The sequence below is a fragment of the Galleria mellonella genome, unplaced genomic scaffold, assembly GCF_026898425.1.
Source record: "Galleria mellonella isolate WM207_F2 unplaced genomic scaffold, CSIRO_AGI_GalMel_v1 utg80, whole genome shotgun sequence".
In the NCBI taxonomy this organism is placed as follows: Eukaryota; Metazoa; Arthropoda; class Insecta; order Lepidoptera; family Pyralidae; genus Galleria; species Galleria mellonella.
This window is the reverse complement of record NW_026442157.1, coordinates 814,923-876,176: the sequence shown is the minus strand read 5'-3', so window position 1 is coordinate 876,176 and position 61,254 is coordinate 814,923. Positions and strand designations below refer to the sequence as shown.

The 61,254-nt window shown below is 33.3% G+C and overlaps 4 protein-coding genes across 13 annotated transcripts in view; 2 read left to right on the top strand and 2 right to left on the bottom strand.

Annotated features, from left to right (window-relative positions):
• Window positions 1-4,639: 4,639 nt before the first annotated feature.
• LOC113520827 (glycoprotein-N-acetylgalactosamine 3-beta-galactosyltransferase 1) lies at window positions 4,640-23,730 on the bottom strand. 6 transcript variants are annotated; one of them, XM_052901792.1, is made up of 8 exons: window positions 19,285-19,317; window positions 17,833-17,963; window positions 11,888-12,129; window positions 10,903-11,041; window positions 7,388-7,484; window positions 6,146-6,272; window positions 5,377-5,531; window positions 4,640-5,000 (listed from the first exon to the last, which is right to left on the bottom strand). In XM_052901792.1, the coding sequence occupies exons 1-8, from the start codon at window positions 19,300-19,302 to the stop codon at window positions 4,830-4,832; spliced, it is 1,080 nt and encodes a 359-aa protein (XP_052757752.1). In that variant the 5' UTR covers window positions 19,303-19,317; the 3' UTR covers window positions 4,640-4,829. The 6 variants fall into 6 exon arrangements, with proteins under 6 accessions (XP_052757752.1, XP_052757754.1, XP_052757755.1 ...); XM_052901794.1 differs by lacking the exon at window positions 19,285-19,317 and adding an exon at window positions 23,552-23,730 and having other exon boundaries at window positions 4,646-5,000; XM_052901795.1 differs by lacking the exon at window positions 19,285-19,317 and adding an exon at window positions 23,552-23,726 and having other exon boundaries at window positions 4,646-5,000; window positions 11,888-12,120.
• Window positions 23,731-24,100: 370 nt separating this feature from the next.
• LOC113520515 (uncharacterized) lies at window positions 24,101-37,045 on the top strand. Its single transcript, XM_026905862.3, has 6 exons — window positions 24,101-24,430; window positions 26,719-26,950; window positions 28,476-28,712; window positions 29,786-30,127; window positions 31,880-32,017; window positions 33,641-37,045. Exons 1-6 carry the CDS (start codon window positions 24,302-24,304, stop codon window positions 34,252-34,254), a joined length of 1,692 nt encoding a protein of 563 aa, XP_026761663.2. The 5' UTR covers window positions 24,101-24,301; the 3' UTR covers window positions 34,255-37,045.
• Window positions 37,046-38,807: 1,762 nt separating this feature from the next.
• LOC113520520 (peroxisomal membrane protein PEX14) lies at window positions 38,808-54,304 on the bottom strand. Of its 5 annotated transcripts, none has more exons than XM_026905871.3 (5): window positions 53,996-54,304; window positions 49,841-50,125; window positions 48,831-49,045; window positions 46,198-46,385; window positions 38,808-39,434 (listed from the first exon to the last, which is right to left on the bottom strand). In XM_026905871.3, the coding sequence occupies exons 1-5, from the start codon at window positions 54,041-54,043 to the stop codon at window positions 39,352-39,354; spliced, it is 819 nt and encodes a 272-aa protein (XP_026761672.1). In that variant the 5' UTR covers window positions 54,044-54,304; the 3' UTR covers window positions 38,808-39,351. The 5 variants fall into 5 exon arrangements, with proteins under 5 accessions (XP_026761672.1, XP_026761670.1, XP_026761671.1 ...); XM_026905869.3 differs by having other exon boundaries at window positions 46,198-46,407; window positions 53,996-54,301; XM_026905870.3 differs by having other exon boundaries at window positions 46,198-46,407; window positions 49,841-50,104; window positions 53,996-54,300.
• A 1,864-nt stretch (window positions 54,305-56,168) lies between these two features.
• The window catches only part of LOC113520826 (calpain-7-like), a 13,420-nt gene continuing 8,334 nt past the window's right edge, over window positions 56,169-61,254 (top strand). Inside the window, exons 1-6 of the mRNA XM_052901788.1 lie at window positions 56,169-56,514; window positions 56,975-57,117; window positions 58,754-58,877; window positions 59,320-59,485; window positions 59,937-60,096; window positions 60,825-61,001. Coding sequence (XP_052757748.1) covers window positions 56,298-56,514; window positions 56,975-57,117; window positions 58,754-58,877; window positions 59,320-59,485; window positions 59,937-60,096; window positions 60,825-61,001 — 987 coding nt within the window. The 5' untranslated portion in view covers window positions 56,169-56,297. The remainder of the gene's footprint in view (window positions 56,515-56,974; window positions 57,118-58,753; window positions 58,878-59,319; window positions 59,486-59,936; window positions 60,097-60,824; window positions 61,002-61,254) is intronic.

Below are 61,254 nucleotides of genomic sequence, written 5' to 3'. Positions count from 1 at the left end.
GAAAGGGTCCCCCGCAATTGATCACAATCTCACCTAATAGAAAGCCATGATTTGATCTAAGATTTAGCATTAGTTTTGGTACTTTGTAATGTTAAAAATGCTAAATTTAAATTTCTGCATATATATGCACAATAATATAGGATTACTATTCTAATTTCACCCTATTATTTTTATACCATCAAGATGTAAAACAAGCATACAGGCCATCTGATAGTAAACGGTCACTATAGCCTATGGAAAAAAAACATTAAAAAAAAAGTGTAAACAAATTAAATGCCATAATTTGTCATTTAGTTTTGTTTGCATAGGTTATTTCCTTGAATGTACATTATATACCTACTAATAAATTTTACAATGTCATTTGATACAACAAACAGCGTGCGGTAAACACACTTCACCTGTATAAACATTCTTCTCGTATGCATTAATGTTTCATTTGCATACATTTGTTTCAATATTAAATATAATAATTTTAGATTCTGTTTCACAAAAAAAAAATACATGATCAAATTAATATAAGACCACAGTATTATTGAAAGCGTTTAAAAATAAAACTCTTTAAAATAAATTGAGACGGTGAAGATATTACGTAACATGTATATGATTAAAAAAAAAAACAGTTGCTTTAAAAACTTTCTCTTCAATGAAGTGTCGATCGAAAAAAAATATAACTTCAAAATTTTTGTGCACAGTATAGTTTGTTGAAAATTGAATAAATACAATTTATTTCGAATATGCGAGTGTGTATGAAAAGATTGATGAATGTGGAAGAAGCGAAAAAGGTTTGTTTGAATAGAAGCATTTGGCGTTCCATTGTTTCTGACTAATGGGAGACAGGCGTGACAGATATGTATGTACGTACATACACGTATGTATGTATTTCGGATATTTGATGAACGAAAAAGGTTTAGAAAATCGTATTAAATATGCGTATACAGAAATTGATATTTGGTATTTATATAAAAAACAAAATTGTCATGAAATCTATACTTATAATAAATCTGTAGAGAGGTCAATTCCGTACATAAAATATATTTCCAAAATAACTATCAGGGGGTGATTAGTGATCGATACTGATGCCAAAAATGCAATCAGTAAAATTTTTGTCTGTCTGTCTGTCTGTATGTTCGTTATAGAAGCAAAAACCACTAGACGGATTTTAACGAAACTTGGTGAATAATAATAAAGGTTCATCCGCAACCCTTTACGGGGTTGCAGGTGCGGGCCTCGAGCGATCGCTCTTTGCCCGGGCGCATACTGCGTAGGCTGCCGCCTACGCGTCGATTTTTTCGACCCGTAGGGCCGAGCCGACACTATTGTAAATAGTGTCGGCTAGGGAAAAACATTTTATATGGGAGAAATGGGAAATGGGGGAAATCTATTCACGTCGTCGACCGTGCAGGGCCGGTTTAACCGTCGCCCTGCGTTGTGCCTAATGTGCGCAAAGATCCCGCGGCAATGCGCGCGTTGCGTCCGGGGGACGCGCATGGAGTGGGGCGAGGTCCCTTAGATGGGGGTATACGCATATATCCGCCCGGCTGAACATAGCGCGTGCCAGCCGGCGGACAAATTCGTCCACGCTAGGGACCGCGAGATCTCGGCTATGACGTCATTTCTGACGTATCTAGCAGCGTCTGCGCACAGTCGCAAGGCACAGTTCTGCTGAACCTGCAGGCGCCGCCTCTGTGCATCGGAGCACAGTGCGTACCACGCGGGGGAGGCATACGTCAGCTGCGAACGAATATAGGCTTTGTAGATACCTACTTTCGTCCGCAGCGACAGGTTGAACGTAGACCGGTCGCAGCATGCCGCGTGCGGCCTTTGCCTAACCGCGCGTGAAACGTGCGCGGTCATACGCAGCGACCGGTCAATCTCGACCCCTAGGTAGCGCACTGTGCGCTCCCATGAGATGGGCGTGCCACGGAGGTTGAGAGGCGGCGGATAGTGGGTCCTGCAGCGAGTGGCGAGCGCCACCGTCTTACCCACGTTGACGGCGATGCGCCACTTGTCGAGCCACTCGGGCAGGAGGTTCAGCAGCCGCTGCATCAATTAACGACACTGGTCGACGACGTGAAATAGGCACTGTCGTCGGCGAAAAGGGCGAGGACGACATCGCGCTCTCCCTCGAGGAGCTCATCCCTCAAGGTGGGGATGTCGTCGGTGTACGTCGCGTACAAAGCTGGCGATATGCAGCTGCCCTGCGGCACTCCGGCGGCGATGGGGTGGACGGTAGAGTCCGTGCCCTCGACCGTTAAAAGTTCCGGCCGGTAAGGAAATTGTCTATGACCCGCACGTAGGCTTGCGGCGTTATATATATATATATATATATACGGCCATATATATATGGCCGCCCCTATATATATACATATATATATATATTTTATCGGCCGGTAACTGGCCGGGAGTCTTTATCTTTCCCGGCTTTCGGGAGGGCTATGATATCTACCTATTTTCCATAATGAGGGAAAATGGCCGGTCCGGAGTATGCCGTTGTAGAGTTTGGTAATAAATACCAATGCTCTACGGGGCAGCTGGGCGAGTGCCGGGGTGGGTATTCCATCCGCCCCGGGCGCCTTGCGCCGAGGCAGGCGCTCGATGATGCGCCTGACCTCGCCGGGCGAGACGAATTTGACTTCCGTCAAGTCCGGCGGCGGGGCGGAACGGAACTCGCCTACGCGACGTACTACTCGCTCGTGATGCGCGACGACAGTATGCGGTGCGTCGGCGGCTACCGGATTGGCAGTAAACTGCCCCTCCAGGTGTTGTGCCAGGATGGTTGCCCGGTCAGAGGCTGCGTAACGACGTCTGCCCGCCTCATCGAGTAGCGGGCAGACGGGGGGTCGTGCTTTGGTGAGCTGGAAACTTGGTATAATTATTCTTCATACTTCTGGGCAGGTTATAGTATACTTTTCATCACGCTACGATCAATAGGAGCAGAGCAGTGCAGGGAAATGTAAAAATGTCCACCCGTACGACGCCGGGACGGGCCACTAGTAAATAATAAAATACAATTAAATTCTACGTGAACGAAGTCGCGTATAAATGTTAGTTTAAAAAAAGATATGTTTTTAATATAAATTATTTAAAAAATTATACAACTTATATATATATATATATATATATATATATATATATATATATATATATATATATATATTATAGAAGAGATTGCTTATATTATGCAATAAGACCGCCTTTTGTATTACACTATACGTATTGAAAATTGTTTTAACAAATCATGTTATGTTGGTGCAATAAAGTGTTAATAAATTATTTTAGCTTGTCTACACGTACGTGCATAATTCGGCCAAAATTTGACACAATTATGTATAAATTTTTGATAAAATAATAAAAAAGTAAAACAGTCTCACATCTAACAATATAGTATGTGTACAAAAGCGAATTTGTTGAAGTTTCTTTCGTACCAACTAGGACTAGCTTGAAAACACGTCATGTATATACATTTACATTAAAAATCAATATAAATTCAGTACTACAAGTAACTATAGATATGGATACTTAGAATTGATATATCGTCACAGTCGTAGAATACTGACGGATCTGACATATATTACATATAAAAATCCGTCAGTATTCTACGACTATGACGAAATGGTCTGACAATTATCGGAATGTGAACATTTATAAACAATGCCAAATATTGCGAGTACATGCCACGATCAAAACTTTAAACCGGACAAAATTACTTTTAACAGAAAAAAAACGATAAGTATTATTTTTAATTGTTAATCGAATAGAATTATTTTGTTTAATTTCGCTACCATTAGTATGTGTGCGACTGTCAACATTTGAAGACTGACATTCTACGACGTTCCATATTCAAATTTCAAACGGTCAATATTTAGGCTTCGAGCAGCAATCTATTAATTTGCCTGAAAATCCTTTGTTTACAGTTAAAATACGCGTCGCAGCATGTGCCTGGACCGGATAACGTTCGGAGATTGATGACTAATACAACGTAATGTAAAACTTTTACTTATCCTCAAATGTTGAGTTGCACGCATATTAATGGTAACGGAATTAAAGTAATTGTAATCGACTAACAAGTGATATGAATTTTCGCAAAATATCACCTAGTTCAATCAAATATTATTTCTAAAACTTAGGTTTATTATTTTATTAAACAAATAAATAAAAATAAACGGAAATTTAATGAACTTACTATTTATTAATGAACGAGTTCATTAAATTCTTGTTTATCAATTACAGACATGGATTTAAAAAGAGATCACATGTGTATTTTGCTCAAAAGGAATATCCGAACCCGGCTAAATTTCCACTCGTATTAGATTGTTTCTATATGAAATTTAAAAGACTCATTTGAAACAGCATAACAAATTATATTTTCGAAATGGTTTAGTATGGAATATCTATTGTTAAATAGATTTTATAAGGCAACAATTTATTTAGTAACTGTATGCCACTATTTATATGAACATTAAGTTCATATAAATTGAGATGCTTGCTCTATATATATATATATATATATATATATATATATATATATATATATATATATATATATATATATATATATATATATATATATATATATATATATATGTGTGTGTGTGTGTGTGTGTGTGTGTGTGATATTTTTAATTTTAAATGGTTAAAAGACATATACAGACAAATTTTAATTTACAACAAATTAATATTTGACTACAGCATTGTGTTTCTGTGTAAAATCGTGTCATTTCTAATTAGTTTTAAGCGGCTTACAACTAACACCTGTATATATACACACAAACTTTGGACCAATATTGGATCCAACATTGGAGTAAGCTAAATTAACGCACCTGTCATTTCTATGTGACATTAATCTCTTTTGTATCATTTTTGAGTAACTTTGGTAAATCTCCGCTACCATACTTAATACCATATGGCCTTAAATGGTATATGAGATAGTCCATCACATACATTTGTTCTGGACTTACATAGTGGAAGGATATAGCGTGATCTGAACAGCAGTCCAGCCCCTAAATAAAAAGATAAAAGGTATTAATTATAAAATTATTTTTACTTTTACCAGAGGGAGACTTTGTACAAAAGTTGATTGCTTGGGTACCTCTGTCCCATTCGTGTTTCTACCGTGAAGCAGTTGTGTTTGCATGGCTGTGTTTCGGTTTGAAGGGTGGGATATGGCAGTGGATTTACTGGGTATAGAGAAATAACACCTGAGTCCTCAGGAATGGCAACGCATGGGGGGTATCATGGACGAAACAGTATACTCTGTTATGTCCATGGTACGGCTCATGTATATAAGCAACGACTACCAACTTCCATCAGGTGGGCCGTTAGTTTGTTTACTATTCTAAGTCGCATAAAAAAAATAAAAATAAAAAATGAACTAACCTCGTCCGTTGGATAATATATATACTGCCAGTACCAGAACCCTTTATCTTTGCTCGGGAACAAATGATCCCTCGGGACGAACGGGAAGAATCGACCCCGTTGCAACGAGTCGCGTGAGTCCATCGCCTTCACACCAATCTTGTCCAAACATTTGCCTGTTAAATTTAGAATAAATAATTAGAAATTATTTATATATTTTTTATTTATTGCGATTTAATCTATTGGTATTTAAGATAACGAGGTTTTATCTAGCGGAAATCCATATCGCAGGTAAAAAAAGGCAAAATAGTTCTAATCAAATTGATTAGAACTATTTTGTTTACCGATAGTATGTATGTATGTCAACACTCGAAGATTGACCGCCACTATTACTACCAAATATTCCACAACCTTCCATATTAGCCATTAAATTCCTACTGCCATTTCATTCATGCACGTTTTGCGACACGTCTTTCACATCTAAACGAGACATCTTAAGGCAAATTTAATCGATAGGGTTTCCATTCGTAAAAGTAATTTAATCAATATTAAAGTTGGTTTTCTGTGATATAAAAGATTTAGTTATAAAAAAAAATATTTTTTTCATTAAATTTTGTATCTGTCATGCAAAAACTACTGCATCAAATTGGATGCGGTTTTCATTGTTGTTTTCTTGAAGGTCTAACTTAAAAATATGTGTTTATTTTATTTAGAAACACCACACTACAAGTGACCTATTTGTGTACGAAGTAGAAGGCACAAACTAGTCTCTAATAAAACAAAATCATACCCATCTCGGCGTCTTCGGCCCCGTGGTCGCTCGCTTTACACAAATGAGGGGAAGGTAGCGCTTTGTTGACGAACCTATCAAGTGCCTCTCGACTGAGCACGTAGCCTGCCCCACCGCTCATGTAACCCTGGAATGGACGATTTAAGTCATATGACAAGCCACTATATCATGGGTGGCCGACTCGACTAGACCCAAGATCTACTATTTACTGACAAAACCCTGTGCGAATTACAAATTACATACTTTTTGTAAGTCTCAAATGAAACAAGTTCAGTACACAATTATAAAGTATTGTAGTATTTCTAATACATAAATCTGAAAATTATTCTTAGCAACTACTTTTTTTTTTTATGGGTGAAAATGCTATGATAACCCCGCCTGCGCTAACGGGATACGCTGGCGAAGCACCAGTGAAGGGTGATAGATGAGAATGAAAACAGGCCAGTTAGACCATCATGATGAATTCATCAGGAATTAACCAAGATAGTTTCCAGGGAGAACCGCGAGGAGGTCGACCTGGTTGGGTATATTACTAGCAATGGGGTTCTCAGTCTCCATTACTAACAATCCCTTTCCCCCAAGTAACTACTTATTTATATTAATGTAAGCATTGCGTCTGAGCATCTTCCGCTAGATTAGCAAATTATATTTTTTGCCTTGCCACGATCGACTGGGCTAATAGTCGCGTTGACCGGCTGGCCACTTCTGCACTGTTGTAATACCAAATGCATTTCAAATTATAACTTACAAGTTACTATTTGAATTATACCATTGGCCGTATGGTCCTGGCATAGACAAGGCCACCTCTTCCTTTCCCGTGGTTGTCGTAAGAGGCGACTAAGGGACGGCGAGAAATGGTCAAGCAGCGTCCCTCTTAAAACATCTCCTAAGGCTAATTGCGGTTGCCAATCCGCCTGTTAAACATGGCAACTACTGGCAACCCCCCCCCCCTCCTATGGGGAGGCTAATGTTCAGCAGTGGACAGTTGAAGGCTGATATAATGATGATGATTCGAATTATAATTAAAATTCTGAATTAATGTGTAATTCAAACTATAATAAAAAATATTATTTGACAACAAAATTATATTGTCACATTTTGCTTAATGTATTTTTCAACCAAATACCGTTTATCAATAAATTCTAATTTTATTGACAGCCGAATAATTTCTTAGTATCCTAATAAATGACTATCATTTTGTGCACTGCGAAGACGTTTTTTTATAAGCAAATATAATCAAACCTGTGGACTGAACGGCTTGAAACGACACCCGAAGTACATTGGCTCGTTGGCATCGTAGTCGGCCAGCATGTACCTCAAATTCTCAACCACCACGTATCTGCGGACAAAGTTGATGTTCTAAACTCAACTTATTGCAGAAGCTCAATGTATAAATTTAACTCATTGTATAAACTCAACTCAATGTAAAAGCTTAATGTATAAATTTAACCCTTCTATAAATAAAAATTTCCATCATAACATTAAATGCCTAAAACATATAAAAGACCAAGTTCACTTTAAGTTGATCGTGTCTGATTACCTTTTTAATGTCCATTGCAGAAAAAAAAACATAGCTGTCATATTTATTTTTTTAACCATTTTTTCTTTAATTTTAAACATGAATTATATTACTTTGATTTATTTCACCAATAAAAAAAAATCATCCAAAGAAGAGTTAACTTATTGTATAAACTCATAACATTGTAAAAGCTTAATGTATAAATTTAACTCATTGTATAAACGTAACACATTGTAAAAAATCAATATATAAATTTAACTCATCGTATAAGCTCACTCAACATATGGTATGATAGGTGAGAACGAAAAGGCAGCTCAGTTAGCCTATCGTGATGAATACATCTAGAATTCAGCACGATGGTTTCGAAGGCGGAGCACGTGGTGGACGTATATTGCTCGCAACGGGACTAGCAGTCCGCATTACTAACAACACACACTTTCCACCAGGTGGGCCTTTAGCTTGTTCGCCATTATATATATATATATATATATATATATATATATATATATATATATATATATATATATATATATATATATATATATATATATATATATATATATATATATATATATATATATGTATGTATGTGGTATTATTCAGTATCTGTTTGTACCAAGTATATAAACGTATTTAGATGATATTTGACCAATTTCCATCATAAATCATTTATGACACGATAAGACAACTAAACCTGAGGCTTATACCATCATTATATGCGTGAACGTCGCCTTGGCACCTCATTGTAATAAACAGCGTTAAATTTCAGTTACGACCGTGTAAAATACTGGATAACAACTCTTTTTAAATGCAAATTGAGAATTTTCTGTGGAAATACATATTTTTTTTTTCTTCTTTTAACCTATTTAAAATATAGTAGAGCATCTGAGGTTTTAAAGTAGGTCACTTTAATTTTTTATCTTAATACAAAAATAACTATTCGTTTTGCCCTCAAAAGTTAAACTTGCGATAAACATGTTTAGAAACCTCACTAAAACAAGACCTCTAAACAAAAATTATAAACAATTAACTAACATTATTACACTGACTAAACAATATTCAAACTTTTAGAAAGAGTTTTGTTAAATACTGTTTTAGTAAACAGTGTTTAAAGTATCTTTATAGCGAAACCGTATTTCATATTGTAGTTAACCACAAAACTTTATTGAGTATTTAAAATGTTATGTACCCATTCTACAGATGATTATAATAAAATTTATTTCTTTAGACACCTTTTTAATAAGACAGACTTTCTTTTTCTTAATTATAAACTGATGTTATCAGCAAAACTTTTAACCCTTCTTTACATGATTTTTTTATTGGTGAAATAAATTAAGGTGATATAATTCATGTTCAAAATTAAAGGAAAATGGTTAAAAAATAAATTTGACAGCTATGTTTCTTTTTCTGCAATGGACATTAAAAAGGTATCCAGTTTCACTTTAAGTTGATCGTGCAACTTAAAGTGAAATTGTTCTATATATATATATATATATATATATATATATATATATATAAATATATATATATATATAAAAACATATATATATATATATATATAGTAAACTTAATTTTTTTGTGGTTAAGACCACTAAAAACTAATATGATATATGAATAATGAGACATCTCATAATTTATCAGTGAATTTTATTTATTTAAAAATAAAATGTGATTAATAATCACACTAGTCTATAAATTTTATCACGATTAAAATATTATAACATTTTTGTAAAGCAAAACTTAATTTGTTTGTAACTAATTGCGTGTCTATGCATGACTTTGCTTATGTTGATAAGAGATAAAATGAATCACTAAAGGAAATGTGAACGTATTTGTTATCAGTTCCTATAAAACTGCAAAGGACTTATTAAAATTGTTTCGAAGTACTCATTTCGTGGTAATAATCACTGATTGGTTCGGGTGTTTAGAATTCCATATTGTATAAAAATGTAAAAACATTGTATATAATATAATAATGTACGAAAAAATATGTAATAAAATGTAAAATTCTATATTGTGTAAAAAATCATATTATTGTACATTTTGTAAATTCATTCGTTTACAAACACCGTCACTTTACACAATTTTGAATCTTATCAATTTTTTTTTTATTTATTTATAGAACTTCATTACAGATAGTGTAAAAGGCAGACTTAACACCATATTATGTTATCTACCAGTCAACCGTAGACAGATATAACAGAAAATATATTTGACCATGCAACGTTTTTTGTTTTCTTATACAACTTAGAATGGCAAACAAGCTGACGGCGCACCTGATGGAAAGTGGTTACCGTCGCCTATAGACATGAGCAGTGCCATGGACATAACAGAGTATACTGTTTCGCCCATGACAAGTAACGAATATATATATAAAATATATATATATATATATATATATATATATATATATCATGTAAATATGTATACTTGTATAAAAATAACAAATATAAATACAATAATATAAAGTTTTTGTTTATATCACGAAGGTGGCAAACAATCATACAGCTCGTCTGATGGTAAACGGTTACTGTAGCATATGGGCGTCTAAAGTAGTAAATAACATACATATAACACTTATACAATACTATCTACATTATACATATTATATAATAATAAATATCAGAGGGAGACTTTGTACAAAAATCGTTTACTTGGGCATCTTAGTCCTATTCTTGTTTCTACCATGAAGCACTTGTGTTTGGATGGCTATTCTGTTTGAAGGGTGGGATATGGCAGTAAATTTACAGGGTACAGAGGAATAACACTTAAGTCCTCAGAAATGGCAACGCATGGGGGTATTATGGGCGAAACAGTATACTATGTTATGTCCATGGTACTGCTCATGTCTATAGGCGAAGATTACCACTTTCCACCAGGTGGGCTGTCAGCTTGTTTATCATTCTAAATTGCATAAAAATGATTGCATGATAGATGAAAAATCACTCTTATGTAAAATGATCAGTGTGTAAAAAATACCCATTCTCAGTGGTAAACAAATGGCAAACAAATCTATGAAGAATAAAATATTAATAGCGTTCATGAATTTATATCTAAACAATGGATACATCCTGGTCACGCGAAGTCGCGGGTAAAAACTAGTAATTATCATCTCAACCATTATCTGTCCACTGCTGAACATAGGCGTCCATCCAACAGACTGCCATAAGGAACTGTCCTGAGCCACTTGCATCCAATGACTCTGAAAACTAGCAATAAAAATGTTCAGTTTGCTCACGTATCATCGTCAGCCTTGAGGAACCAGTCGGCGTCACGTCGATGGTGTTCGTACACATAACGGAACGCCTCCTTGGTCTTCGCCCAGAGGTAGTCGCGTCCTTCTTGAACTGGAAGCTTCACGGACGGTAGCGACGGATCTGAAAGTAGAAAAAAGCTATCGAGCAACTGAGGAGGGAGGGGAGGGGCTGGTTATTAACAGACCCTGCCAGGATCTCCATCTGGAAACCGTCGTGTTTAATTCATAGTGAATTTGTCATGTTAGGAGATTTGAATTCATCCTCACCTATCATCATTCACTGGTACTCCGCCAACGTATATTGATGGCACAGAAAGGAGTATCATTCCATATTTATTACATTAAAAAATATATAGCAGTTGGGATAGTACGTGAGGAGTGGACGCTTTGACAGAAAATACACAAGGGGAATTTATGAAAATTAATAACGTATTCGAGTAAGATCTATAATAAATTACGATATTACTATAAAAATAATTTAAATCACTCATTGTTGTAATAATAATGTTTATTTGTAATTTCATGCGTCAAATTTATAATTATTATGATAATTTATATAAATCTAAACACATTTTTAATAAGACTTTCTAAGGCATAAACAGATGCTCGACGCCTAAACACGTATTCAACACCTGTTCGTTGCAAATTTAACTTTTTTGCGATAAAGCCGAATATGTGTAGACTATTCATCTTTAACATTCAATAAATTTCCTAAATTTTTAAAGTTTCACAAAAAATAATAAAGGAGACTAGATTTGAGATCATTACGTGTCTGCTAAATTTCATAACAAATGGTCGAGCCAAGAGGTAATAAATGCACTCCACGTTTATTATGTTGGTAAGGATCAGGTTAATTTGATTGGTTGGTCACTTGACAAATGTCATAGATTCCTAACGCAGAAGTCATTATAGAAATAGCTCGTGTAACAGAGACATATTTTGTGCAAAAGTGGTTTAAAAAACTTACCCTCGTCAGAACTCATGAATATCAACTTATTGCATCTCTTCCCCCACGTCGCCTTCACGTGTTTCGCCTTCTTCTCATGATTACTCGGCTGCGTCATTATCCAACAGAGGACCCTGACTCTCTGAGCCAGCTCATCAGCTACCGACCTATCCTCATCCTTGTGAGCTGGTTCATCGCTTCCGTGTTCTATGACGGCCGATATCGGGTGCTTGTCGAAATCTCTTACGGGCTCCCTGAAATTACTGGAGTGGTCAACACAAAGACCGATACAACTGTGTTTAATTGTCATCCTTAACCTGTTGGGTTTAAAGTGCAAGTTCAGTTGTACGTAGTTTTGGTTCGATATTTTTTAAATGAGAGTCTACAGTTCTTAACCCTTTCCGCTCCAAGCCCTTTTTTTCTTTTTATTCCACTAGCTCCACGCTAAAATTGCGTTTTTTTACTTTTAGGGGTTTTTTCGTATTTTGTAAATAAAATTGATATTTTTCTTATATGATAAACTTTATTTTATGAGTAATTACAGGATACTATATTATAATTTGTTTCGTAGTAAGTGTGAGATGACTTTATCAAAAATTTTAGAAAAAAAATCCTACCTTTTTTAAAATTGTACGCAAAAAGAAGTATTACACTATGTCGAGTTTACCAGAGGGAGATTTTGTACAAAAGTTGATTGATTGGGTGCCTCTGTCCCATTCGTGTTTCAACCGTGAAGCAGTTGTGTTTGCATGGCTGTGTTTCGGTTTGAAGGGTGGGATATGCCGTGAATTTACTGGGTACAGAAGAATAACACCTGAGTCTTCAGGAATGGCAACGCATGAGGAGTATCATGGGCGAAAGAGTATACTCTGTTATGTCTATGATACTGCTCATATCTATAGGCAACGGTTACCACTTTCCATCAGGTGGGCTGTCAGCTTGTTTGCCATTCTAAGTTATATAAAAAAAAAGTCGAGTGTCACTCGACAGTGGAGCTGGTGGAACAAAATTAATGTCGAATGACACTCAACATTGGAGTGGAAAGGGTTAAGCTTCATTTGTTCTTCGTAGCAAGGTCGTGAGATATATAGTCAGTAAGGGAAGACACACATACGGGATTGTAGATAGAGTAGCTACAAAAGCAGGAACGCATGAGAGCGGCTGATAATTGCAATGTGAAAGCTTAAAATTTTAATGCATTTATTATGTCTTTTTATTTATCTCTATGATCAGGATATTTCATATCATTTCTCTATACTTTACAAGCCTTTTTTTATAAAAATTAAAATCTACAAATCTATTTTAACTATTACACTGTTTTGTCACTTTTGTTTAAATTGATAATTTAGCATAAAAGAAAGAGACAAAACAGTTCAATTGTTATAAAAGATTCATGACAGGTTTGACGTTTTTTATGAATAAGGGTATACTGGTATACTGTGTACTACAATATATATACTTGATCTCTCCTATATACAATAAATTAGTCTTTTAATAATAAAGTACATAATAAGAAAAATGTAAAATTAAAGAATTAAACATTAAAAAAAATATAATTTATTGTATATGGTATACTTGATTGACGAAATTATGAAAATTTGTATCATGAATAAATTAAAATATATATTAGAAATTACGTATCAGTAATTAAACACTACCTTTAGGTAGTTGGGTTCATCCAGAAAGTAACTGGAAATAAAATATGCATTTTCAACACTAGTTATAGGTGTTTCAGCGAGAGTTAAACTACTAATACTAAAAAAAGCATAATAAGCTAATACTAATGCCTATAATAGATTTAATTAGTATCTCGATCGATTTTTAATTAATATCTAATTAATGTTTACTGAAATCCAGTGTTTTTTAACTGTAGGACGTAATCCCTAGTGTTGCGGACATTTTTCAAAGGATCGCAACTAACGTTCTTTTTAGTAAAAGACATTAAATTTTTTAAGCCAGAGGATCTATGTAGCTAACTTTAGACTATGTATTCATTAGAATAGACTAGAACATAGAATAGAGAGAAGAGTGATATTTTTAATAAATTATAGTGTTGAAAGGGCGAAATCTATTATAACAATTCGAGGAAGTACTATTCATAAATGCTTATTAAGTTTACTTGAATCAAAATTATTTATTAATATTATTAAATTTTATAAACACTGCTCTGAACCAGTGTAATAAAGTAGTACGAGACAGGATTAAATTCTAGGGCATCCTTAACATAACAATAGTCTCCACATCCCATTACGCAATAACGATCCCGCGTGAAGAACATGTAAATTCCAATAACACATGTAAAATTTAAGGCTACGACAAACATGTAGTGTAAAATAACATGTTTTTTGTCACTTTAGGCGTCTTTAGGACTTACATCCAGAGTCATAAAACAAGCATATATTAAAAAAAAAATTTACAGTTATCGTGTAAGAAGCGCTTAAATCTTACATTTGTTTGTCCTTCGCTTCAACTCTCGCTGCGGGACCCACAATACCTGTATCTTAATAAAAATGGCCTAGAAAGCATTCAATTACATTCAATTGATGGCGGTGATAAACATACTTAATGTTTCAATTTGAAAGCATCATTCGACTTCTACAATTCGACTAATACAAATGATACAAACTGTGATTCGCGTTGAGGATGTTATAGACTATAAGATGTAATAATACAAGTACAGATTCTCGATTATCCGAAAATCGATTATTTAATTATCCGGACTTATTCTTCACGGCTTTAATTATCGATTTACAAATGATATCATGTATTAATTGGGAAAACAGGTATTATGTAATGCATTATCTTTATAGTTCGTAATATTTTTCATATTGTATTGTTTAAATGACATATGTAAACTCCTTTATATAATAAAAAAAAAAATATTAAAATTTATTTTTAATTTCACTTTTTATTATCCGGAACATCCCTAGTTTTATATGATTAGAATAATCAAGTACCTGTATTTTCAACGACACTTTGATAAAACGTTAAGAAACATGATTAATTATAAAATAAAATGATAAAAAAATTTAGGTCATGATGCATATCGAGTACATTATACTGTGAAATACAATACTAAAATTTTTTTTTCGACAATAAAAGTTAAACAACGATATATTTTCTATAATAAAAGATAAATACAAGACAAACAACGGAAATTCAGTTTACCAGTCTATTTTTAAGCAATAAAGATACAGCTTAGAAATAAAATATATAATCTAAACATTAAAATGATTTTAAAACGTATCGTTCATAAGTATCTGAATGATATTATACTAAAAAAGGAAAAAAAAAAATTGGAAAAGCTTTGTAAACAGACAACTTTTATGGAAATTTCTAGGTAAAATAGCTGTTTTCTGTACAACTAAATCTAACTCTTAGATCCAACTAATAAATGAATTTTAGCTATGATTTAATATAGTTTATTGTATAATACTACTTTACTTACATAATATCTTTGATAATTTTATACAACTTAGAACGACAAGCTGACGCTTCGCCTGATGGGAAGTGGTAACCACTCTACAGACAGCACATTTTACGCAAAAAATACTGTGACACTGCTCATGCATTGTCATTTCTAGAACTATGTATAATATTTATAAAACTAAAACGATTCATCTAGCTACTGGAGTCCATTCTAAAGTACTATACTTATAGTACTATACTATACCAAAACTTCTAAAGCTAATATCCAAACGAAAAATACATTTAAAATGCCTAGTAGCTTTAAATTTACTTTATAATCGTACATAACATAAAAAATACCTATGTAGATATACGATTAAATTTAGAGAACGCGCGTTAAAATTGACCAGAATCATCATCATCGATTGACATTCCAATCATTAAACTTTAATTTCTAAATTTAAAAATATAATTTAATAGTTCAACGACACTAGTATATTATAAATCACTAAGGACTAAATGTATTTTCGACACTACGTTATAATTTAGTTTGTACGGATCCTTTGTTATAATTTCGCTGTAATATCAAACTAGAATTTTAGATTATTTTCAAAGACGATTCAGAGTTCGCAATCAGCCTTGTTGTGTAAAGCATTTATATTATGAAAAAATACCTAAATTACAAGTTTTATATCAATTTTAAATTGTATTTTTGATTCGACACCCCTGTCATCTAAGGAGGATAAAATAAAAAGAGATAAAATAGATAGGACCTGAAAGGGGGCGTATCTATTAAAAATTCAAAATTAGGCAAGTTTCGGTTTCGGAACACGGTAACGGAGTAAACGTTATAATAAAAATGTTTAAGGACTTCTGAACCATGTTCGTTTATTCAGCTAAATACTTCACTAATATATGCCTGTACATAGGAGATATTAAAGAAAAATTAATAGGTATAAGGGGGTCCTAATAAGACCAATAGATGCCAAAACAACTTTTTTTCGAACTTTTGTCTACTAGTTCCGTCAGTAAGTTCCAATTCTGGTATCGTTTACAACTACTGCACGGAATTGGACGAGGTTTCCACAAATTTGTTCTTAAAGGTGTAACTTTAATTCTGATACATGTTCTATATTTTATATGCTATCCAGAAGTGGTCTGTTACTTCGGTTTTTTCACTTATGAAATCAGTTTTTATTTGCCAAGATTAATCATTATCATCATATCAGCTGTTCATTGTCCACTGCTGAACATAGGTCTCCACCATAAGGAAGGCTAAGATTAATAAATAGTACTAAATATATAGTCGGATAACGGAAACAGGATAGATATTATGATACAGTCAACGTGAACCAATGAAGGGATATCATAAAACCTATAATTAAGTAAATAAACTATCATTATAAAATGGGAATTCAATGAATAAATTCAGGTAACACCTATTTAACCAATTTAATTATAGAATGCTACATTATCAGCAAGTAACGTGTGTTGTAGTTTATTTTAAAAAAAGAAGCCGTGCGTTGTCGAGTTGGGTAGTTAATAAAAATGCACCTAATTAAGCATATAGCATAATTACTAGTATAAATCCGTAAGTACCAGACTAGGTATGGCCGTATGTGTTTCAATCTGTTATTATTATTGGTCTTTCTTATTTATCTTATTTAATTATTATATCGAGAACCAACACATTTATTCAGAGAAATATACATCGAAACTATTTTTTTTCCAAAATTGCGAAAAAATACCCAATCTGGCAACCCAGCTTGCACACACACATACACACTTATAATTCTTTGTTTTTTTTTTCGAGAATTATTCTAGAAAAAGATTGTATTTCAGCGATAGAGTTAAAATGCTAACGATTTAATTTTCACTCTATATAAAGATGTATATAACACCATAAATACGAATACAATATACCTATACTTGTGTCATAATTTAATACTAGGTAATTAATCGTTAGTATTTCACACATAATTTTATTCATTGAAGTCTGTACTCTATTTTTAATTTAAAAAATGTATCGATTATGTTTGGTAACCACAAATCGTACATATTTCAGAAATCAACTCCTGACAGCAGTTGTTTGAATTAATTTTAATTTTTAATTAAATTATAAACAACTAACGTAGAAAAATAATGATAAAATCAACACAATTTTGATGTAGTTTATCGATCTACTTCAGCGCTATTTTTAAATGAGATTCTCATGTAGATGACAGATAGGTAAATATAATCAAATATGTCTTTAAAAAAATAAAAACAGAAAAGTAAGTTCCTTTTTTTTATTACATATCTGATTCTGATTATATAAATTGCTTTAAATGAGGACTAGTTAATAATTATTAATTAATTATTTTCAATAATTTTAAGTGGTCAACCAATGGAAATATACTTGCCTAACAAAGGAATATTTAAATATCTATTACAATATACATGCTGAAAATACATACTGTATGTGATGGGACTGGTAACACGAGAACAATGCAGAGTAGCTTACAAAACATGCGCGCACAGCGAAAGCACATGCAGAATTGGCGGGAAAAATTATTTACCTGTAGGACGACCAAACTACATCTCGATTGTATCCAGCCGAGGTTAAAAATATGTACGCAACACTAAATCCAGCAGATACTCCAATCACCAATGTTAGCACAAAACGGCGTCCCATCACCCGAGAATCGGCCTGCACAGGGTACATTGCAAGAGATCTCCGTTCGAAACTTTTTTAAAACAATATATATATTAATTGTTTATGGTAAAAATTTCGACCGTGGAGTCTCCGGCTCTCCGCCGACAAGTGTGTTCACGCGACGAATTGTAAAACAAATGCTGCACAATATCGGTCACACCCAATAATGATTTATTTACTGATATACCATATCTGTACAGATATGAGAAATATAGATAATTATATTAAAAGTGTAATCAGCTAGAGATATACATTAAAAAAAAAAAGGTTAAAGATAATACAAAACACTAAAAAAAGACTAATTTATGTTCAAATAAAGAACTTTTTAAAGGCATATAGGGTCATACTTAGTAAGGCCATAGTTATAAGATTCTGTGACCGCTATTATAATAAAAAATTTAAGAAATTATAATGAGTCCTTAGTAGTCTTTACCGAAATTAATTAGTCGGCGATGGCCTCATCTCATCAATTTGAGTAAAGTCGTCTATCTAATACAAGCATTTATTATTATTTTTTATCATAAATCTACCTATACGCTGATAGTACTAAGTATTAGATCAATTTGAACTATTTAAAATAATACAACTAAGAGAGTATGAAAACTTATTTACCAATGTGGAACTTATTTATTAAAACCTGAGAACATAAATAGAAATAATTGATTTCATTTCATTAAACCAATTAATATAAGTTTTTATACTTTAAAATTGTATTCCACAAAAAACCGACTCGAATCGTGGCAAAACCAGTTATTTTGATTTAAAAACTAAAATGCTAAACCAATCTTTATAGAATTTCTATGGGAGCAATCTGAAAGTATTCTCTTTCAAATAAAAAAAGAATTTTCCAATACAATGACAGTTATGAGGTGACAAACATAAACAAAATTACAATTGACAGAAATAAGATAATAAAACTTCCTCCTTTTTTGAAGACAGTTGAAAAGAAATATTTGAAGTGATTAATTTTTTTTTTAATAATAATAATAATAAACTTTATTAACAAATACAGGGTTTAATTTTAAAATTAAGATACACAATATAATATGTTTAATAATTTATTAAAAATAAGTATTAATTTATTAAATTTTTTTGAACACAAAAATATGTATTCAAGTCGACTGAATGTCTGATGGCATTCCCTACCAGTCAACTAATAACTAAACAGAGAAAGTAAATGGAGGTGCATTGTACTAAATCAATTTATAAATGAAACAAAAATATTAATTATTATTACGCAATAAATACACTTTTTGGTGGAAAAAATAATTCGAAATGCTAGTATTAAGACAACTCGTCACGAGAACACACTTACAGGATATATTAATCGCATGTTTAGTCAAGTGTGAGCAGTTAATGGTGCAGTGCTAACAATCCGCCACCGTCGCTGGAAATGTTGCCAAAAGATATTAAGAAATGAAGATAGGTATACAATAGTAATGTTATCAACAAGGCACAATACGAATTTTACATATGTACACATCCATCGTGTTGTTATTTGTTTGGTAAACTGTTGTTTGTTGCAGCGAGTGTTAGGCGTGAATGTGACATTCTTGAATGCAGTCTTAAAAGTAATCTTGCAGTAGATTAAAAAAAAATACTAAAACTACTTGTAAACAAGTCTATTTGAACAAAGATGATTTGAATTTGAAAGTTTTTTTTTTTATTCACAAGAGTGACAAAGTGACTCACGAGTCAATTGATATAAAATGGTATTCGGGTATTTAAAACCATATTCCAGGGGGAAGGATTGGCCCTAGGTATGCATACGTACTCTCCGATAGGTAGCCGAAAGCTCGGCTTTTATTCTGGGATAGCCTCCAGACAATCGGGGTGGGCATGGCCCATTCGACCCCCCTTAAATACTATTAAAAATGGCAACCTTAAAGACGAACAGCATTGTGGAACAAGCCCACTATGTAAATAATATATGAAGAACACTAGCTCATGTAATAATAGGGTGCTAGAACTTGGTAGAACAACGATCATGGATTCCGGGATCATCAGCGTTTAGTGTAACGCGATTTATAAAAAAAATAATGACTGAATACTTCAATTAATAATCCAAAGCAAGACTTTTGGTAAAAGAAGTGCCGGAAGGTGGCGGCACTCGGTTGAAGAATCTGCGAGTGATCGGGCTACAGCAAAACCTCGCCATTTAGACAGGCGCCTTCAAAAGTTGTCTTCTTATTGTTCAACTTTCAATAAGAAGAATTTTCAAAGAAGTAGGTAATTTGAGCTGTCTTCTTGTTTTTTACACAATGGGTCAATGCCAAGTCTAAATACTGAAGTTCTTGGATGTTAAGTGTTAAGGCAGCAGCCTTTTTCTGCCTTTATATAAAAAAGGCAGAATTAATTACGAAACTAGCTATTTCCTCTTGTGGCCAAGAGCAATTCCTACTAAGAAGCAAGAAAATATATTAGTTTGCTTCAATATTGCATCTATATTGAAATCGCATTGCAAGAAATGTCATATCTGAATCCTCTGTCAGTAACTCCAATTCCTTACTAATAAGATTTAAGAAGATTCGAGTCTCAGCCTTCAGAGTTTTTATATCAAAGCAAAACTATTGCCACTCGGGTGTTGCCATATAAAGTAAGATCATGCCTATACATGTGCAAAATTCGTATTTAAAATATTCAGTATATATTATTTACAACATTTAATTATTAAATTTGTATTCAATAAATAATATTGATTAATGTTAATTAGTGTAGAAGTACTTATTGAAAAAAATACATACATATTTCTTATAAATAAATTCAAAGACATTTAAAAGTAAAGAATAATTTATAAGAGCAACTTTGACACTGTTTACAATCAAGTATTTACTAATTCTTTCGGATGAATCAAATTGATATTTTCCATTGTTAATATATTCCTTCGCACTGTAACTGACGCGAAATAAGACTAAATTCTGATAAAACAACTTGGTAGCAATTAAAAACTCTTATTTCACGAGCCATAAAAATATTAATATACATAAGTAATACCAATATAACTTCAAGTTTTATTACAAACAATTTATAATAACATGACTTAACTTTTAAACAATTTATGCGATATATTTAAAAAAATATATATGTACATTTGAAGTGTGCATAATTGATATTAAATTTGTTATTATTTGTAATGAAAAATAACTTTCAACATTGTAATAAAACTTTATCGTTCATGACCAATTAGAGGAATTGGTGGAACAAGACCATTGTATAATTGGATAAGAACTTGTTTACTAGTTTTTACCTGGGATTTCGCCTGCGTGACCAGGTTATATTGATTAACTGGGGGTAAATAGTTCTCTAGTAATCTATGTTCTGCTCCATCCCTAAATGCCTAAATGTGTATATATATATATATGAAAATTATTCTTAGCAACTACTTATTTATATTAGTATGAGCATTGCGTCTGAGCATCTTGTGCTAGATTTGCAAAATGTTTGCTTTACCATGATCTAGTGGACTACTTGTCGACCGGTTGGCCACCCTTACTATATATTTTTTTATATGAATATTAGATTAATGAATATAACATAAGATTTTTATATATTAATTAATGTACTTAATGAAGAAGACAATTTTAAAACAAAAAAATGTACTAAAATCATGATGCTATTACCCCTCTGCCAATCCCTTCTTATTAACCCTCCAAGGGGGAGGCCTATTTTCAGCAGTGGATGGTAAATGGCTGATATGATGATGATAATTCTATTTGTTTGTCCACTGTGGAAGTTTACTGCAGACCTTAACCGCTCAACCAATTATCATGAAATTCATATACACATATAGTATTTGGGAACCATCCCAAATAATAAATGACATGTGCTACTTTAATCCCAGTTAATCAATACACCTTATTCAGTCATATGGACTAAGTCACAGCAAACTGATTAAACTTCATCAGTTATTACAGGATTGAATACATTTATCTATTTATATACTTTATGTATGTTATTATCAGTATATATAGGAGTAATGTTTCGAATATGTAGTTGAATAAATGATACCATAAAATAATTGCGAAATAATACATTGTTGACTGATAAGTATATGCTATATGTAAATTTTTATGATACCTATGGAATTCAGCTTTTGTGTCTAATGATTTTGCATAAGTTATAAACCTAAATATTTGTTTCTATTCTAATACTTGCATATAATTTTTATTTTTACTAATACCTTGTTTCAGACTGTAATCACAATGCATTATTATAATTGAGTTAAAAATCCTGATAACAGTTATTTTATTTATTGAAAAATTACCTTTTCCTAGCCTGAGTTTGTGATAAAACAAACTGTTTTCCTAACCTAGGATTGTGTGAAAACAAACATTATCTTTTTAATTTTTTATATGAAAGTAAATTTTTAAATAAATATTGTTTACTATATATTTAGTTATAAGTATGGTTTGATAAAAATGGGCTATTAATTTTTTTTATGTGTGATTATGGAATGGTAACCCCATTTGCACTATTGGTATGTACTGGTGGGGCACCACTAAGGGATGATAGATGAAGATGAAACAGGTCCATTACTCCAACATGAAAAATTAATCAAGATGGTTTCCAAAGGGAACCGCAAGGTGGTAGACCTGTTAGAGTAGGACTAGCAATAGGACTTAGACTACATTACTAACAATCCCTTTCCCCTGGCCCTTTAGCTTGTGGTATAGCCTACCAGCATGTACTGATTGCTACAGAGCCCTTAGTATACTTGGCACTGTCCACTCATATGTATATGTATTATTTTTTATTTTTTATCCCATTGTCATACAATTGTTTCTGTCTACTATGTAATAGTATGTTGTATTGATTTTTATACTTTTAGTTTATTTCAATTAATCTATAAAGTATCTAGAATATAAGAACCTGAAAGTTAATACAGAACTATCCACCACACTTATAGCACAAGTGGTTTTACCATTCTACAAATTTATAAGGAAAACATTATGTATTATAATTAATATCTCTAACATTTCAAAATTACTTTATTTTTTTATAAAACAATAATAAAAATCTAGACTACTGAAATATTGCAAATATTTATAATTTTAATTATTTTTATATTAACTGTAAAATTGTAAATACTTAAATACCTATGAATATACAAGAATTGTAAACTGTACTTTGTACATATATTTCAAACTGTAGAAGAAAATAAATAAATCACCTTTAATTAATCATGTTCAAATAATGAGACAAGTAAAGAAATTCTAATGGGACTATATCAGATGTATTAAATTGATAAAACAGAATTCTGAAATCTAAAATTAAAAGAATATGTTCAAATATGTAATGTAAATAAATAAATAAAATAAAACATTACTATTCAAACCTGCAATCATGTATACATGTGTTAATGTTTAGTAAATAAATAATTATTTACTATATACACAGAATATAATTTCGATATTAACTTACAAATTCTAATCACAAAACTATCCGAACGACAAAAACTATTTTTGTAAAATGGATCGGATTCGATTCAGTACAGGATGTCAATAATAGATAACAAGAGCACAAACTGTAATAAATATTTGAGATAAAACTGCTATATTTGTAGCGATTTGAATTGAACTTACCGTCATCTCTGCTACTTTATTAGATCTTCCTATTAAACAGACAAAAAAACATTATGGGTTTAAGAGATATCAACCTTAACTCAATAAATTAGCAATACAAATAAAAATGTGGTACATTGTTTCTTAAAAATTACGCCAAAAAACGATAACAACAAATTAAGAACCATCAAAAATACGAAGAATGACGGCTTAAGAGAGGGACGAAGGGGTAGAAGGGAAGTAATGTCAAAAATGTCAATAAGATTGTAAGTTTTAATACTTTGATGTCATTGAAATCACACATAACGTGGACTAAATTATCTTAATGGAAAAATAAAAAAATTGCAAGTATATATTTTATTTGATGTCTCTTGCTTACTATTATAAGATTTAAAATAGTATCTCATATAAATTATTACACATTCTAAATAATGCCTATATATAATAATAATAGTGTCATAAATGCCGCGCGTAGTATAGATAACTGTACTCTATGGTCACCACAAATGCTCTAAGTCTTAGTTTCTAGGGCCGTTCAATATATAAAAAAAATCTTGAAAATTAGAAAAGCAAAAAGTGGATAATCTGTGGTCAGCCATATTTTTTTATACGTTTTATTCACTCTACGAGATAATTTTATTGTATTTTGTGTTTGCTTTTCCGTTTTATTCAATGGAAAACATATGGCAAGAAATGTTTTCCTAGTATTTATCACCGACATGATATTATTTCTGTTTAGAATTACTTATTATAAGTTTAGAGCTTAAAATCATGTGGGGGTCAAGTTTATATTTTGCCCTTTTTCTATACAGTTGTTTGCATTTTGTCGCTGGAAACAAGCAAGACTTCTCACAATTATGCCAAGAAAATATACAGAGAACTCTTAGATGCAGTACCCAGGTATAGTAATTTCTTAATATCTGTAGAAATGGGTAATTTATTTTTATTTATAGACAGACTGGTAAGTGCGTCACACGTTTATTGATTTTTCTATATCTACCTAGATATATTTCTTAACATGTAATCAACCAGATTATGTAGCAAGAAATACATTTGAAGAATTGCAGATTTAGATGTTGATACAAAAGGCGTAAATTTGTAATTGGTATAAATTACTCTCCTTATAAAATGTAAAATAATAATTTATATTAATAATTTTTGTCACGTTGCAAAACTTACAATGCTATTTAAACTCTACTTTTAATCTGAAATTTGAGATAAAAAATGTTAACAGTTTTAAGATTAAAAACATTGTGTAGATTGTTAAAAAAATATGATAGATGATTCTAGCTAAAATTACAAGTATATATTAGACATTAAATTTTGTCTAACACATGATGGATTGGCAATATGGTGAATATTGTAGATAATTGAATTGTCAGTTTGAGATTTATAACATTGATTTGGCTTTTGCTATCATAATGTTGTAATTATTTTTAATGAATAAACAAAAACTTTTTTGTAGGTAGTCGATAGTAGAGTATAGGTACTCTACATACCACACAATAGTGATAAAAATTAAATTTACTATGGATTTTATTAAAAAAAAAAAATATTAATTTCATCAATAGGGCTGTTAGACTCAGTTACTAAAATCCCTTTTCCCTAGACAAAGAAGTAGCATATGACCTTCTCCATTCCATATAGTTAGTGTATCAAATTACATATAGATGTAACAAATTTACTATTTGTCTATTACTGAATATAGGCCTCCTATGTTCAGTGGTTATATAATCCTCCTATTCTCGGTGGATATATAATGACTGATATGATGCTGATGATGAAGGGCTAAGTAGTAAGGTATTAATAACCAGTTAATATTGTTTATTTATTAAGTACACTCCTGTATATATTCTTACATTTTGATGAATTGTAGATATTTCAATTAAAAATGGTGTAAAAAAAAGGAAGCAGAACATATTTTAAAAATCCAAAATTTTTGTCTAATGTAAACGATTGAGCTTTATTGTAATTCTTAATAGAGATATAATAATTATATTATTTGCATTTTAATTTTAATTGTCACAAAAATAAGAATGGAGGAATTTTAAAAATCATTCAATAGTTTTAGATGGGAGAGAAAGGGATTGTTAGTAATGGAGACTAAGAATTGCATTGCTAGCAATATTACCAAACCAGGTCGACCTCATCGCAGTTCCCCCTGGAAACTATCATGGTTAATTCCTAATGAATTCATCATGATAGGCTCACTGGCCTGTTTTCATTCTCATCAATCACCCTTCACCAGTGCTCCGCACCCAGTTACGCATCCTGTTAGCACAGGCGGGTTACCATTCCATTTTCACTCATAAAAAAAATAGTTTCAGATGGTATTGTATACAGACAACAAGCTTATATAGCTTTATAATTACAACTATAAATGCTATAAGTCTAACAAGAGTTATTTATGCTATGTGTGTTTGTGTCTTGTTAATTAAATAAAAATAATGAACGTTGATAAGAATTTATTTTACTAAACATGTTTACATATTGTTAATTTTATATACTAACAGGAAAATCAACTCCTTTGAAAACAATGTCTCAATGTTTAATGACTACATACATAAATAATAAAAATATTCCTGTATTTACATTTAATTAATTAATTTTGTATAATAATAAATTACCTGTGGTTCAGGTAAAGAATAAGCCTTCCCTCCCTGTGGGTGTCGTAAGAGGCGACTAAGGAAGGCCAAGGGATGGACAGCAATGCCCCTCTTATAGTGTCTCCAAAGTCTAACTGTGGTTGCCAGTTTGCCTTCCAAAGGTTGCAACTATTGGCAAAAGTCCCCCTGGAGGAGACTTATGTCAGCAGTGATAGTGAAAGACTGATATTATGAATAATAGATTATATTTTTATATGCAATGCCAGAAAAGCTGATGGAAAATGATTATTTGTCGCCTATAGACATGAAGAGCACCATGAACTTCACAAAATGTACTATAAAATGACTCCCATGGTACTCTCCATTCATGGCTATTCTAGAGGTCTATGGTACTATGCCTGTACATTTATTTATAATGTGAATCTGAGAAAGACTCTGTTTTCCGCGCTTAGCTTCTCATTTGGGCTGTTGTGTGTGTGAATTTTATTATTTATTTATAATTTGAAGATGTTTAAATTCTATGCCAGAACCATGGGCGATAGTTATGTATGAAATATATGAAAATATTGATTTTACATTCAGCTAACCGGACCAGATGGAGAAATGGCAGACTCTGACAAGTGCAAAGTGGAATATTATGCGTCTGACAGTGCGGAATGCAGAACCATGAATTTTGGACCGTTCAAATCGGACAAACCTTTTAACGCAGACATTGGCGGTGTGAGCCTCAGACCTTACGTTGTGGATGCCCACGGACAGAAGAACTTCAATTATACTGTGCTTAATATTACCTTTACCAATATTAAGTGGAAAAGTAAGTTTATATATACATCACTATCTGTATACCGCGGATCTGCCCGCGTGAATAAGTATATAAAGTATTTTAAGTGCTAAATTAGTATAAAACCTACCCACATGCCAAATTTCATTGAAATACCTATAGTAGTTTTTGCTTGAAAGAGTAATAAACATTCATCTGTCCATCTATCGTTATTAACTTTCGCAATTTATTGTATTAATATATGGCTTCCCCCATTAATGTCCTTAAATTCTGCAAGAAATGTTTAAATGTAAATGGCAGTATGTTTAAAGTTAAGGTCATAGCTGCATATAGAGCAGAGATTCATTCGCTGCGTTAAACTTTATTTGAATATTTATGTTACATATCAGTAATTCTTATTTAGGAAGATATTATGTGGATTAGAATAACTGTTGAGTTTCTTACGGCTTGTTTTCAGCAAATAATAACATTCTGAACCCTGCAGTAGGATCATAAAAAAATGACTATTTAAAAGTGGTTGTAAACAAGTCTTTTTTATTAAAAATTATTTGAATTTATTGATTATCTTAGTAAGATGGCAACAAAGACTTATCATTCATTATTTATATTGTCACACGACATTTCTTACTAGGGGTGGCTAATATAAAACAATATCTATATATTTTAGATGCAATATCAGTGTATAAATATTGTAACTAAAATATAACAACAAATAGTTAAGTGTCTGTTATCCTATATTTGTTATATATTCTTTATTGCACTTGCAAGTTACATATAAAATAATGTATTTATAAATGTTGTGAGCAAGGGTGGACTTATCTCTGACAGAGATCTCTTCCAGTCAACCCAGTACAGTAAGAAAGCATTTCGTTAGCGGGCAGCTGAAGTGCTACAACTATTAATACAGAAACAAATATACAGTTAAATTAAATATTAAAATATATAATAAAATATTACATAAATACATACAATACCTACCTACTAGGGGGAAACGGATTGTTAGCAATGGAGTTTGACAGCCCCATTGTTAGCAATATGCCCTATTAGGTCGACCTCCACGTGGTTCCCCCTGGAAACCATCGTGAACAATTGTTATTGAATTCGTCACGATGGGCTAACTGACCTGTTTCATCCTCACCTATCATCCTTCACTGGTGCCCCGCCGGTGTATACCGATAGCGCGGGTGGGGTTACCATTTCATTATCACCCATTAAAAAAAAAAAATACCTACCTACTTATATATGTTAAAATAAATTAATATACTACTTACATTAGAAATTTCGTTTAATGATTTTAAGATTTGACAGTTCAATTAGAAAAATACAAAAAAAAAAAATATTACTCAAGGGAAAGAAGTCTTTAATGTCGAAGTGAAGAACCCTGTTGAAATTATAGATATCTGACCGGTACGTGCTATATCGGAATGAATAATGACCTTTTTCCCGCCATAAATGCCCAAAAGATCCCAATATATAGATATTAAAGCGGTACCAATATTACCTATGTTTATTTCTTACATTGTGAAATGCTGACACAATATAAATTAATAACTTCCAGCCATGAAGTTTCGCTTCCACGATCCGAACCGTTCGAACAGCTACCACTGCCGGAACATCGTGATATCGAACGACGTGACCATCGACGACCGTTCAGTGCTCTATTACGACTGCTACTGGTCGTACACTGATGGGAGCTACAATGGAAGCAGTCACTTCCTCGACTTTGAAGCCTCAGACGACACAAGCACCAATAGGGGGCAGTATATCTTCAACATACCTAACATGCAGACGCTTAGTAAGTTCTCATTTCTTTTTTAATTAAAACGAATATTGTTTATATATTTTGTTTACTTATTCGACTTCATCCGGTAGTCTTCCCCAGGGGGCGTATAGCTCTTTCTAATGGTAATAGAATTTTTAAAATCGCTAGAGTAATTTTTGACAATTCAAACCAGGAAACAAAAAATAAAATGTTTCCTTTTTATAGTATTAGTATAAATAGGATACTGTAATCACCAGAGGGAGACTTTGTACAAAAGTCGATTGCTTGAGTACCTCTGTCCCATCCGTGTTTCAACCGTAAACCAGTTGTGTTTGCATGGCTGTGTTTCAGTTTGAAGGGTGGGATATGGCGTGAATTTACTGCGTGCAGAGGAATAATACCTGAGAGCCTCAGGAATGGCAACGCATGGGGGATATCATGTGCGAAACAGTATACTCTGTTATGTCCATGATACTGCTCATGCCTGTAGTCGACGGTTACCACTTTCCATCAGGTGGGCCGTCAGTATGTTTGCCATTCTAAGTTGGATAAAAAAAATACTAGCAAGGTTTAGTTGGACTATCTTGCAGTACCCTTTAAAAACTATCGTTAATAACCTGGTGAAAATGTCACAATGGGCCAACTTATCTCATTTCATCGTCATATGTCACCAACAACTTAGGTGGAGTTACAATTAAAATCTCATTGAAAAGTTCCATGGCAAAGCTCGGTATTTGGTACGCGGTTTATTAGTGTGTTTTGTGTGCGTTCTTTTTTTTATACAACTTAAAATGGCAAACAAGCTGACGGCTCACCTGAGAGAAAGCGGTAACCGTCGCCTATAGACATGAGCAGTACCATAGACATAACAGAGTATACTGTTTCGGCCATAATAACTCCCATGTGTTGCCATTCCTGAGGACTCCGGTGTTATTCCTTTGTACCCTGTAAATTCACTGCCATTCGCGTATATGCGTTCGTGTGCGTGTGCATGCGATCGAATGCGCGTGCATGCGATCGAATGCGCGTGCGTGCGTATACGTGTGTGCATGCGTGTGTGTGTTTTAATTTTATAATAAGAAATTAATAAATTTGAATTTTATCAGGCACAACAGTAACAGAGAACGAATGGAAACCGTTTCTCTACATAGAAATATTGTCGAGCGTCTTACGACTCCATATTATGCCACCGCCGCCGCAAGTCAACATCACCGGTTACAAAATAGAAGTTAGAAGGGGCTGCAATAAAGGAAGCCTAGATACATGCAACGAGCAAGTCATCAAAACAGTAAATTTTACATTGAAGGACAAAGATGAGGAGATGACATATGATTATTACTTCTTAAGGAGTCCAGGATCCCATTATTTTGTTGTCACCCCACTGCATGATGGGTGCAGCGGTTTTGAGAGCAGATGTCAAGCTATTACAAGCCCTAGGATTAGTATTAGTAAGTATTGATATTTTACTACATGTTTATTCACCGCTTACTTTACGAATATTCTAAATTCAAGCGGTCGTAGCTGGTCAAGTATTCGTCATGTAATTTGACATTTTTTGTGTCACATAGATAATATAAACCCAATTTAGGTGTTGCAATTGAGGGTAGGTATATAACATTTATACATTTATAAATATTTCAATTAGGTATTACATATTATTTAAATATAACATACTACAATTAAATTTCGAAGTTTACAATCATATGAAATTAATTCAAATTTAAATTATCTTCATTCAATTAGACTTTTAAATCGTTATTTTTTTTTTTAAATCTGCTGCAGGCTTCGAAATGTTGTTATCTGTTTAGAAGAGAATTTCAATGGTTACTCTTTGAAATCTCTATTAACATATATGTATATATTTATTTAATATTCATATTATTCTTATCTGTCCTTTTAAGTTGCATAAAAAAATATATAGCAAGGGTGGCCAACCGGTCGACAATTAGTCCACTGTATCGTGGTTAAAGCAAACATTTTGCAAATCTAGCACAAGATGCTCAGACACAATGCTCACACTAATATAAATAAGTAGTTGCTAAGAATAATTTACAGCTTTATGTTTTCAATATTTTTAATACTTTGAGTTACATTATCGTATCGAGTTTGTCTATTACACACAAAGAAATATACAAAAAATCAATTCTTTCCTCTTTATATTTTATTAATTCCATATAGAGCAGTCACTTTTTATAGACATTGCATATGTTGTACCCAATATAAATATGCATTTTTCTGTTCTTATGTTGTAAATAGCAGGATGCAGTAATAAAACATATATGTATTTGTGATATAAAATAAAAAGTTTAGTGAAAAGATACGAGACATGTCTTATAAAAATCTGACATAGAACAAACATAAAAATAATACATTGTTCTAAAAACCTCAACGTCAACGGCCAGTATTAAAACTTCAACATCTAATATTGTTAATCTGTAGTGGCGGAAGCGGAAGTTAATGTTGGAAAACTTCCCTTAATTATATCACGCATGAATCGAATCCAAGACTTAATATTTTTATCATTTATTATGATTTATTATTCCTTTGGGGAAATATTTAGTATTATTGGTAGAATAAATGGATTTTGTGAAATTGATGCATTAGATGAAAATTAATATTTGTTAATTATATTAATAAAATGTAAGTTATAGATGTACAAGTATCATCATAATATCAGCCGTAAACTGTCCACTGCTGGACATAGACCTGTCCCATAAATTATTTAAATAGAAAAACTGCAATTAGTAACCGCGCTTGGCAGATGAGTTGGCAACCGCAGTTTGACTTTGGTAATGTTTTAATAAGGACGCTACTGCCCATCCCTAGACCATGAAGCTCCCTTAGTAACACCTTACAATAGTCAATAGGTAACTCCCTAAGGAAGGGGTGGCCCATTTTATCCAAGTATATCAGAAAATATTATAATACGGCGAGAGATGGATAGCAAGGTGCCTCTTAAAACATCTCTAAAGCCTTATTCGTCACAGTCGTAGAATACTGACGGATCTGACAAAGATTACATATAAAGATCGGTCGGTATTCTACGACTATGACGAATTGCGGTTGCCAATCCGCCTGCCATGAGTGGCAACTACTGGCAAAACCCCCTCAAGGGGGAGGTTTATGTTCAGCAGTGGACAGTTAAAAGGCTGATATGATGATACCAGAAATATAATAATTTATGTAATTTCAAATTTCAGCCACGGACGAACAGAAAACGTTCAACATTTGCATAGCCAGCGTGACGGCCCTGGTAGTAGCGTCGCTGTTCGCGTACTATATAGTGCTGCGCTTCATAAGGAGATACTGGTGCAAAGATTACACGGGAATGTATAAAGGTACATATACTGTTATGTCACTTTATAATACTAGATGGACCCCACGGCTTCACACGCAAAAATTAGTATATAAAGCAGTTGTGTTTGCATGGTTGTGTTTCAGTTTGAAGGGTGGTATATGGCAGTGAATTTACAGGGTACAGAGGAATAACACCTCTCACCTCAGGGATGGCAACACACAAATGGCGAAACAGTATACTCTGTTATGTCTATGGTACTGCTCGTGTCTATAGTTGACGGTTACCACTTTCTATCAGGTGGGCCGTCAGCTTGTTTGTCATGCTAAGTTGCATAAAAAAATGTTCTAAGTTAGTATAAAATGTATCTATGTACCAAATTTTATTCAAATCTGGTTTATAATTTATGCATGAAAATGATCCATCTATCTGCACAAACTTTCCCATTTATAGTAGTAGTGGGTTATGGTTGTCAAATATTTTTTTTATGATGATACCAAGCTGATGATTTTTTTTTATGTGTGAAAATTGTATGGTAACCCCGCCTGCGCTAACGGGATACGCTGGCGGAGCACAAGTGAAGGGTGATAGATGAGAATGAAAATAGACCAGTTAACCCATCATGATGAATTCATCAGGAATTAACCATGATAGTTTCCAGGGGGAACCGCGAGGAGGTCGACCTGTTTGGGTATATTACTAGCAATGGGATTCTCAGTCTCCATTATTAACAATCCCTTCCCCACCCCCCAAGTTGATGGTTCACTTGACAAAAAGTTGTAATGTAAAAGTTGTAAACATGAGCAAGCACCATGAATGTCAGAATACACTGATGTCCATTAATGTACCTGACGTGAGTTGCCATACTCGAGGACTATAGTGTTATGCTTCTGAGCCTTGTAATTTCACTGCCAATTAAGAGTGAAAAACATTATAAATAAATAAACCTATTAAATGTTTTGTAATTTAATATATTATGTACTGTCCAACGCGATAAAGCGGTAAAGGCCTTGGCACTCTGTTCTCTCTGCCTTCATCGTAAAGTACTAATTGTGTGTTATTAATATATAGATAATATTTAATAACTATTTTTTATTTCTTTCTTATTTTTAAGAAACAGAAATGCTTTCTCTAGTAACTCCAGTATGGGGTTTTTCATAAACCAAAAAGGCTGTATTAACATTTTGCTGGCCGGTGACGAGTTACCTCATCTTTTCATATCCAAATGTTTTTGACCGGTTTCGAGTAAATTCGTCATTGCACTAGTACGCATTCTCCTACCACAACGGGCAACACCGTTTTGATTACAAAGCGTTCATGACCAGAAAATTAATTTTCTTTGTATTTAGGTTTTTTATCACAATTTTAGTTTAATTTCAAAAATTTCAACCATGACCACAAATTTCTAGCGTTGACTTCCACGAGACAGGCTTTGCCTAGTGTGGGGTCATAGTTATATTGTACTAGAGGCTAATTTTGTTTAAGGAAATAAGGTTATTATTATTAAAGTTATTATTAAATGACGGAATTCCCGGTCAGCAACGTGTTAAAGTTTCAACGCACAGTTGACACCCTTAATGTTGCAGGCGTCCATAGTCTACGGTGGCCGTTTGCCATCAGACGAGCTAAACAATATAAAAAACAATAATTATTTTTTTCCTTACAGCAAACGAAATCCCACCACCTACGAAAGTGCTCGTCATCTATCCACCAGGCAACCGTCTTCACGCCGAGTGCGTCGTCTCCTTCGTTTCGTACTTGCGTTCGGAACTTGGCTTCGATATTATGTACGACGGTGATATAATAAACATCTCCCATAGAGATCCATTCCTTTGGGCTAAAGAAGCCTTCGATCTAGCCTCCCATATTGTATACGTAGTGGGCCCAGCAGATGAATCAAATTTTTACAACAACATCTATGAGAAACAGATAATACCAGCCCACAAGAACGTTGATATCCTCCTATTAAATATGGTGAAAACCAACCGAGGAACGAGGAATCACAAGAGTCTCTCAAACATATACTTCGAACACTCAAACGGCCAGGTACCTATAGAGATGAAGCATTGCAAGTCTTTCTTCCTACTCAGAGATTGGAAGAAACTGATATCGTATCTGTCTAAGAATTTGATACCGGAGAAGCAAATATCGCGTACGGAGAAGGGTAGGTACTTCTTGGAAGACCTGTCCAGGGCCAAGAAACTGTTGAGCGGCAACCGAGAGGACGTTATAGTTAGATGCGAAAAGATGAATTCGTTCGAAAAGAAAATTCTCGTGTAAACACACAAACGGTATATGATTTTGGATATTAAATATTTACTAAACAGCGTAACTGACGATGCTGTTGTCGAAATTGTCGAAAATATCGCATCAGTTTTGGGGTTGTTACTTCAAATCATGTAACGTTACGCCGTGTAATATCTGTACTATTTCGTGTTAAACCTGACGACCTACCATGAAATGTTTTTCGAAATTTCGGAGCCGAACGGAACAGAAATTTGTTGTTAAAATTACATAATACATGCCGTTTGGAAATATTAAAAATGTTAAAATATTGTTCCTTTGGACTTTTATGATAGGATGTAAGAAGAACGAAATGTTAAACTCCATTTATTGGTCCGATTTTGCTATAAACAAAAGCACGAAATTGAGTCCGAAATTTCGGAATTTCATTTCATAGTAGACCCGCTGTTTCAAATAAGAGGAGGTTCTTTCGAATTCCTTTTTTTTTTGTGTCTATTACACAAAATGCCTGTTGTGATTTTAGATCTTGTTTTTTTATCAATAAGGTTTACTCTGGTGTGGGCCTGATACTACATTTTTTCAATAAACAATTTATTAAGTGATTACATCAAATAATTTACACAGTCATTGTGTTTGATGATGATCTTAGAAATTTACCTGTTAGATTTTATAATTATATATTTTATTTGACACGAACTCACAGAATGTTACGTGAGTGTTGATAACATATGTATAGAAAGGTAATAAATTAAGCTGTGATGGCAATGATGAATCGGCATGTAGCGCTGTATGTCATCGGACAATTGGATATCAGTTCACTTTGTATTATATTATTGATTAAGCAGAGGTAATATCGCCTCAAATCTTACGTTTACATTTTGAATATTTGATAGTCCGGTCGCTGAATATAAAATACTTTGTTAAGATTGTCTTTTTTTATTTCAGTCTTCAAAAACAATTTTGGATAAAATATGTAACAGATATAACATATTGCAAAGTAAAAAAAAAAATATTTTGCATAATATTGAGTAATGAATGGGCTTAAATTACAGAATTATTTCTGCAAGTGTATTTAAATTGTTTAAAATGTCAAGTCCAAAATAACGGGTGCACAGTAAGGATCTTGTTGTAATGGCTAAAAGGTTAACAAACTCCAGTGATGATGGTTACTGCAGTTGAGCAAGAAGAGCGGTAATTAATTTATACGAGAGTGACTGAGACAAATAATTATTGACGAAATTCTTTATGATTTGCAAATAGCAGATTTGAGTGATACAATATCTATGTATCGGTCCAATATCCATACAAATATATATATATATATATACCGAACTATGTGTTGGATATCAATGGTTTGCTATCGTGAGATATACTGAATTTTAAGGCTTCACTAAAAAGTAATTATAAATTGCTAGCGACCCGTCCTGACTTTGCACTGATTCAAATTGCACCCACAAACTTGTAAAAAAATTTAATTGACAATAATACTGGTAGAAATAGACAGACGAAGACAGCACCTTTGTTATGGTATTGAAATGAACACTCAAATATTGAAATATTAATAAATACACTGTGGTTTCTCAGTATCATACAAATACGCATCGTATCGGTTTCAAACGATACATAGATATTGTAACTATATAGTTATGTTATTTAAATTAAAGCGACCGGACATTATATGGCATGATAATATCTCCCTCTTTCCATTCTGCGCACTTTAGTAAAGACTGCGTTATGGACCATTGTATACACGTTATGTACAGTTGTTTGAGGTATCCGATCCTTGTTAGTTGTTGTGTCTTGACTAAAGTGTGTACTGATTTTGCTCAATCACATCTCTTGTATAGTGTCAGAGGTAGAAGCCAATCTATGCAATAGTCGTACATTATATACTTACTCGATAACAGTTAAGTTTCAGTATTTTGTACCTTAGGGTAAATATGAAATAAAGATCAAAATTAAATGTTAATATTATTATTGTGAACAATATATTTAGTTATAATTGTTGTTGGTGTCATTTAAAACCCAGTATGTGCTTAAAATCTTAGATATGTCTTGTAAGTTTTTCAAAAAAAATGTTATATTAATTTTTAATACTTTGCTAATATTGTCTTGTGTATTGAAGTTGGTAGAATTATTATTGTTGATCACTATTTTTATGAGCACATTCCTAACTTTGTTGCACTTTGGAACATTTCTATTTTGGCCTTCGACATTCCCTAACCGTATTTATAAATGGATGTGCCATGTACATTTTCTTATGAGATTGTATTATGTATAAGTTTTTTTTTTAAGTACTAATATAAATTTCTTGTTCTTCAATTAATTAGTAACATTATCCGATGCTCGTATGGTTGCATTTAACATCTATAATTCTATAAATTGATGAGCGATGGAAAAGTCTAAAAATTGTAAGCTGAGAAAGGAATGTAGTATTTAAACATTGGAGTCGAAATAAAAAGGAATAGGATATATAGAAATAAGGTAGGCACGTTAATATAGGTAATTAAAGCGAGGGTGAAGTAAAGATAGCTGATCCATCGTGACGAATTCACCAAGACGGTTCCCAAGGGTAGGGGATCAGGTACTGGTCCATTATATTTAGGTTTTGATATTAATTAAAGGCATCGATACGAGGTATCGGATCTAGAATATTGTTTCAGTCACACATCAATGTGTACCTACCTTTACAAAACTATTACATGTTTATAAACTGATCTCAATTTGAAAATAATGTTGAAATGTGTTCTATCATAATACAGGACTTTCAATTAATAAACTGTATACCCTATTATAATGTATTTTTGTAATAAACTCATAAATATAAGTAATTAAAGTTTTATTTAAACATTCGGGAAAATAAACCTCGTTATTTTGGTGATACACTATACTTATTGAAAATTGTTCAACAAATCCCGTTATGTTGGTGCAATAGTGTTAAATAAATAAATAAAGTAAATAAATAAATAAAATAAATAAATATCGTCGTTTGTGTCCCGGCATAGAATAGGCCGCCCCTACCTTTCCCGTGGGTGGTCGTAAAAGGCAACTAAGGGAGGGCGAGGGATGGGCAGCAGCGTCCCTCTTAAAACATCTCTAAAAGCCTAACTGCGGTTATCAGCCCGCCTGTCAAGCATGGCATACTGGCATAACTCCTTATGGGAAAGGTTTATGTCCAGCAGTGGAGAATTAACGGCTGAAATAATTATAAAAAAAAAAAATTTGTGATATCAATAATAATAATTTTGTTTGATTGTAACACTTTATTGTACAATAAAATTTTACTTCGAACAACTATAGTTGTCGGTTAGCAGCATTTAACTTAAAACTATGTTAATTAAGACTAAAAATATGCTCCAAAATTGTCTATCAGTGGCAGCTAAAGCAATAGGATACCCGTGACGACAAAGCTCAATGAGGAAACTTTAAGAGGGCCCGCCCCTTTCCTTTCATGGAAAGGAAAGGGGCGGGAAAGACTCTCTTAGAAAAATTCCAAAACCTAACTACGGTTGACAATTCGCCTGCCAAACGTGGCGACTACTTTTAAACCCCAGCTGATTCATAGAATATGGATATGAATGAGGAAAATGGAGATGTTTGAGGCCGCCAGGATCAGAGGCCCGGGCCGAGCCTCTCCTGCTCTGTTAGTCCGCCATGGACATAACAGTTATCAAAATATTATCCTCACTGCAATGCAGTCTGTATAACAAAATTTAGTTGTCTTTTTAACCGACTTCAAAAAAAGAAGATTCTCAATTAGGTTCTATTTTTTTGTTTGAACTATGTAATTTATTAACCAATGTGAAAAATTTCCTTTTTTATTTGAAAGGATATACCCACATTGAGTTTGGTTCTATAGAAATTTCATTTAAAAATTAGTGAACTATGATTTTTAAATCAAAACAACTAGTTTTTTCATGATTGAAGTCGGTGTTTTTTTTTTCTATGGTACAAAATCTACTTGTGATTAAATTCCAAAGACCCCTGGTGTATAGGGGTCAGCAAACAGCGGTCTTAGGGCCTCAGCGGCTCGAGACCCGTTTTGTAAACTTTTATTTTATGGATTATAATTTCTTAAACAATGAATATATTTTTTTATAAGTATAGTTATTTACTTGAAATTTTCGTGTAAGTTTCTAATTATTTTTTCTCATATTTCAAACAAAATGTTGTCGCATTTTATTACCACCAATATAGGAATCGATCATCAAAATTATATTGCTTTGGAATGTAAATTGAAAGCTACGCCATCATACCGAAAGGCATATGATGACGTCATTAAGGAATACATTTGTACAAAAGTCGGTTGCTTGGGTACCTCTGTCCCATTTGTATTTCAACCGTGAAGCAGTTGTTTGCATGGCTGTGTTTTGGTTTGATGGGTGGGATAGGGCGTGAATTTACTGGATACAGAGGAATAACACCTGAGTCCTCAGAAATGGCAATGCATGGGGGATATCATAGGCGAAACAGTATATTCTGTTTTGTCCATGGTACTGTTCATGTCTTTAGGCGACGGTTACCACTTTCCATCAGGTGGACCGTCAGCTTGTTTGCCATTCTAAGTTGTATAAAAAAAAACTTAGAAATTGTGTTATTTATATTTATTATTAAAGTCTAAAATGGAATGAGTTAAATAAGTATATTGGGTATGTCATTCCTCACCATGCCATTACTTTGCCACTAAGTGGGCCTTACCTGCTTAAAGATTGCCGACCCCTGTTATACATAAATCATAAATTTAATAATTTTATTTTACTAATTCCAATGGGCCCAATTTTGAAGCGCCATTTTTTTAAACCTTTCTGGCCAATATTTTAATTTGATATAAATACGAGTAATTTTGACTTAAATCTATTAAAAAAATAATTTATATTGATCCTTACAATTAAAGATTTAACTGTGATATCAAATTAAAATTTTAATTTTAGAGATTGATTTAGAGAATTGACGCTTCAGAAACGACGATTGGGGTCGTTAACTCCGTGCACTTTGACTTCGTTCTTGCTTCACCACTACATTATTTTTCCTAATAGCGTTTCAGTTTTGCAAATTTTTCCTCCCAAACCCTCTTCTCGTTGGCCGTCATGAATTTCCACATTTCATCTTGTTTCTTAATAATTTCGATGATTTTTAATTCAGGATTATCTTTCTTAACTTGTTTCTGTGTACTGCGTATGAAGAGCATGTGTGGCGATGTTGGCTCTTTGTGGTGTCTATTGAAAAAAAAAAACAATACTCGATAATATATATCACAAATATTAAAATAAAAAAAAAAAATTACAAGTACAAGTTTATATTCCAAATTGTTTAATTAACAGACTGCTTGATTGGCGTTGCGCCGAGTATAAACTTATGATTTTACAGTATGGTAACTATTTTTAAGTCCAGATTTTTTTATGGGTGAATAATCGAATGGTAACTCCACCTCTGCGCAGAGGGTGAAAAAGGATTGTTAAAAATAGAATATAACAGCACCACTACTAGCAATCTTAGATTACATAGATAGAGCATCAAGCCTCAAAAACGGGTTAACTTTTTATCTGCGTTTTTTATTAATGTTCTATATATTTTTGTACACAATATTTTATCTATATTTGATTATTTACTAAATAAAATGAATTTTCGCGCATTAAAAAGGTGCAGAATTTATAGGACAAAATAAATTATAGTAGTTATAAAGAAATCACTCCTAACTATTTATCATGCAAAATTGTATGAAAAAATTGACTCACTTTCTCGAAGCATTTATATGGCAACACTCTATCTATATAATCTATACTAGCAATGTGTAGACATACTCAATGGTGATTTTCAATGTTTACCATTTATATTTAAGTATAGACATATGTTTTTGATTTTAAATAATTGAAAAAGGCCGCCAATTTAATCAATATTTGTACATTAATTTGTAACTAATACGTACGTGTGCATATGTGTATATTATTTTAGAAAAATAGTTCTAAAATCAAATTTAAAAAAATATACCTCACTGGGAAGTTCTTAATCCAATTACTCCCAACATCTAAAAAATTACGTGTATTGTTTTGATTAAAAAAAAGTCTATAGCAGTAAAAATAGACTAAATGTTGATCTGATCTGACACATAATGTCCTATATAATCTAGAGGTGTGGTCCCTTAGAAATACGAGATTCAACCAAAAAACCCTAACAAAATAAAAAGAAAACTAACACCGTTCTATTCTCACTACATTCTGTACCTAATAACAGACCATTTGGGAATGCTGAGGGGTAGACGATTATTAGTAACAGAGATTTCTTACTAGCCATATACTCATTGGCGTATTTATTTTCTATGGGGCGTCTTAAAAAAGGAGCATATATAATGCCGAAGCATATAGCTGAAAGCACCCTTCCCATACCTCACCTGATTAGAGTGGCTTAATTAAGCAAAATTAGGCTTAATATAATAAATAATACATGCGTAATAGATAAATTTATTTATTTTTATTTTATTTTACATCTAATAAATTACAATTACAATTTTTTATTGAATTATATAATACATATAAGAATATATCTGACTGTAACATAAAAATAGGTTATTTTGTATTCAATTAAGTTTGTTTTGTTAAATGTCTTTTAATACATTGTACAAGGATCAGCACAAACTGGGGGATAAGGAAGAAGGCAAGTAAATCGATCCCAAAGCAAAATCGGCGATGTACGGACATTTCGCCACATCTGCGATTCTAGCGCCACCAAAATAGTTGAAATCAATATTCAAAAAATAACGAATTAATCTCTTCAGTCACTCCGTCTGTTTACGCTGATCCTTATAATACATTACAGAAGAGAATGCAAACATGCAAATCGTAACTATATAAAGCTATTTAATTATTCCCGTTACCATCTGAGTAGATATTGAGTTTCAAATTAGATATGTTTGTGATAACATATTTAATGTCATATTCATATATGTACAGAGACCATTTTTGATTAATTTCATTTCATTAAGTATTTCAGGTCTGCGCAGACGAGTAAACATTCTTGGTATACTTTTCCGTCAGTTAAATGCATAAACCAATTGTAAACCTGAGACGTTCACAGCAATGACTTCCAAGAAAAGTCGTTCGTCTGCACAATTCCATTAATAATATACAATAAATATAACATAAATAATAAAAAAAAGTTTTTTTTTTTTTTGTATAAAACATTCTAGTGAGAAACAGGTAGTTACTTTTTTTTTAAACAGCCAACGTTTCCGTTACCCAGATGGATTTAAAATAGGAATCATTATTAAAAGGTAGGCGTAGGCATGCCATGCCACTGTTAAGCCGAGTAGCATTTCCCAAATTGGCAAATAAATAACAAATCTTTCATTTCTGACTAGTTTCCATACAACTAGGTATCTATATGGTTAGGATAAAATGACAAAAATGAAATTTTACCACACACACATACATACATATATAAATATTTATATTTATGTCATTTACAATTCGCTTATATATTTGGTATAATTTGATAACATATTAAAAATTTTGGAATAATTACCCCAACATTACACGTAATAATACTAATATACTAAATGACACCAAAACAAATTGCCCGGTATTTTAAATTTATTAGATTGTTTTAATTTCTTTTTCTAATATATTTTTCATTTTTTTAATTAATAGAATGCATAATACACTACTAAATATGTCTATAGGCGACCACTTCATTAGTCAACGGTGAACTGTCAACTTAACATTTCCATTAATTTTGAAACACCATTAATTTCCACCTGAAACTGCTTGTTGAAATGGACAGTAGGGTAAAAAAAAAATAGTCAGGTTAGACTCGCTATACAAGTAGCAAATATATCAATCGATAGATACGTTTTCGTCACTGCATCTATAAGATAGAAAGAGACGAGTAACGTTGATAGTTTTATTCTTTGCCGTCAGACTCGTTCACCATTCGTCTACGAGGGTTGTAGATTACGGTACATAGTCTACGAAGAATAGGTCAAGTTTTAAGAGGGACTAGTATATAAAGTTATCGCCAACAGAGGGCACAAGGTGTACATTCATAAGTATGTTATCAATACTGCTGATAAGGAGTTAAATATTTAATGTAAACATAGGATATTTCAGAGAGCCCGGGTCAGGGACTTTTGAGGTCAGTCGTAACCCTGTCAAGGACGAGCCATTATCCATGTTAATTACATACCGGGAATACGCTAAAGAAAGCAAAATCCGGGGTTGTAATATATTCACAATTAAGATTTATTTCTTTAAAATATAGATAAAGTAATTATGCAAATATAAAGATATGAATTTTGAGCGCGAATAAATGAAGATACCTTTAGGGGCTGTACTAGACGGAGACACCTTGACTTAACAGATATTTTTCACGAACTTTTAAAAACTTGACAAGTTTAATTAATGACTACAAACTGGCCTGTTTTGTCTATGCTTTCAGTGAAAATTTGCTGGACATATATGCCCTTAAATTGTTTTTTTAACCAGCTCAATTATAATATAATAATAATAATTCTTTCCAGAACAATTTGTAACCAGCGAACTTGTAAAGGAGGCGATGGTGAAAGAGGTTCGTTTGTATTTAAGCATTTGGTGATTCCAATATTTCTGTCTAGCCAAATAAGAGCCAAGTTTACATGTAATTACAAATTATTGCAAATATCAGTTATTAGAGCTTCATCGAATGGCAACATTGAGAGCTGTCGGGCGGTTTCGGTTTAGGTCGGCTCTGTTCGCCATTTCGTGTCACGCCACCAACTGCACCTTACGCGTACCTTTATTTTATACTGTTTTAGTCAATTTCGAATAACTACTAGAATTATAACAGTTTTTCAATCCATTGTTTTATCATTAAATCATCATCCTTTATTAGTAAAAATCTAAACATGAGTTTTTTTATATTGATTTTACATACAAAATCACATAGCAAGCGAATTTGGACATCGCTAAGAATATATGTACTTGTTTAAATGCAGCCAACATATATAAAAAAAATGCATTCTTATATTTTATATAGACTTGTTTACAGTTTCAAGTCAAAACTTTGAAGAAATTCACACTAAATAAATTTGGACAATTCCCCTTCCCTAAGGGGTTAGGACGTGAGTTTATTTTTTATATTATTATGAACGGTAAACAGTTGACAGTCCACATGATTAAATACGATAACCGCGGCTAGCCCATAGACATACAGAACATTAATGTACCACCCATGGCACCCCTGTGTTAGCCCTTCTAAAGTACTTAATTATTTTACAAAAAAAAAAAAAAATGAGACGCAAAAGGAACATATCAAGAGAACGATTGTGGACTAAATTTTCGCGGTGTTACACAATTAAATTTACGAGAGTTAACTTGACGCGATTTTGGGTAAATATATCTATGATTGATACACATTCATGGCACAAAATGTCACCGATCATGTCTTACCGTAACGTAATGAGGCATGTTTTACGTAGAATTGTTGACCGTATTAAGAATTTTTTAAACAAAACAGTTTAATCTCGGCTAAATTAATATTGGATCGACATGAGAGTAAACCCTGTTATTTAAACATAATTTACATACAATTTTACATAGCGGAATGTAAATTAAAAAAAAAATACTATAATTGAGAAATTCGTCCTTTCTGTCTGTCCTCATTAATTTACGTCCTCGACCTCTTTATCTTTCTGCCCTTTGTACCATATATATTTGAACTACTTAATAATTTGTTTATTGCAACATTTTAAAATTCAACTTAACACAATAATGTGTATTAATAAATTTAAAATAAAAAAATCTGATATATATTTATCTGAAATCGCATCAGGTCATGTCCCGAAAAAGTTGAAAACCAACGACAATCTATTGGCAATAAAATTATCAACTAAATGAGACTATTGGATACACAATGTTCATAACAACTTAAAAATGTCACACCACACCATGTGACTGTGTCCTCGCGTGTACTGAGTTGGTAATCGTCATTGCATGGTGTTGGTTTATAGCACTTTAACACGATACTTGAGCTTCATGTACTGGAAATTAATAGGTACAGTTTAATTTGCGTATTTCTAGAGATTTTCGTCAATCCAAGAGCGTTTTATGCTGGCACCACATTAGGTCGATTTTCGGTCGCCGATCATCCGCATCGAATCGCCATTACAACAAATTCTATACAATTTGTGCGAAAGATCGCTCATTATAATAATGTGTCATATAATTGACTGTTCAGTCGCACGCGCGCCGATCTTCCATGAACGGAAGATCGGCGATAAATACTATTCTTAATGTAAGATCGGCAACAACGCATTACTTGTTGTATTACGTAATGCGACAACCCGGCGGGTGATTCGCATTGACTATCACTTTGGCGGGTATTCGTACGTCGGAAGATCGGCGATCGAACATAAGCTGTATGTAAACGCTAGTCATAATAAGAGTGTGATCTACAGTACTTTCAATTTTGAATTAATATCATTTTTAAACTAAATCTATGTAATATTTTAATTGAAATTGAGATAAAAATGATAAAAGTATATAAAGAAGAAGAAATTAATATAAAGCAACAACGTGTATCCGAGTGAAAGGATCAGAATGTGTGAGAGTGATGGTAGGTTGTGATCGGGTAGTGTAGGAGACGAATATTTGAGAGCTAATTTACAATTAGGACGGCAAACAATTTACAGTGGCAAAAAATCTAATCTTGTTTCTAATCCCACATCTATATATTTTAAGATTACAAATGTAAGTAAAATTTTCAAGTATGGTAAGACCGATTTCAAATAGAGAATTGAAAATAAAAACATTCATGCCATCGGCCTCAGAAGCAACATCACTAAGAAAAAGTATTTCAAAATCGGTCCCATCATACTTTGAAACATACTGACATTTCTGAGTATGAAAGTTCCCTATTTCGAAATTAGTAATATATAGATATATGAGATTGGTTTAATTAAAAAAAAAAAACATTAATTCAGAGCAAGGAAATTTAATAGATAAATTTTTAGAGAGAGCAATATTTAAATACACAACAGTGTTTTATTTTCGTGAAAATAAATGTCCACAAAAAAATACAGTTGAGCGAGAATTTGTCGAAATCTCAAATCAGAAGCACTATGTTATTGAGCTATGTAATTTGATAATACATACGACCTTTAATTATTTATAGTTATTATATTATTTATGAAACGGAACATCATTCCGTCACCACAATGGTATAGCAGTTTAATACACAGACCCAATTCCGATGGTTGTGGTTTCAATTCCATCGCAATACAAGCATTTGTATTCATACGTGTGACTGTGTGTATTGATCTATCTATGATTTAGTAACCATAGTGCAAGCATTGATTTTCATAGATGCTTTTTCGGACTAGATGGCGTTGTGTGCTGCAGTGACCAAGAGTCGGAGTGTCCAATGTCCGAATGTAGGAGTGTGATTATTTTCTCTGAATGTGTTTGCTGTTGGCCGTGGTTAGGTTGGTACAGCTTCACCGGACGCGTATGCAGGGGCGAGTGCAGACGGCACTCCAAGCCCGCGAGAGGGGAGCGACAGAGGAGTCGACTCTTTCTTATGGACTGCGGTGTGTGCGCCTAAGGGCACCAGAGTGGCTCGGCCTCGGCTTAGGCCACCGCACTTCGACCCCCGTCGAGGAACGGCGAAGGGTCGGTACGTCTGAGCGGGTTGTGCGATCAGGCGCAAACCTGATCGCGCGCGGACCGTGTGTCGCGTGGGATCTTCGTCCCCGCCGGCGGGGGCGGTGTGTGCGGTGTGTTGTGTAGGGCCTTTCAACGAAGATTCCGCGGTAAGGAGGGTGGGGGGTAGTGTGCAGTGTCCAAGTGTGGGAGTGTCAGTGTCGAAATAACCAGTATCCGAGAGTCAGATCCATCCAGTCCATATCCAGTACTTTTAATTTGGCAATTCAACAAATTCCTGGTCAATTCTCGCTCAACCCTATTTTCTTGCGCGTCAAATTAATTTTGTATACTTAACTATATCACTTACATAATCTCCAGACTGCTGTCACTGTTTTTGGTGGCTTGCTCCCCCTCACTGGAGTTGGAGCCTCCGGACTCGGATCGGTGGCTTCGACTCCTGTGTGGTTTCTTCTTCTCCTCGACAGCGACCTCTGTGGATGTCGCCTCCGCGGACTGTCGCTGCCAATCCGGGATAGACGGTGGGTCCGTTCGGGCCTTAAGTGTAGAGAATTGATTCCTACGATGATAAATGAAATAAAAAATATGCTAAATACACTTAATGTGTCATTTAATTTAGTTTATCTGATCAATATATTAATGTACTTGCATGTTATAGTTTAAGTTTGTATTTGTAAACTTCTGTTATATGCGCCAAATATATAAAATAAAATAACCGAATAATCATCATCATTGCCTTACAGTTTTCCATCTATATAGGGTTTGCGCAGTATGTCTTCTTCCACAAGTTGCTGTCAAATATAATTTCTGACTTACTTCTCTTTTATGCATATCATCTTTCACACAGTCTATCCACCTTTACTTCGGTCGTCTCCTTCCTTTACAACTACTTTTATACTTAAAGCTTTTTTAAAACATAGCTTTCGTTTCTGTACCATGACCATACCAAGATATTACTATCAATCCCTTCCCCCCTATCCTTAAGGTTGACTGGTAGAGAATTCCAATAGTATTAACCCTTCTTTGCATAATGGTGTAAAAAATTATATAAAAGAACAATTTCACTTTAAGTTGACCGTGTCTGGATACCTTTTTAATGTCCACTGCAGAAAAAAAAACATACCTGTCAAATTTATTTTTTTAACCATTTTTCCTTTAATTTAGTACATGAATTATATCACCTTGATTTATTTCACCAATAAAAAAAGTCATGCAAAGAAGGGTTAAGTCCTTTTTTTGTACCACATTTTATTGATCAATCAAATTTAAATAAACAAAATGGGCACAATAATACATGGTTTCATTTTTATTCACATACTAATTATTAATACATGATTGGAATTGATTAATTAAGTTTCACTTTTTATTTATCAGTAATGTGATCACATTAATCTATTTATATCTACATTTATTATAATTATATAGCGCAATGATAATATTGCGGATTTGAGCGCGCAATAATTTTATCGCAATTGGTCATTATACTTTAAGATATAATGTGATAAATAATTAATGAGAATTCACATACATACCTACCAATGAAATGAGAATTGTTTTAATTAAACTATAAGCGATATAAATAATTATATTTTGTTCTGCAAAAAACAGTCTTCGTAAACACACAATAAACGCCGACATGATATGTTTAAATAAGTTCTCTTTTTTGTTTTGTCTATAGGTACATAGGTAACTCACATTGAAAATATTTGAATTTAGAACGGTGGAACGTCACAAGTTGATGTTATAGCACAATAAACAGTTTTGAAAACCGAATAAAGAAAAATGGCCAGCTGACGACTGACGTCACAAAATTAATAAGGACTAACCTATACAGATTACTAGCTTCTACCCGTGACTTCGTCCACGTGACCGGGATAAAAGTAACCTATACTTTTCTCAATCCCATTCACGAGTAGTGCATGTATAATAAATTCCAAAGTGATTGGTTAAGCCTGTAAGGCGCAATAAGATATCATTTTCAAACCAAATTAATACAACATTCGCCTAATAGAATGAATGAATGAGTATACTTTATTTGCATTACACAATATTGGGAATAATAAGCAATCCAAGCTTATTAATTAATAAATGTAACGATAGGATTGTATAAGTACAGTAAGGCGGTCTTATTGCTGACAGCAATCTTTTCAAGACAACTTTTAGGTAATGGACTAATTGTTGTGCAAGTAGACATGATAACTAGTTTTACCCCGCTTTCATCATCTTCCTACCCTTATCCCAATTATTATTTGGGATCAGCGTAATATGTTTTTTGTATATAGACATGAGCAGTACCATGGACATAACTTTTTTTTTATACCACTGAGGTGGCAAACAAGCATACGGCCCACCTGATGGTAAGCGGTTACCGTAGCCTATGAACGCCTGCAATACCAGAGGTATTACGCGCGCGTTGCCGACCCTGAAGAAACCTCTTTACCCCCATTTTGAAGAACCCCATGCTGTAGTCTCTCGGGAAAACCTCGGCAGGGAGCTCGTTCCATAACCTGAGTGTTCGTGGGAGAAAGCATCTCTGAAACCGCGTTGTACGCGACCATTTAGGCTGTAAGGTATGAGGTATAACGGAGTATACTAGTTATATATAGATATAGTTTCGCCCATGATACCCCCCATGCGTTGCCATTCCTGAGTGCTCAGGTGTTATTCCTCTGTACCCTGTAAATTCACGCCATATCCCACCCTTCAAACCGAAACACAGCCATGCAAACACAACTGCTTCACGGTTGAAACACGAATGGGACAGAGGTACCCAAGCAATCGACTTTTGTACAAAGTCTCCCTCTGATAAAATTGATTATAAGACAAGAATGGGATATAAGATAATAATAGGATAAGATTTGGCATATAGTTTTACGATCGGCCGCCTGCCCGACGTCAACCCTCTTTGGGAATAATTTTACCACGCTTTATGCCGGTGTTTTTTGTGAAACAAAATATTGTTAGTTATAAAAAAAATCTTACCTATTTAAAAGTATTCCTTTAACAGAGGATATATCAGACTTGATATTGTCTAGTTGAGATCGCAGCGAGTTCTGTTGCACAGACGTCTGTATCTCACCACGTAGCGACGTCACATTCGAGTTGAGGACGTCCAATGACTTCCTGAGCTCGTCCAGGCATTCCGCTGTTGTTTTCCTTTTGGGCTCCTCAACGAATAGTAGGTGTCGGATGCAGTTCTGCAAGGTCAAAACAAAAGGATATATTAATATTTGTTCAACAAAACATATACAGTGCAAACTCTATACAGGATTTAACTGTCTCATTGCTAATAACCGACTATCAGGTCCACCTCCACGTACGTACGTCCGTACAGCAGGACAACCAAAGTGATTGAGTGAAACTCTCAGAGATAAAAGTCGATCACGATTCGTGTTTCTATCTGAAGCAGTTGTTTTGCATTCTATATTTCGGTTTGAAGGGTATAGGTACAGAGGAATAACACTGAGTCAGAAATGGCAACGCCATGTATATCATGGGCGAAACAGCATGTCCATGGTACACCAGTCTATAGGCGACGGTTACTTTCCATCAAAAGGTGATCTTGTTTGCCATTCTAAGTTGTATAAAAAAAAAAAAATAAAAAAAAAAACTCTCTCCCATTATTTCGATTTAAAATCAAATTCCGTTTTCAAGAGTTGTGTTTGAATGGCTGTTAATAAAACCAAAATTAGTTAATTTACTTAATATTCATTCAGTACCGTTATAACACATTAGCTCATTGTTAGGGAGCGTCAATTAAACTCATTGTAGCTAACTCTTGGTGAATTTTTTCTCACCTTATCATTGTCATTTTTTACTGGTGTCAATAGACTATACTAATAGTACAGGCGAAGATACCCTAAGTTTAATTAATTCACCTTTTTTTTTAAATAATAAAATACAGCCATAATATAAATAAACGACTGATTTGATAAAATGACAATAATTATATATAGGAATTTGAATTACGAACTAAATATTTACATACGAACCTTATAAAACCAATAGCATCCATAAGCGAAACCTCCATAGATTAACAGAGGCAACACGTTGTCTCTGAACCAGGACGTTCTAGAGTGGCGATAGAACAAGAACTCCGACGAAACAGGTGCAAAGTCTATCATCTCGCCGACCTTCTCTATGGCTTTCTGTATTTCCGCGTCGTTCAGACCCTTGTTGCGTAGGAACCTTTCCTTGCTCTCCATGGTGCACCGCTGCACGTTGGGGTTCGTGAGGAATTTGACTGCGGTGTTTACCTGTAGTTGGTGATAATACATCTGTTGCTTATTAATATTGAAGTACTAGTTGTTGCTCGCGATTTCGTCCGCGTCAATTTCTGTTATTATGATCGCGATTTCTCGAGTGTCCCGCCAGCTAATACTGATAGCGCAGGCGGTATCCCATTCCATTATCACCCATTAAAAACGAACTATCCTAACTGTCAAGTTGGAGAAAACAATACATATTTACAAAATTTTAATAAATTAGGTTGTGTTTTCGAAGATTAGCGTAAACGAGTGATTTTTATGGTTTAATATATATAATAATTTATTTAATTTATATTTATAACGCTTGATTTTGTTTATAATCATTAATTTATATTAATAATTATAATCGATGAGAGATAATAAGAGTATGATTTTGAAAAGGCGACAGAGAGAACTTAATGGCCGAGGAATAAGCAGGAGCATCCGTTTTAAAACATCACCAAAACGCAACTGCAATTGTCCATCTGCCTACTAATCGTATTAACTACTGATATACCAAAATAGGCCTCGCATGTTCACAAGCAGTGCACAATTAACGGCTGATGCAAAGCATGCTTTATGATTATAACGAATGAGTTCATTTTTGTACAGATATACATTATTGAACAACTAGTGATAGAAAACGGTAACGGATTAAACATTACCCTTTGACATGAGTAAATTCTTGAATTGAATTATGTTAATATCCTTCAAATTGTTACAGTACAAACAATTGTTTAACTAGGTGAATACTTGATTAAATAATAATGAAATGTATAGGTATATACCCTTCTTTTCCTGTGTGCGTTATAAGAGGCGACTAAAGGAACGTAATGGTTGAAAGATGGGCAGCAGCGTCCCTCTTAATACATCACCAAAAGCCTAACCAGGGTTGCCACCTCGCTTGCCAAGCATGACAACTACTAACAAAACCTCGTTTATTGGGAGGCTATGTTTTTTTTTAATGGATGATAATGGAATGGTAATCCCACCCGCGCTATCGGTATACACCGGTGGGGCACCAGTGAAGGATGATAGGTGAGGATGAAGTAGGTCAGTTAGCCCATCGTGACGAATTCAACAAGAATTTCATGATGGTTTCCAGTGGGAACCACGTGGAGGTCGACCTAATAGGGCATATTGCTAGCAATGAACAATCAAACTATACCATGACTAACAATCCCTTTCCCCCCTGGGAGGCTATGTTCATCAGTGGACAGTTAACGGCTGATATGATGATGATTCCCTTCCTTTCCTGTGGGTGTCGAAAGGGCGACTAAGGGATTTTTATAGTTGTGGGATGAGCAGCAGCGTTCTTCTTAAAACATCACCAAAAGCCTAACTGCAGTTGCCAACTCGCCTGTCGAGCGTGGCAACTGCTGATAAAACCCCCGTTATGGGAAAGCCTATATTCAGCAGTGGACAGTTAACGGCTAACATAATATGATATATGTATAAGGCATATTACTAAAATGTGGACTAGACTTTCTTTCTTATACTTTTTGGGGCCAATATTTTTATCGAACTGAGCTAATCATTTTATTAGACAAACATCTTTAAATTGTCAATGTTTGTTATAAATATTTTTTTAGGATAAACTATTTCTCTATGGCACTGAAGATTGACGGCACAAGATATCATTTAAAAATTATTCATTACGATCTAAAGTTTTCAAACATACTGCTATTGTATATTAAATTTTACCAGAGGGAGACTGTAGAAAAGTCGTTTGCTTGGACACCTCTGTCCCATTCGTGTATCTACCATGAAGCAGTTGTGTTTGCATGGCCGTGTTTCGGTTTGAAGGGTGGGATATGGCAGTGAATTTACAGGGTACAGAGGAATAACACATGAGTCCTCAGGAAAGGCAACGCATGGGGATATCATGGGCGAAATAGTACACTCTGTTATGTCCATGGTCCTGTTCATATCTATAGGAGACGGTTACCACTTTTGATCAGGTAGGTCATCACCAACCTTGTTTGACATTCTAAGTGGCATAAAAAAAATTTAATGTGTGCAATGTAAAACTTTATTAACAATAAAAATTTTAGAACAATTGGTATCAAAGTTGTAACTTTTTTTACAAGCACGTTAATCATAAAAATTGCCTTTGAATAAGTGCTAAGTAATCGAAAATATTTTTGCTTAAGTACAAAATTTATTCTGTAGTTCGTTATAATGCAATAACTAAATATCAGAGGCTGTCAAACCAACTTTACTAATGATGTGAGCTGCGAGTTAAGAACCCCCTAAAGTACTTTGCCCATTGCTGGGCTGTTTTTTTTTCCTAGATAAGATAAAGAAAGGTCCACTTAAAATTTTTTTAAATGCACTACCAATTACGCTGCCAGGGTACCAGTGAAATATGATAGGTGAAGATGAAGTAAGGTCAATTGACTTGTTCTGACGAATTCACCGGGAATTAATCACGATGAAGCATTTGGCCTGATTGTTCTGCCTATCCCAAAGGAAAACAGACATAACAAATATATACAAATGTAATCACAATGCTTTTCAGAGAAATTCGAGTAAAAGTTATCCAGACAAGGTATATCATTAGCAACAAACTTTTTAGGTATTAAATTTTGTGGGGGCATCCACTGCCCAGAAACTGAAAAGTGGCAATTGGCAGTTTTAGTGAGGTTAAAGAGCAAAGATGGAGGAATGGGAAGAGTTCTCTACATAAGGTTACTCTTAGAAATTGTGTGATAAACTGTGTCTTATTTGAAACAAGTCCTTATTATTGACTTTTGGACATAAAACTTGCAATGTCTTTGATGTCAAAGATTTGAAGATAGTAATATTTTTTTATTTCCTTACTTTTTTCAAAATAGGTTTCAAGGGAAAGAAATTTCTCAAGAATACAATATTTAGTGGGGAATTGTGACAATAGATTCAATGATTCACAGTGACACCTTCAAAACATATGAACATGAAAATATATGTAAAATGTATTTGTTTAGTTTTTGAATACAAATCTCAAGTACAATATTTGCATGACATTCAAAATGTATTGTAAATTTAATAAAAAGAAGTATATTACAAGTGTCTAACACACTTATTATTCTTGTTATAACATTCTAGTATAATCTAATATTCAAATTTGACTTTTGTGACAAATATACATTTGCATTTACAGATGCTAATATTCCACTTAATGTCTGACTAGGTATCGAGGACTATCTCATTGTAAAATAATCTAAATATATAAAGTATTGTATACAAGTATATACTATATATATTCACATTAATTTCTGAAGCAGTATAACAGATTTTAATAAAATTTTATATTTATAATTTTTGCTACAACTTCGATATAAATTTTTAAATCTAATTTACCTAATTTTTAAAACAAAAACAAGTCCTAAAGCTATATTTTTGTTTCATTGTTAAAAATAGTGATCATTTAATAAATAAATGGTCTGATAACACAGAGTACAACTATATATATTAGGTTGCAGTTTGATTTTTTGCATGACAAATAAATATATGAAAAATCAAATCTTTCCTCTTTTACAACATTACTATAGATATATGATGGAAAAAGAGGTAGCAATTCAGTATTCTGCAAAATATTATTATCTATTTACCTAACATAGGCCTATTAACGCAAAACAAACCTACTATCTGGAATACAATGTGTATTAAGATTACAAGTTGTAATCAACATAATATAAGCTATATTGAATTAGGTATAACATGAAGATAATTCGATTTTATATGAGTTCGAAGGTCAATTAATAATTAGGTATAGGTTAAAATACAAAAGTCCAATACCTAGTAATATTTAAGAGGATTAAAAAACTTGTTTTAGGTAGCTATGTATATTTTTATTAAATGCAGTTTTCTTATGCTTTTATACTTAATAAGATATACAAATATGTGATAGGTACTTACCAAATTATCCCGTATTTCATTACTAGTTAATAATCCCTCTGCACTCATCTTGGTCAGTGGATACCCTTAACGCTTGAAAGTTTTAGGATTTGTACAACAAAAATATTTTGTGTTTTTCGAAATGTATAAATAAAGGACAAGATAAATTCAAAATTTCAAGATATAAAGATTTATTTTCGGCAGAATCAAAGTGCATACAATCACAAGCAACAGACAAAATAAAATTAGAAAATTGATCTGTGAAATAACAGTGACAAATTGATTTGATAATTTTGACAACGAAGAGAGGATCAGAAGTCTCAGAAATGACAGCTTGTAATAGACCAATTGACCATTTTTTTAATTTGGTTTATGGTTTGTTTCTAACCACAGACATAATAATGAAACGGCCTAAATATGAGGGATCAAAATGGCACGCCAAAATTCCTTGTTCTTAGCAGAACTCATCATCTACTTACCCTAAGACAAATGCAGAGAGGAAATTATTACATTCATAAGCAAGTTGTTTTAAGAAGGTTCGTCACTTTAGCTTTTTTATTAGCAACATTGTCACTTTTATGCAAAAAGTGACAATGTTGCTAATAAAAACTGCCCTGCTAACGAACTAAATTATATAAATTTATTGTCGATGATCCCAGGCTTATAAGCGGTATGAAACCTTTTAGTCTTAAGAGAAATTATGCCACACTCTGCGTGTTCTACCGCTTGTACAACGGATTGTGCTCAGAGGAATTGCTCAATATGGTGCTCACGGCCACTTTCTACCATCGTACGTCATCGACAGGGAGTTCATCCTCATATCTTACAGCCTAAATGATCGCGTTCAACACGGTTTCAAAGATGTTTTCTTTCACGAACATTCAGGATTTTTTTTTTCTTTTATTTTTTTCTTATTAAATAATAATCTTTTTAACCTATTTACAATAGTGTCACCTGCACCATCTGGTGCTGTAAGTTTACAAGAATCTTGAATGACTGTATCTTTGTTAATAGATTTCCCTTGTGACGTAGATTATTGCGGTTTAATATTTTATATATTTTGTAGTTCATATATTTTGTATATTTGCTAATTGCTGTTATTTTTCTTTGTATCTATTGTCGGACAGAAGTTTTCGGTTTATTTTCTTTTATCGTTAAACACACATTTTCATTTTTATTAATTTGAATATGTACATAACAAGATCTTTATTACCATATATACTTTGCTTTACAGTTTCCACTATTATTATAAACTTTTATTTATTTCATATTGAAAATCCAGATGCTACATAATTATTCGTCTTTACGGAACTTAATAATTAATAATTTTTTTTTAATTATCATTATTAAATACAATTAAGTCTCGTAGACCTAAATGGGGCTGCATTTAAAAATTTCTTTCAAGAGTTTGTACATAAAATATCAAAATCATATTCTATACTTATTATAAATTGGAAATATGATAATTTACTGCTTTATTTTAAAGTCTCTATATAATAAAAAGCTGTATCATGGAATTATCGAAAGGTTATTTGCAAATACACACTCCAGCAACGCATATATTTTTCAATATTTCTCTAATTCTAATAAGTAACAGGGATTGAGAGAGAGCGAGGGATAGGCAGTAGCATCTCCCTTAAACATCTCTAAAGATTAACTGCGGTTGCCAATCCACCTGTCAAACGTGGTAACTACTGGCAAAACTCTCCCAAAGGAGAGTTTTGCCAGTAGTTGCCACGCTACTATTTTATGACCATTTCTGCCAGCGTCATGTATATGAGACTTGTACTAGAGCTGAAGATTATATCCAGTTATTATCTTCGCTATTTTTCATGTCTAATTTCGGTATTTCAAAAGATTTAAGTTTCGATAATTATTATTTTTCTACAAAAAATATTTGAGGCATACCATAATCGTAATAAACAAAATATGTTTGAACTTATTATTATACATAGTTTAAAGCTCTATAAAGAAAATATTAGGGCCTAATGTCCACATTTCTTTTAAAAAAACTTCGTTCTACTTTATATGTTCATAATAATTCTATGGTATCATCAACATACATAATTATGATGGCTTGACTTTTTTATTTTGTCTGTGGTATCATCTTATTGCTTGATCATTGTATCTGTTACACAGCTATAAGTAATAAAATGCATGTGACAGAACTATACTGTTAATATAGGTTAATATGTGTCAATGTTAGTCAAACCACAGAATAAGTTAAACAGTGAATATTTGATCTGTGGTTTGTTTGAAAATATTATTTGTTTTTGTGTTCCACTGTAATAATTAAATAGGTGATGATTATAATATACAAAAAATGAGTGATTTAGCAAATGCTACTGAGGCGGCGTCCCTTGCTGTCCGTTTTGACCAAATGAAGGAGACTGATAAGGCTGTAGAATGCTATCGAAGTGCCGCTCGTTTCTTGGACAGAGCTCTAATAAGCAACCTCATACCACCGGAACGAAGATCTAGCTTTAGAGACAAAGTACTAGAGTATCTCGAGAGAGCGACTGCTCTGCAGGAACACAAAGGTTTATTGTAATTTATAATATAAAGGGAATGTAAACGAAATGAATTAGTATGAGTCATTGGTTTTCACGCCCTTGTTTATTATGAGAAAAGATGCCTATGTATGTAATGCAATATTTATACAAAAAGAATATAGTGACGTCAATTGACAGACATAAATACCTCAAGTATACAAAAATTTAGAGAATTGTCATAATACTTCAAATGTTTTTGTAATTATTATTTCACAATATGTACATAGGTTTATTGAAATACTAAGCTAATAACACATAATATAATAAATGCATACAATATCTTTGACAATAAATGAGTTCACTTATTGTCTTCACTCTGCATTTTTAATTTAAAATATTTAATGCATAGGTATAAACAATTCCGAGATTCACATTTTACTAATATTACCATGTTGTATGCCAATAATTTGTGCAATAAAATTTAAATTCCTTTATTTAAATTGCATAGATAGAACACACCAAAAAGAGAGTGAAAGGGTGATGCAGCAATGCTATTTCCTGATGCAACAGGCTCTGGATGCTGATGAATCTAATATTAAAGACTTGGCATTACAGTTGTACACAAAAGCCGTTGAAATGGCTGTTGGTATTGTAAGTATTACAATTACATTTTAAGTACACTATCAGCACTTAAAATGATGCAATTGCAGGAAAATGATAACTACATACCTGATTTATACTGTTAATGTTTCGACATCATCAGTAAAAATCTAGTATGTAGGTACTATATACCTGCAATCACATGATTTTAAGTCCCTAAAGTGTATTTAAAATATGTGTCAACTTTTTACTTCAATTTACTATAAGGCTATAAGTGATTATTTTTAATAATGAATGTGGCTCACCTGATGGTAAGTGACTACCGCCACCCACAACACCTACGGCATTGCAGGTGTGCTGCCGGCCTTTTAAAAAGGAATATGCTCTTTTCTTGAAGGTTATGTTGTTGTATCGGTTCGGAAATACTGCTGCTGGAAGTTGATTCCAAAGAGTGGTTGTGCGTGGGAGAAAGTGCCTTGAAAAATGCACGGTGGAGGACGCCACTTGTCCAGATGACTTTCTTTATCAATATTCTATGTCATACATACAGTTTTGCAATAAAAACTTAAATATTATTTAAATTTCCCAAACATCTTGTTGCACAGTTTAGATATAAGTCTTCCACAACTATGTTTAGTTTCATGTTATTGTTGTCAGTTGCATTATAATACGGTTATAATAGAATTGGCAACAATAAATGGAATAAATTATTTTTAACAACAACAACAACACAGTCTTCTCATGCCCGCCGGATGATGTGTGGGCAGGCGAGGTAGGGGCCTCAGGGCATACCCCATTACCCTGGGTTAGAAGCCGGGGTATGTCCGGTTTAGAATCCGGAGGCGACAACCTCCAGATTACTGGGTTTTCAGCCGGCATACACTGTTGGTCTGTGTATGCCGGCATGGTGTCTAAATTATTTTTATAAAATAGAATAGAAATCCTTTTCATTTAAATTGACTAGTTTACAAGCTCTTTTAAATTGTTCCATTTTATTCAAAATATTGTTATCTGCTGAAAAGAATCATCAAGAAACTTAATAGTTACACTTTTTATACCAATTTTACCAGAGGGAGACTTTGTACAAAAGTCGATTGCTTGGGTACCTCTGTTCCATTCGTGTTTCAACCGTGAAGCAGTTGTGTTTGCATGCTTGTGTTTCGGTTTGAAGGGTGGGATATGGCGTAAATTTACTGGGTACAGAGGAATAACACCTGAGTCCTCAGGAATGGCAACGCGTGGGGGGTATCATGGGCGAAACAGTATACTCTGTTATGTCTATGGTACTGCTCATGTCTATAGGCGACGGTTACCACTTTCCATCAGGTGTCAGCTTGTTTGCCATTCTAAGTTGTATAAAAAAAAAAAAAAAAAAACAGTATAGTTTTATGTTTATATTGACAGGCATCTATAAAAAGTAGCCTACATCCTTTTACTTTTATATAGGATAATATATATACAGCTTTGCACACATGGATTAATATTTTTATATATAAATTCATGTGAACAAAGCTGCAGGATACAGTTTGTGTTAGGATAATTGTGTATTGATAAATTATGATTTTTGGATTGTGATGTTAAAACCTAACTTTATAGAATGATTTAATGAACAAATGCCTAAATTTATTGAAAAAATTTTTGTTTATGAATAAATAAAATAAAAAAAAATAAAGATTTTATACTTCAGAAAACAATTGACCCAGAGAAGAGGGAAGAATTAAACTCATTAGCTAAACAAGCTCTGAGCAGGGCTGAGGAATTGAAAGGGATTAATATCAGTAACCTTTCATTAAATGAACAGAAGAAACCGGGTAAGTTACACTGTTACTTGCGACTTGATATTTAGAATGAAAAAATGAATGAAAATTATTGAATGTATTTTTATTGCTTAATTAATGGAGATGGAGTAATGCATTTGTTAATTCTAATGTTATTTAATGATGGGGCATCAATAGAGCATGAAACTGTGAGGATCAAGCTAACTTCATAGACCTGAGTCTATTGTGATGTAGCACGGCCTGACCATTCTATCGAAGGTTACCATCATGAATATATTTTTTATATAGCTACTAGTTGACAGGGCAAACATTATTTTGCTTACAGATTATTTATTATTAGTTTAAAAATTATGTCTCAAGTTGGAGACAATACATATTTATAAAATTTTATTAAAATCCGTGGAGTGATTTTGGAGAAAGGCATCAATGAAAATATGGATATTGAATTTAAATATATTGAGATAATTTTTTACAGTTGCAACACCAAGTAAAGCACACTTACAAAGGGAGCAGAGTGTAGTACAGTTAAGAGTTAGCGGAAAGTACACATACACAGCTGAAGAGAAGGAAGTACTTCGTGACACCTCAAATATTAATAATAACTGCTTCTTACCATTCATGGATATTGATTTGTCAGAAAGGTATAAAACAATTTAATTTTTTCATAAAAATCCCAATTAAAATTATAGTCAGTTTAATAATAATAAAAAAAAAACCATCTTTTTATCTGCAGTAAGTCCTGTTTAGCTATATTCAGATTTTATTATCTCAGCCGTTAACTGTCCACTGCTGAACATAAGCCTTCCCCATAAGGGGAGTTTTGTCAGTAGTTGCCACGCTTGGCAGGCGGGTTAGCAACCACAGTTAGGCTTTTAGAGATGTTTTAAGAGGGATACTGCTGCCCATTATTTGCCCTCCCCTAGTCACTTCTTACGACACCCATGGGAATGGAAGGAATGCTCATTCTATGCCGGGACCACATGGCAATATTATTTGTACTGTACAAGGAGTAAAACTCCTAAAGTCGAAGAACAAAACAGAACAGAAAAACAAAAGTAAATTATTATTAAAACAACGTTAATATATTTTCAGGTTTCAATATGCGATCCCGTTTGAAGACCGCGCAAGCGAGCTGAAGTTATCTGTAAAGCAGGAACGCGAGTTCGACTGTTGGGTTCGCCCCCACGAGATATGTGCGGACCCGAAGCTGATAGTCAATAATCACCTAGATTGCTTCAGTATTAAACAAACTGTAAGTATTTATAGATATCTATCATCACCATCATATCAGCCTTTAACTATCCATTGCTGAACAAAAGCCTCCCCTTGGGGGGTTTTGCCAGTAGTGGCCACGTTTTGCAGGCAGATTAGCAACCGCAGTTAGGCTTTAGAGATGTTTTAAGAGGGACGCTGCTACCCATCCTTCGCCTCCCTTAGTCGCCTCTTACGACACCCAGGAGATAGGAAGGGGTGGTCCATTCTATGCCGGGACCACAGTGCTGATATCTATAGCATAACTTATCTAATAACAAAATTATCTACATAATTTATTTATCTATGTAATTTCGGTATTTGGAAAGATTGTAGACAGTTAGTTCAGTAAAATGGAAACAAAGTGTAACACAGATGGCGCTCTATAATTTGGTATTTAATCGATAATTTTTTCTGATGTCCAATTTGTAACATTCATCGGTGGCAGATTTCCCCATTTGATACCAGCCGACTATTCATATCACCACTTCTAACAATACTACTCTACCATAGCTCACAGTCATATTAATTACATATTTTTATTAATGAAATTATAACTTTATGATTATAAAATTTAGGCTCAAATTTGCTTCATCCTACTCAGCTTGCTGGGAAATCCGTCACTGATATTTATCTATTTGTAATTGCATCCTGGATGTTCCTTGTAATTAAAATTAAACTTTATGATATAGTAAAGAAGGTTGTTTACGGTTTGAAGGTATTTTTCAGATAGTGTCAGACTGTTCGTTTGTTGCGTCGCTCGCCGTCAGTGCCTTATACGAGCGAAGGTTTAACAAGAAAATCATAAGCAATATTATCTATCCGAGGAACAAGAACAAACTGCCTGTGTACAATCCATTCGGGAAATATATGGTGAAACTGCACCTTAATGGTGTGAGGAGAAAGGTTAGTAATCAACTATGGTCTTTTCAACCGAGTTCCAAAAGAAAGAGATTTCCAATTCGGTTGTACTTTTTTTTAAAGTTTATTACCACATGACTCTAACAATTTTAAACCAATTTGAGAAATTCTTTTTTGATTGAAAGAGTATACTTATAGATTGAAATTTTACCAATACTCGTTTAGTAGTTTAATTTTTGGACCAAAATAATTGGTTTTGTCACAATTGCAGTGATCTATCATTGCACTATATATTTTG

Coding starts and splice junctions, on each gene's coding strand:
- LOC113520520 (XM_026905869.3), bottom strand. CDS start 54,043: ATGAGTGCAGAGGGATTATTAACTAGTAATGAAATACGGGATAATTTG. Junction 49,046..49,840: donor GATGCTATTGGTTTTATAAG/GTTCGTATGTAA, acceptor TTGACCTTGCAG/AACTGCATCCGACACCTACT. Junction 46,408..48,830: donor AAAGGAATACTTTTAAATAG/GTAAGATTTTTT, acceptor TTATCATCGTAG/GAATCAATTCTCTACACTTA.
- LOC113520515 (XM_026905862.3), top strand. CDS start 24,302: ATGTGGGGGTCAAGTTTATATTTTGCCCTTTTTCTATACAGTTGTTTG. Junction 24,431..26,718: donor CTCTTAGATGCAGTACCCAG/GTATAGTAATTT, acceptor TTTTACATTCAG/CTAACCGGACCAGATGGAGA. Junction 32,018..33,640: donor TTACACGGGAATGTATAAAG/GTACATATACTG, acceptor TTTTCCTTACAG/CAAACGAAATCCCACCACCT.
- LOC113520827 (XM_052901792.1), bottom strand. Junction 11,042..11,887: donor ATTCATGAGTTCTGACGAGG/GTAAGTTTTTTA, acceptor TTCTACTTTCAG/ATCCGTCGCTACCGTCCGTG. Junction 7,485..10,902: donor CTCAAGGCTGACGATGATAC/GTGAGCAAACTG, acceptor CTTTGTCCGCAG/ATACGTGGTGGTTGAGAATT.